This window comes from Ammospiza caudacuta, chromosome 4 (assembly GCF_027887145.1).
Source record: "Ammospiza caudacuta isolate bAmmCau1 chromosome 4, bAmmCau1.pri, whole genome shotgun sequence".
Taxonomy (NCBI): domain Eukaryota; kingdom Metazoa; phylum Chordata; class Aves; order Passeriformes; family Passerellidae; genus Ammospiza; species Ammospiza caudacuta.
In genome coordinates, this window is record NC_080596.1 from 48636653 (window position 1) to 48708741 (window position 72089).

General features: G+C 35.3%; 1 long non-coding RNA gene across 1 annotated transcript; it reads left to right on the forward strand.

Moving 5' to 3' along the window:
* Positions 1-1741: 1741 nt before the first annotated feature.
* Positions 1742-39097, forward strand: LOC131557112 (uncharacterized). The gene is made up of 5 exons (XR_009274684.1): positions 1742-1809; positions 2322-2431; positions 32622-32739; positions 33291-33349; positions 38890-39097. It is a non-coding gene; the product is annotated as an uncharacterized LOC131557112 (long non-coding RNA).
* The last annotated feature ends 32992 nt before the right edge of the window (positions 39098-72089 follow it).

Below are 72089 nucleotides of genomic sequence, written 5' to 3' on the forward strand. Positions count from 1 at the left end.
TGTGCTCCATGCATTTTTGTGGCTTTTTACACTTCATGTCTGACATTGATGGGAGAGAGGAGGAAACGTGCCAATAATCATAACACTTTACTCAGCCATGGAGAAAGGCTGATGTGATGCAGATGAAATTTCCACAATCTTTGTGGATAGGTTTTGTGCCTGCATAGTTCAGAAGACAGATTCTTTCAATGTTGGGAGATAGAGATCTGTGACATAGTATTAAAGAACATTTCTCAAAGTCTTAGACATGGAAAAAGCTGGTGCTTTGTGTTTTGCAATAACATTGAAAAACTTTTTGATTTGGTCAAGTAATTAATTATTTCAGCATACCACTGGTTAGAAAAAAATACTTACCTTTCCCTTTTATAGGGAATATTTTATATTGACAGAATGACTTTTGTAAAAGTTAAACATGTTTATATTTCATGTGAATTTAATCAAGAGGAATTTTTCTAACTATCATAACTTGAAAATTTAGAAGATGAATTAGTTAATAATATTCAATTTCTAAGGTGAGAGATTATTGCTACCACTCTGCTTGCAAGAATAAAGAATTATTCACCTTATGAGGGAAAACAGAATACAAACAATACCTTCATTTATTTTTATCTGCCTTTTGTTGCACTAGAAATTTTCCCTTGGGCTATTTTGCTATGGGTATTATTACTACTGCTGATTTTTATGCATCTCTATCTTCCCTTTTTTTCACTCATTTCTAAACCGGAGGTAGTTTGTGTCTTAAAAACACTCTGTAAATGTTCTACCTGAAACTTCTCCTTCAGATTAATGTATGATACTTCAGTCATTATTGGGGTGTAAAACATCCCTGGATTGGGTTCTAATTGCAGACAAAGCAAGGTATGAACTTATCAGGTTGCAATATAGTGGGAAAGGACATGTCTGCATTTAGGGCAGCTGTTTCAGGTGTTGTGTACATTAAATGTAATGTTTAGCACATACACATCTGACCGGCACAGATTTTAGCATCCGTCCATTTTTAAAAATGCTGCTTTGCATTTTAATTAATCCTTTCTGATTTTTATGTGCTTTCTTATTCCATGGAGAGGTAGCACAGCTGTACTGCACAAACAAAGACAAGAAAAAAACCAGTTGATAGAAATCTCTCTGATTCTGGATATATTTATTCCTTGTGCATGGGAAGAGATGAGAAAAAAAATTTTAACAGATATTTTTATTTGGAGCTCTCATATTCTGTAGGAAAGGCTTCATGAATAGTTTCCCAGAACGCTGGGAAGCCCCTGCTGCTACTTGCTTGTAGAAATATTGCCATATATGAAGACCCAGTCTCACAAGCATCCCACACTTTGCAAGATGGTGACATGGTGCTCTGTAAGGCTCTGTAGGCATTTGAGATTGCTTAGTCACCTCTAACTTCAGATATTTGTTTTACATAAAACTCTTCTGGTGCATGTGGCATGACTAGATGCCATGGAGAGTGCTATGGAGGAAGTCTTCTTGTCATCCAGGAGTCAACAGTTGGGTAAATGACAATCAGATAGACATAAGTATATAAAAACTGTTGTCATTCATTGTGGTCTTGTGTAGGGGGATAGAATATAAACAAATAGTGTAGACAGTAATCTTACCCCTAAGGAGTTGCAGCTGGGCCAATTATCAAAGATTGGGAACAGGCCTGACTTCAACAGGCCACAGCTGTAAGCAATGAGGAGAAGATGCTATAAAAGAGTGGCGTGGCTGGGTGAGAAGGGAACTGGAGTCAGTTGGCTGCTTTGTGAAGAATAAAGAGTCAGTGCTCTGAGAAGATGACCATGAGAAAGCACCATGAAGGTATGGAACTTTTGCGATAAGGAGACAAAAGTATGGAACCTGTGCGATAAGATGACAACAGTCTTGTGCTTTCACTTGTATGAGCCAGGAGCAATTATAGATCCAGTCTTTGGTGTGCTCTTAGGAGTTTTCATGTCCAAAATGTTGCAGATTTGTTGGAACTCATGCCTAAACCTTTGCTGAACACATAATACAAATCCTTGGATTTCAGATGGGGCTCTTCTTTTTTGGCTGTCATTGTTCAGAAACCTTAAGTTGAATAGTTCTGATGTTCCTTGGGTTATTGAAAGGGAGTAGAAATAAGACAGTGGGAACTGTGAGTGCAGTATTCATGTAGGCCTGTTGCTCTCCACTTCGAGGTAAACATATATCTTCTTTGTAAAAACCTGGATGTTCTTTGAGAAAAAAGATTTTTGACCTTTCATTTTATCTTTTATTCTTAAGATATTTGGCTCTGACTTCAACAGTAAGAGTGTCAAGCTGTTTTCTGAATTCCTTTTATCTCTAAAAAGCAAAGTGCCTTGTGACAGATGTCACAGATGGGAAGTTGAGGAAAAGAAGATTTTGGAGCAAACTTGAACCACTTCAATAGAGCATTAAAAAAGTCTGGAATTGAGGTCAGGTCAGTGTCTGGTATACATGATTTCCTTGAATATGAGCAATTGTGACTACTTCTTTTGACAGTTTTTCTCACACTTAATGTTTTATTGTGTTTTAGTAGCCTGGCTGATTATCACAAACTTGGGCTTCACTTTGAAGTGTTGTAAGGACATTTATGCCTTTACTACTGGTTGTCAGATGGGGTAGATTAAAACCTTTTATAGAAACAATCTTTGAGTGAGGATGTGGGTTTCTTAATGTTATTTTTAAAAAGCTCTATTTCTCTACGTAGTTTCATACTTTGTTTTTAGCTAATTCTAGTGCTTTGTCTAAAATGCAGTTTGGTTTTGGTCTTAGAATGACGATTTCTGTAGAAAAAAAAATGTTAGAAATCTCTTTTCAAATTGTAAAACTCCCTTGCTGCCATGTAGGTTGCTTAGAGAGGTAGATTTCTAGTTCTTTGCAATTTCAGTGCTATACTTTTCCTCAAATTATTTTTTTTACTTGTCTGAGTTTCTCCCTGAAATCTGCTCTAGATATAATGAATCCAATCCTTAGATGTGAAGGCTGATTTGATGTGCGTTGACTCCAATGGAAAAGCAAATTGATTTTTTTTTTTAAGAAGAAAGACTAGCAGCAGCCTGGCAAGTTGGTTTTGTATTATTGAAGTGGTTTTTTTTTTTTCAAGGAAAATTCTCATTTCTTCATTCAGACAAAATTGTGTTTTTCTGATCTGTAGAAACCCATGTATCTGTGCACAGTATACAATCTTCAACTATAATTCTTTCCTGTTGTATTTCCTTTCTGCACTGATATGAGTGTGCATATTCCCCTTCTTTCAAGATGATCACTGTGTCTTCTCTCTTCCTGCTGAAGGAGTTATGCTTTTTGTTATTTCTGAAACAATGGAAGCACTTGAATGCCCCAGTCCTGCAGTGTCTGGTCAGGCAGACCAGGTGCATGTTCTCTTGCATTGGTTGCACAGAATATCAACAAAACTGAGTCTTGCATTGCTTCCTACTGTCCTCTGGTCCTTGCTCTGACACTCTGATCTTTGACAGATTGTGATGTGCCTCTCCTTATGACACTGAAATAACTGAGAAGATTTTCTCTACTCAGAACTTCTTATGAACCTAATGTTGCAGTGCCTGAGCAGTTCCTTTTCTGTTACAAACAGGTTTTGGGTTTGTTTTGATGCATAAATACTGAGAAAATACAAAGTGCTTAAATCTTTAAAATATAGCCATGTTTTCCTCTAGCAACATTTCTTTTGGGAAGTGTTTTCCCTTTGCCTTACTAATTTTCTATTAATCCTTCAGAGAGTAGAAAATACTGGAGTCTATTGTGATTTATATTTCCTTTGCTTTACTTTTACTACTTTTGCCATTAAAATGATGCAATGGAAAAGTATGATCTTTGAAGCTCAGGGCTTCCAAACATGCAGGTGGTTTTATTTTCCTGAGTGAAATGTATCCATGTACTTTCACCCAAGTGAAATATAAGTAATATATCTGCTTTACTTTCATTGCAGTTTGACTTTTCTTATTCCTTTGAGTTCCTCAGGATGTAGTAGTTGTAGTTAAAATGCTATAATTAAGCATTTTAATAAAAAAGCAGGGGCTGACTGGAGAGAGTGGAAAGAAAGCTGCTTAGCCAGGTATCATTCTATATCTATTAATTTCTTTCTCATTTCAGGGATGTTGTGTTCGTTTTAGTTTTTTGTCCTCCTTAACATCAGTGTGGCTGTGCTTATGGTACTTCATGGCACTCCTGCAACTCAATACTCTGGTGCTGCACATTTAACATAATATTGATTAATTAAATTAAACAGAACTGGTTTTGGTACATGTGGGTGGAAGGAAAAACATGCCATAGAAAAAAGGATTCAGGTTGTTAAAGGTAAAAGTGCTCCTGTTGTAAACAGTGTTGTCTTCAGTCAATCCCTGTAACGGTCCCAACTCCCTCATTCACATGAGCAGCCAGTAGTGTAGTTTCAAAAGATGGTCTCTTTTTCCCCTACTAAAAATCTAAAATATTTTTTTCTAAAGGTGTTTTACTCATCAGACAAATTGATTCATGTTCACTTGTTCACACAAAATTACTCCGAAATGAATTTGAAACAGGGAGCCCTAGGAAGTCACCATATTTTACGATATACTCCATCAGTTGCTCAGACCTTCTAACCTGGAAATTTGTTTTACTTTACCTCTCCAGTTACAAGCAATTGATAAAAGATACTCTGTCAAAGTTGTCAGGGTGAGAGGGATTCCAGGTTTAAGCTACATGAATTTAGACTGTTTTGTGGTTCATTTAATATTTGTCTATGAAATTTTCCTATATTTGCATATCTTGCATTTATTGTCCTATGGCAACTGCAAAGGAGAGGCTTCTATTTAACCTTCTAGAGCTCTTTTTCTGGCTTATCAACATAATTTTTCCTTTCTTATTTTGTACTCCAAAAATACTTGGGAGTACAGGTTAATTTTTCACGTTAACAGGTTATAAAATCTAAAGATGAAATTATCCAAATGTATTAATACACTTTAGTGGTGAACCAAAAATGGATTAAATCCACTCTCTCTGATAACACTCAGATAACTGAATACATAAGGACTAAATAGATGAATGCCTGTTTGAAACTAGATTCATGCAGATGTTGCCTTCATTGCCTGTGGAAATATCATCTGAGAGTATTTAAAAAATCTGTAGATGTAAAGATACCCCCATTTGCTGCCACTCTTCCATTTGGTCTGGAATTCCGACTGGTTTGATCTCAGTGGTGTTAATGATTAAAACCAGTTTGTACATCTAAGTAAAGACCTCCTAAAGGAGCCTTCCAGGAAATCAGACATTGCTTTGGAATCTCCGGAACATGTGTCAGGATCCTGGGCTCCTTATTCATATTTCCTAAGGCCAATCTTGATCTATCTCTCACCCACCACTTTTCCCCCTTGATTCTTCCCAAAAATGGTGGTGTCTGTTACTTGTCACTTCTCTTCAAACAGCTTATGCACCCAATGGGTTTTCTCTAAAGAGAAACTTGTCTGTAAATTTATCTCTGTCCTTTTGTGGGCTAATGAAATCTTTCAAATCCCCTTTAGACTACTCTTCTCTGTTTGTTGAAGGCAATAAGCTCAGGATTCAGAAGATAATTTCATTAAGCCCTAGAAACCTGGAGCTATCCTGATTTTTTTTTTTTTTTTTTTTTTAGGTCTTTTATTTTTCTCTTCTTTTTCTACTTGTTGTCACAGCCAGGCTGTAGCTGTCAACTAGGTTTTAAAGGACATATCCACTCCCTGTACCTCCCTCCTCTCCAGCATATGCACAGTTTTAATAACAAAGTAGAATTAGAGATTAAAAAGATCAGATAGTTAATTTTTCTGTAGATCACAGGCATATCATCAACCTATCCCTGTCTTTTGCTTCATTAAAATGTAAGGTGCCCCTGAGGAAAGTTTCTTGTGCACTGGCACTCAGAGATGAGTCCTCTGCAGAAGCATTCGATGATGCACTGACACTTGGCCACTGGCTCAACCTTCCCTTTGTACTGGTCAGCAGAAGTTCCTAGCTGCCAAAGTTCGGAAAGAAAATAGACTCCTTTTCCATGAAAAATGCTAAGAGCATTTTTGATATATAAAGTAATGTGAATGTCAGATCAACTACTTTGATACCTCTGTTCCCATGAGTAACTCCATATTCTCTCTGGCATGGGAAAAGTTTGTTTAGTTAATTACTGTTTCCTGTATGTTTTTGTTTATCTTCAAATGCATGGGAACATAAACAAAAACTAGAATTTAAAACCAAGAAGTGTTTAATGCTGATATAGCTTATTTCAACTAAAGGATTAAGTTATCAAACCCATGGATAATTCTGGTCTGTAAAATTGGAAGAGATGTGCACTGAGTGCATCTTTTAACTCCTTTTGTGTAAAGTTTTTCTCATAGGTTATTGAATTCATAAAGTGGTCATCCTTCCCAATGTTCAGCATGTGGTTTTTTAAATAGGAAATTTAAAATTGAAGTCTATAGATAATGGAATAATTATCAGGAATATGAACACAAGTTCAGCTAAAATTTCTGCTATTTTAAGTCCAGGAGAGATGTAAGTCCTGTTGCAATGCAGCCAACAGCCAAAAATCTCAGATTAAAATTCCAGGAGGACTAAAAAGAGAAATGTACTGCAACTAGAGCTAGAAGTTTACAGTGAAGTCTTGAGGTTTATCAATTATTAATACTGACTATGAGCACTGAAAAGTTCATATGGAAAGTATAAACTTTTTCTCCAGCTGGAGATTCCTTGGAGTGAACTGCTGGTGAGTCTGTAAATATTATTGATGCTTGGAATGAGGAATGTGCTATAGTACTGCGAAGTACCACTGGGACAACAAAAAAAAAACATTTGGAAAGGCTTTTGTTATAAGTGCTGTTTCTGATCCAGTATGTGTTCCTGCTTGGGTCTAGGAGGACGCTGAACACTGGAGATCACATAAGCTTAAACAAAACATGTGTTTTTATGTCTAACACTCTGCTTACTTGATTTTTTTTTCCTCTCTCTCTTAGACCAATGAATATTAAAACTGTGAACCAAATACAGACTGTAGATATATAGCTTATGTATCATGGTAACGCTTCAAGGCTTTTTTCCTTATTCATAGAATAAATATTTTCTAAAAATACAGGGTTCAAAAGAAATTTAATGTGAAGAACAGTAATTCAATTAGGATCATGAGAGAAAATTATAAATTCAAGTACATGAAATCAACTTAAGGTGGGCTACAGAAAAGAAATAGAGCATTGTTACCTGAACAGATTTTCATAAAAAAATGTAACTGGAAGGAAGGGTTAGCCTGTGAGCTGTTTTTCAGCTGTTCATTGTCTTTCCAGACAATAACAGAAAGAGTGCAAATTCTATAAACAAGATTACCATTAAGTTCTTCTTTTCTTTTCTCTTCTATCAAAGACTGTATTCATCAACCTTGTATATGTATGAAAAAAGTCTAATGCTTATTACATTAATAAATCTACAAATTCATAACTTCTCTGCCCTCCTAGTCCTGAAATAAAACAGGTTTTTTATACTTACTATTTTTCAGGTATTTTCAAGGGGATTCCAATGGTAGAATAAAATGGATACTTGGTATGAAAACCTTTCTTGAGAACAGACTTCCATATTGTCAGTGTGTATCGGGAGACTTTGCTTTCCTGAGTCTCTTGTTTCTGAAAGTAATTTCACAAAACAAATACTACTTCTATTTATCAATTTCCAGGGAGTGTGCCATGCTTTGAGAGGCTAGGGATTCCTGGCTAATGTCAGGTTATACAAAAAACAGTGCAGAAACTGGAAAATGAAAGCAGCAGTATTAGTCAAATTCTGAAGCCAAGGGTCATTAAGGAAATAATTTACTGAAATGGCCATCTCTAGTCTATTACCCACAAATTGCTGCCAGGCACTCAACAGCCCTCTGTGAAAAAAGAAGGCGAATCACTCACTCAGAATTTTTAGAAGAAATTAATCTTTAGTTCTCTAACAAAATTAGGTAAACCAAGGAGGCTGTGTTGTTTAAGATGAAAGATACCAATCTTTCTCTTTTGACCCAAATTAGATTTTTTTCCATATGCAAATGTTTTTTAGAGAAGATCCCATTTTACAACATAATCAGTCTTCACTTTCACCCAATGCACCCTTTCTATTGCCTGCAAAGATCAATCTTGCATAGTTTTGGTGTACTTAGCTGTGGCATAACTTTTTTTTGTAGGGGAGCATATATATTCTCCTTGATGCAAGGTATATTGAATTTTTGAATATGGTTAGTCTTTCACATTTTGCCAGCTTTTTAAGCCATATTAATTCCTTCTCTTAAGATATGAACAAAACCCTTAAATATAATTTATGCCTTGCTGAATGCCATGAAGAATGCTGTTATCATGGTACAACTTAATGAAACTAAAATAGGTATAATGTGTTGGATCCAGGTAAAAAACTTACTTAAGCCTGGTGTCTGATTTTTATTATGTAGTTGCAAAACACTTTCCCATGTTTTTAAGTAGTTGCATTATTTTTTCTTTTTCTGACTAATACAATGGGAACTCTATTATGGACACCTTTTTAAATAAACTCCTCAGTCAGGGAAATCTGCATAATTAGCTTCACTAACCTGGGAAAAAGAGGTGGAGGAAACCACTCAATTTTGTACCCAGCTTTGTATGTAAACAAAAACCCCCAGTCCTGTCAATATATATGGAGGGCTTGATTTGTTCTTCAAGTATCTAGCAATGGTTGTTTCTAGATAAATAATGGATGTTCAGATAACTTTTACCAGATGATACTCACTGAGTTTATAGGAAGTTTTGTCACATATCATCAAACTTTATGTTTTCTCAGGAAAACGTGTAAACATCATGCTGTGTGTACTTGATTGATTCATTTTTTTTCTGGATTATGCTTCTGTCTGTGCCCAAAGCTTGTTAACCTTTACTTAATTTGACCTGATGGGCTTGTTTGACTTGCTCTGAATAAACATATCAGTTGGGTTGTGTATATAATATATATATATAGGTACTTGAATCAGCACACTGACTTACAGATGGTGTACTTAGAGTTATGTATAATAGAGCTGAAAAAAATTAACTGAATTTATCATTTAAACACTGAGGGGCATAGTTTCATTCTCTACCAGTTGTCCTTCAATATGTCTTCAAATAAATTAGTAAGTAAAATATGCCAAGAGCTTAAGGTTAGCTGGACATGCTGAAATAATGCTCTGTTTATTTTCCTGTTTTTTCTGCTCATTGTCTCTTATTCTTACCTCCCTTGCCCTCTGATATATTTTATTTTGAAATTGTAATATCATTGACTGTTCTGTTTGCTTCCCAGCAACATTTCTCAGCAAATATGTTTGACTCCCAAGTGACTATGCTTATCCCTCCTCAAATTTATCTCAAAATGCTTGAATGTGACTGTTGCTGTTTTTTTCAAGATTTCCTTCTTAAATTTCTGAATCTGTTTCAACACAGTTCCAGATTTCTCCACTATTGTGAAAACAATGATATTAAAATCTGTTCTTCCCATAATTCATTTCATCAGAAGCAACATAAATTTTAAAGAAGTATTTTGAGAAGCTCTCTGGGACATATCCTCTGGAATAAAGTCACCACACAGGAACATGATTAAAAAGAACAGTGTATGCCTTACTGCTTCTGTCATATCATGGTGGACATTACACGGCGTATCTATGTTGTTTTGAAAGGATTTGATGGAATGTAAAAGATATAGTAACAGAAACAAGGGGTAGATAGAGCTGTTAATAACCACTTTTCTTCACCAAGATAAACCAGCCAAATTCCAACTGGAAGCAGTTTATTTGTCTATTGCTTCTTCAGGTACTGGCATCTAATAAATGTTTGGCTTAAATCTTGAAGAAAGACCCCTATGAAAGTACGCGAAGTTTCCATATAATTTTTTTTCTTCTCTTTTCCTCATGATATTCTGCAACTTCAAGACTTACTCTTACTCTAGGCTTAATCCTTAGGTAAATTAACTTTGCAATCTAATTGGGCCTCCAAAAGTTAGGAAGAGTAGGATGAATGTACAATTTTCCCCACAATGCCAAGGATTATTGTTGTGCCCTATGAAATAAATCTCTGTACTTAGAAAAGCTATTACAGCTTAGCATGTGTTTAATGGTCTCAGACACCTCTGTGATTTTCACTCTCCATTTAAATCAGTTCAGGATCAGGCGTGCTCTGGGAGAAGTGTAATCTGCATGTTAGTACTTATGCAGAATGAATGTTAAGCAGACTGCATCCTTGCTATGCTCATCTTTCCAATATTTTCCTTTGCATGTCTTTTAAAATTACCATTGTGAAAGTTTTTGATTGGGGGTTGTGAAAATATTAACTTGATCTTGTAATTTTCTCCAGTCCTCTTCTGGTCTTTCATATTTGGGAGGTTTTAAGTGGAGCCTCTTGATTATTTCTGTCCAGTGAAAATTTGGATTAATAATTTTGTTGATCTGCAGCTTTTATTATGCTGGTATCACCTCCTTGGTTGTGCTTGGGATGTAGTGCATTTTTCCTCAGGTAATTGTTTGGTTTGGCCTGATTTTCTCAGACCATTTCATGTTTTCCCTTTCATATAATAGTGTTTGTTTTGCTCACCTCCAGATCCCAGATGAGTTATACATATCCATATATTTATCAAGAACATTAAAATGGTCTTAATTTTGAAAAAAATGGTTGTTTTATTGATGTCAGTAAATCTTTACTTCATTTTAAGATATAGTAGAATAAAATATCTCTTTGTTTTTTTTATGGGTTTTTTTGGTGGCACTGAGGTAGAATATTCTGTTTATACTTTTTTTCTCTATAAATGTGACAGTTCCAATAACTACAAAATAGTGTTTTGAGGGAACACTGTTCTCAGTTGTTTCTGTTGAAGATTCTAACTTTATTTGAACATTTATATATGGAATAGGCTGTATGACTGTTTATTTCAAAAGCTTCAAACTTTTCAAATGCCTACTTCTGCTTGTCAGCTGCTGCTCCAATGGTGTTTAAGTTTTCCAAATAATGACTTTTCCACTCCCATCAGGAATGGGAAGCTGCAATTACATTGCTTTTGGAGTATTCAAATAGATGATACAATGCATAGTGTCTTACTTGTGAAGACTAAAGGCACATACAAAACAAAAACTGAAGGAAAAGGTTCCTCTGGCTATACATGGAACTTTTGCTTATTTATTTTGGATATAATGGACTTCTAGAATACAGTCCTGGACAGAAAAATTTCTAATAAAATGATACTGCTTGCATCAGTAGTCAGCTCTCAGGTAAGACATTAAACTTTAAAGCCTTGAAAGTTATTTGGTAATGAATTTACTAGCTGTAAATTTAAATGAGTGAGGGTTTTTTAGGAATATAGCCATTACTTAATTTTTTTAAAATGCAGCTTAACTATTAACTTAAAAAAATCCCAATCCCTGAAGACTCAGCATGTGCTTGTATGAAGAAAGAAATGATTTCTCCTTGACAATGTTTGAAACAGTCCAGTAAAATTCAGTAAGGTCACCTACAGATCCAAATAAATTTTCACAATAATGAGTCATAATGTCAGTACTTTACAGACAACTTGTAGAACCCACTGCATCTTCATCTATTTGAAATAGGAAAAATATCTTTTCTTCCAGTTGGTATGATACAGTAGTTAGAAAATATTTCCCAGTATTTGAACTTAGGGTAGGACCATCATCAGAGTCAAATATAATAATATCACTATTAAGGTGTTCCCGTGGGCTGCATCTTGGCATTAATTAACATAAGATACTCATGCATTCAGCAGCCAGTGGTAAAATTCTGCCTCCTGCTGAAATTTGTTTCCTACTAGACTCTGAATAGTCTTTGAATACTCTAATTTTTAAAATAACTGTTGAAAGGTGGATAAATTCTACAATATATAATTTTAATTGGCTTTCTGGCAGCAAAAATAAAATCTGACACAAGGGTACAAATATTGCCAGTGCTCAAAGGTTAAAAACAATGAGTAGCTCTCTTGTGGGGCTTATTTACATTCCAGCAAGGATAGGTCTGCATAGAATTTTTGAGAAACTTGTGCTAAAAATAGAAAAGTACATTTAGTAGTTCATTGATTGCTTAAAATAGGGAAACATATTACAGCTTCTGCTGATAGATGTGGATAGCATGCAAAATGTCAGTTATACAGACCATTTCACAGTTCAACTGAACTCGCCTTCCTAGAGTTAATTTATCGAGAGGGGCACATTTATTTTACTCTTCTGCATTTTGTTTCTTGGTTAGTTAAAAAAAAAATCTGCAGTTGCTGAAGCTCTTTAGGATATTATGCAGATAATAGAAGCAAATTGACAAAAAATATCTACATCAAGTCTTAGCCACCAAGTAATTCTTCTCAATTATTTCTTTGTCAAGACAAATATATTTTTGCATGCAAAACTTGTTGTTGTAGTTAATTATCTCTGTAGATACAGCACATCAATAAGGTTTTAATTAAGAAGTTCTCTGGTTATCTCTTTAGCAATCTGTTTTGGAATAGGATTGTAACTGCTAGGTAATGAAGATGCTGTGATATTTCAACACTAATTTAAAGACAATTTTCCCATCCAAGTCTTTGGCCTTCTCTTTCAGAAGTTAACATCAGAAAGCTTACCAGAAGTTTTCCACATGAAGTTATTTTCACTTGTCAGTTTTTGTAATGATAAACATAAACTCTTGGAGATTAGATCACTAACTTTCACTGATGCTGTAAACTGATAATTCTCATGGAGGAAAAAAGATCCATAGGTTTATTAATTAATAAAAACTATCAGAATACTCTCAGATTATTTGTGTAAAAGCAAATAAATTCAAGGTATATATTTACAACATTTAATATATTATTATGTAGAAGTACTAATTAAATTGACTTTTTAAATTTGCACCAAATCACAAAATATATGGGCAGGATATCAAGTTAAAATTGCAGTAACTTCTATAGGTTTTTATTTTAGTCAGTATTTCCTTTTACAAAGAATATATGAGGAGTTTACAGCGAAAATAAATGTGTTTCTTTCAATAATTGATACTTATGTACTCTTCACCATACTAAATAAAATAAAAATGAAGGCCATCTTTTTCTCAAGGCACTTGGAAAAGTGATCTGAGAGCCCCAAACCAGCAGTGCGGCTCTGAAGCAGAGTGAACAGTGTTAAAACCACCAAGTACATTGAATATCTATTATTTGTATATCCATTTTGAATCTCTATTTATGGGTACCACAGAGACACTCTGCAGTGCTCTTATAAATTATTTTAACAATGGATCCACTGACAGAGTTGCAGCTTAAATGTTTGAATTTGAAGTTGTGACTTCATTAAGGATAAATTAAGTTATATTCCAACTATTTGCCCCTTTGATGCATTTTTTCAAACTCTGAATAAAAATTTTTATCTTCCTGAACTAATGCTTGGATGAATCAAGAAACCCAAACCAAAATGACAAAAATGCAGCTCATGATATATGTCAGCTGAGATGATGCCTTTTTTTGGTGCTGAAAGATGGTGAATCCAGGCAGAAGTTTTTAAAATCAGTTTCCCTGTTGTTCCTTTCACTGTCTGACTCTCAAACTAATTTGCTTTTTTGCTGCCAAAAGCAGTGTTTCTATGTTTGTTTTAGACACTGTTCCCAGGATGAGTACTACCCCCTGAAATACTATTTTAGCATATAAACTTTACATGGCAAGACAGATTGTTACAAGGAGGGCATCAGCTACTGCAGTTTTTTCTGTAGCTTGTGGTATGGGATCAATGTAGCAATTATTCAGAGTCAGCACAACACAGGTTTGTGGCTCTATGTACATACCTGTGTTGACTTAGGAGTGCGTGAATCCCAGAATAATAGAGCAAAACTGATTACAGCTAATGAAATACCTGAAGAAATGGTCCTGCATCTGCCAGGTCAGCTTGTGTCAATTCTTACAGCTATATGCAAATAGTTTTTTTTGAGTTTTTCTATTTTACTCCAAAACTTCATGCAAGATGAGTGACTTTTCTAGTCAATTACTTATGGCTTTATTTTTTTTTTTATAATGGCTGAGGACTTTCTGTTGCATAAAAATGTTTTGGATTTTATGTCTATAAGGTGACATTAAATTGCCCATGAAGTAAATATGCATTTGGGATTTATTTTTATTGTTTTCATTATTTTTATTTCTTTTGGCCTTTAACTGTGTTTTACCAGTTACCTCTACTGTGTGGTTAATTTCCTAAGAAAAGGAACAGTTCCAGAGTATTTTCTCATTAAGTGTAATATTACTCTACAAAAATATCATTTTCTGAGTGAAAAATCTGTACAGTAACTGCAGTGAAATCCTGTTATTTGTTGCCTAAGCAGAAAATCTATTTCTTTGCCATGAATAGATACTTACAGTAGTCACCAACAGAAGAAAAACTACTTGGCTTTTAATGGCCACATGATGGAAATGTTTCTTAATTTCTTGTTGTGCATTTTAGTTACTGTCTAATGTTGCTGTACCTCAGAATAAATGTTTCTGTTACTAATGGAAACACTAACAAAAGTGGACTCAATTCCCCTGACTCAAGTTATCTATACCAGTCTCTTAAAATTATGCATTAAAGTCCTTATCACGTGTCTTACACTTTGGAAGAAGTTTATACATCTTGCTCTAATTAACATTGATCTTGTTCCTGATGTACTGAGCTCTCTGTGGAGTTCAGTCTCTTGAGCTCTGTCCAGAGAATTAGAGGTGGGCATATTCCAATTCAATATTTTATCAGACCCTTAACAATCTATTTTCCCCTAATTCCCTTGCTACAAATGGGAGCATAGTGTTGACCTAAAGGAGATAGTATAGAAAATATGTACTGTGAAAGAAAATACCACGTTTTGCTTTTTTTCCTGAGATACTATGACCTAAGGATAGAATCAAGACAGAGGTCCATCTCTTTCGTTACAGATTTCCATTCTCTATAAATGTTATCCACATAAACAGTGGAAGTAACAAATATACTAGTACTGTGCTATGAAGTAACACACCTGTATGTAAAAAAAAAAAGTTTTTTTTGAAGGGTGTGTGATTTCTGTTTGTATGGTGTAGAAAGAAATATGCAGAGAGATAAACACAGGGAAAACAATGGGTTGTCCTGGTTCAGCTTGATGAGTTCTGATTTGGAATGATGAAAGGCAATGTATTAAGACAAGTAGGGTGCAAATGGGTTTCTGTTATTTACATTAAATGTCAAAGGCAGTATTACTGTATGGGACTTATTTTCCAGTAAACACTTTCTGATTAATTGTAAAAAACCAAAATTTATTTTCACTCATGTAAGTATACTGCAGGATCACCACAATGATCTGTGAATACTTATAACTGAAGATAGGTCACTTCACTAGTGAGGGTTATGTCCATGGTCCCACTACAAATTCTCATTTTTGTGTGGAAACGGAAGTCAGCACAATGGGCAACAGGTTGAGACAGGTCTCAAAAATGCTGAGCCTTGTTAGTGAACTTTGTTGTACATTGTTTGTTAACTGGACTGTCTAGCTTTGTGGAAGTGGCCAGAATTTTTAGGCAGTGAGTGGTTATAGGGGTCAGTTAGGTGCTAGGATGTAGATCCAGTGGAGTATGCTCCACTGGATGATGTCTAAAATGCTAAATAATAAAGGGAAACATTAGCACAAGATGCATTACATACCTTTTTGAGCCTCCAGCTTGAAGATGAATGGAGTTAACACATTTTTCAGTGAAGGTCATTCTGCACGATTTGTGCACCAAGTTATAGAGCAGGTGATGTGTGCATCCTTTCAATTATAAATTTTTTTGGATTTTGCATTCATTCCTATCTTAGCCTTCATACCTTCCTTACTCTGACAATTTTCAAAGCCAGCCTTCCAGAATCAACAGGGGTTAGTTTGTTTAAGAAGGGGAGAACTTCTTTTTTAGTTATTTCCACCAGAGCTGTTCTGTTTTGCATGGGATTACAAGAATACTGTTTCATTGAAGAGAATCCTTGGGCCATAAATAAAGATCTGTAGATCTCTTGTGTTGTAACCACAGCCATCTGACAATATCACTTAAAGTAGTTTAGCTCTATTTCAAATCTGGTTAGGTTTTTGAGCTAGAAATTTCTTCTGGCGTCCAGCACATGACTTTTCTGATGCTTGCAAAGTATTAAAGATCTAACCAAACAATGTGTTGGCAAACTGGTCAAAGCACAGGAAGTGAAAAGTGGCTCTCTACCTGTGCAGTGTTTAAGTCTTGGCATTATATAGGAGTGCAATAATAGACTCTGAGTAGCCCAGGTCTTAGGGCTATAGGGTATGCCTCATTTTGGGATTGAGAGGCATTTGATGTGAAACTGATATGAAGCTGCTCAGTGCTACATCTCTTAAGATGCTGCTGGACACGGTGTAAGAAATGTGTAGGTGAGACATGCTGCTCTCAAGTGGTCCTGTATAACCTGCTCCAGCTGACCCTGCTTAAGCTGGGAGGGTGGACTGAATAGTCTCATGATGTTCCTTCCAACAAAAATGGTTTTGTGGCCTTCTTCTGTCTTTCAAATTGCTTCTGAAAGCAGTTTGTCAACATCTGTTTTAACGTGGGATGAATCTTCCTGTAGAGAGACATCCCTAGAAATTTCTGAAAATACAATATTAGATATCTAACTCTGAGGCAAATACCACATGACAGGAGTACTGATTAAACCTAAATGTTTGGGGGACTGTGGTCTTTCAAATCTCAATGCTCAGATTTTGTTCTGTGAATGAAGGGGCCTTGTACTTTAAGCATAATTGTTCAAAATGGAGCTGCTATTATTTCTGCAGAGTGAAAACTGTTTTGGTTGCTCTACTGTACTCTTAACTCATGGTTTTGATTTTGAAATATTTTACTGGCTGCTACTTTGTAATATATACTGCAGTCCTTAGGTAACTAAAGGATGGAAGAGAAAATGATGTCTTAAACTGTGAAATATTACTACTATACAAACACAGCCAGCTGGTTTGAATAAGTGTATGACGTTCGTTAGGAGGCAAACTTTCATTATATGTGTAATGATAGCAAAAGATCTGTTACAGATTTGTGGGTTAATGAAGTATGTGAATAATTCTATTACTAGGCTGCAACCCACCAGACCACTCAGTCCTCACTAAAGGTAACATTACAGTGGTAATGACACAGAAGAGTAGACAAAAGAGAGGTTGACTCATGCCTTCAGTCTATTTCTGAATCATCCTTTGAATAATGCCCTACTTTTTTGTTAAAAATGACCAAATGCCTCTCTGGTGGAAATATTAAAGTCTATGCCTCCTTTAGTTTCAGTATCCCTTCCACATTTGATGATCTTCAGTCACAATGAGGACATAGAGACCTGCGTTAACTAGAGATAAAAGAGGTACCTGTTGTCTTTGTGGCATGATAACTGAATCAGTTATCATTCCATAAAGTCTTGGATAGGCTGTTAGGTCTCTTGACTATTCTAAATATAAGTTCCAGGGCTGCAATAAAAGCTGGTAAATCCAAGATTTCCCTTCTAAAGTTGTTCCAATATATGAGTATCTTTCTCTAAAACATTTTGTCTTTGAATCTATTTGAGCCTCAGATAATTACTAGTACCTAATGTAAGCTTTAAAGGAGCAGAGGAATGTAAGGACAGCCTAACTTGTATAAGCCTGTCCTCTTTTGTCCATCTTTCCAAACTTTCTCATCCTACCAGATAAACAAATGGTGCTAAATTTTGTTATGAACACCTGAATGATTTCTCAACCCTGTTATAGAGAACAGTTTCTGAAAGATTAGGAAAGTGTTGACTAGATGGATATGCATTAACTGATTAAAATATAGAGGCTTATTGTGAGAAACTCCACCAGAACAGCTGTGAACTGTAGTCTATCTTCATGTGACAAAGCTCCAAGCAATCATAAAGTTTTGCAGTACTGAAAAATGAGAGTTGTGAATTTAGTAATTTTAGTATCTAGCTCTTTATAGGTGTTGATAACAGGTTTGGCTATAGCCCAGTTAAAGATAATAGAGGAGTCATTTTCTTTAGTGTTTTTTAAAATTATTTTTTCATTTCAGTGTTAGCATTTATTCTCTTTTCTATTCAACATGAAAAACTTGGAAAGTGTTGAAAAGAGATGAAACATAATAGAAGAGCTATCCTACATGTGAAGACATTCAGATATCAGAACAAATTTTGTAAGTGACAGAAAGTTATAGCAAATGTTAAGAAATCAGGACAATAAAATATATTGCACTCAAAGACTGAATGGAAACCATGAAGCATTAGCTGCTGATATCTAGGAAAGGAAACGAACAGGAGTAGAAGGCTAGCAATAGCAATGGACTGTCATAAAGGGTCTAAATATTTAGAATTTGATTGTCAGGTCCTTAAAGAGAATATATACCTTATATTCCAGAGGTGACTTTGAACTAAAGTCATACAGAAACATTTTCTAGCAGAGCAATATGAAGTATACTTTTCTACTGTATTTGCAACTGTGATTTTTAATCTTCTGATTTGGGGGTCTGGTTTTTAAATTAGATGACTGCACATTTTGGAGACAATTTGTTAGAACTGAAAGGAAGCAGCAAAGCCTTACTGAAATGTCTTTAGCAAACAGCACACAGCAGGTGAGCATAATGCATCCATCCATCCATTCACCATTTCAGTACTATGTCTAATGGTATTGTCTAGCTCTTCAAGCCTTTTGACAAGCAAACAATATATCAGCTTCTCAGCCTAGGCACTTTCAAAGAAAATTTTCTAACCCTATAAGCAATATACATAGTGGAAAATCATCTGCTTGATAACATTTCTCCCATATTTTTGAGTCACCAAGAGTTACAGAAAAGAAATAGAAACATGTTTTAGCTGTAATTTTGCAAGCAGTTATTTAAGGAAGGCCCCTTCACATGCATGTTTCTGAGGAAAATAGCACCTGAAAAGTAAATTGCCCCCAAATTTGGGCTCAAGAAGTGACCAATTTTTGGTTTTATTTTGCAAAGCACTGAGACGAAATATCTACTACAAAAAAATTAAAGAACTACCAAAAAGGTTATTGGAGCTTAAATTGTGTGTAGTTATTGATTTTTGAGAGTAGATGAGCCCTAACAAGCACTAGTTAATGTCAATTATATTGCTAAGGAGAGCAATACAGTAACTCAGTCATATGACCTGGAGATTTCACATGAGAAATGCAAACTTTACAATAAAGATCTATCTTTGTAAAACTTCTAGTCATTGTTTTAGTTACAGCATTTTAGATTAATTTTTAAATCTTTTTAGCTTGTTTGTAACTTCTAACTCAAAGATACTTATTTGGTATATAGCATACAGAGATTTTAAGTGTGTGTAACCTCTTTTTGCAGCTTCTGTTCTTTTCCCAGGGAGAGGTAATAGGACCACTTTTCAATCCTAGAGGCAGGGAAATGTACATGGCCTTGTGTGTCACTGTAAATGAAGAGATTTTGCACACTAAAAGTTTGCCCAGCTAGAGATGAGGTTCATCCACAATTCTGTCCCTTAATTTCCTTTCCTTGTGAAAGAAATCACATCAGTCTGTTACAGAAAACAGGACTTCAAGTAGAGACCTTGCTCCAAGGCGGGATGAACCGTATTTGTGATAGGCATTTGTTCAACTTCCTTCTGAAAATAACCAGTGATGAAAATTCCATGTTCTCTTTCAATATATAATTTTCCTTACTACTGAAGATTTTTTCATGTTATTGATGAAATCTCTAAGGAAAAGCATTCTGTGTTCTGAATCACTGATCATTCTCAACACTCAACTGTCCTACCACCATTTTATTTGCAACCCTGAGTTGCTGTGAGCAGACTGGAAAGTGTGCTAATCATTGCTTGTAATGATTTCAGCTGGGTAGTAGGAGGGTTATTTCACACTTTAAAATGAGGTTTCTCGTGTGTGTGTGTGTGTTTCAGCAGCTTGATGTTCATGAATCCTGATCACATTATGATTCACTGTACCTCCCTTGCTTCCACAGAGTGTGGTATGGAATTTTGGCTCCAGCCTTAGTACACTGCACCTTTTTCTATGTGCCTTCTCCCAGTGTAATGTGTGGTTCAAATCTCAATTGATTCTGTCTGATGTGTTTGCTGCTGCTTTCAGCTTGCAGATTGAATGCTTGTACTCTCCCACCCTAGTCATTAAAAATGTACTGAACAGTACCAAGAGAGGGACAGACTCATGCAAAATCTTGCTTTGTGTGCTCCCCCATCTGAGAACGAGCTACAGATGACCTGTTCTGAGCAAAATTATCATTCTGTTTCACTTATTTTGTGGTAGGAACATGTTATGATAAACAAGTGTCAAAAACCTGGATAAAGGCAAAAGATCTTCCTCATACTGCATCTGCTGCTACACAAAAACCTAAAAATCTCTTGAAGAAAGAAATTATATGAGTTAGACATATTTTGATTTTCACAGTGCCCATCAGTCTTCTCCTTTTCTATGTTTAAAGCTTATTTTAAAAATTTTTGACAGTATTTTCCCAACAATTGGTATTTAACTGGTCTATAATTTTCTTGCTCTTACCCACGTTTACTGCACTTTAATGTACCCAGGTAAACTTTCTGCTCTTCTCTGCTCCTCTAGTACCTTACTAATTCTCAAAAGCAAAACTGAGTTGGACTCTTCTAAGACTTAGGCTGAATTTCATCATTCTCAGTTGTGTACTCAACTAAGAATCACTAGCCAATTCTATACCTTCTGTGTTTGCTTCTGTGGTTGTCGACCACTACTGATGCTAGCTGTCAGCAAGTTTGATTTCTATCAGATATTTGCTAGAAGCTAAAGCTCATATTTATAAATAAAATTTTCATATTATTTTTTGTTTTGTCTGTAAATTACAGTTGCTTTTCACTGAGGAATTTGTGAAATATTTTTCCTGCTATCCTCTGTGTCTTATGCCTTTTGTGGATGATTTCTTGTAATAGCTTGTGACATTTTTCTTACAGCAGAGAGCAAGCTTTGTCCAAGGGTTTGTATTTCTTCTTTAGTCTTCATTCAGACTACAAAATGTGGTTGTGTGGTGCAGGGATTCCTGATAAGGTCTCAGTCTAGCAGGTGGAGAAGCTGGTAGTCTCACTAGAGGGCACAGTTACTTGTTATTCACCCCTTCAGTGCAGTGGAGTCCCAGTGGGTGTTACCTGGATGCAATGAGAAAGACAAATATCTCTGGCAGAAAATAGTGCTCTCTGTGTATATGCATAGAAAAAAAAAGAAAAAACTGAGAGAAAATGAAAAAGAGAAAATGAAAAAAAAAATGAGCTCACTGAGATGAAGTCATGGTTTAATTGATCCCACTGAATCCATTTGTTTAGTTATTTAGAACTATTCACCTACTGATGCTCCCCAGGTAATTATCCAGCAGTAACATTAACTCTTCAATGCTTGCCAATACCAGTAGTACTTACTATTTTCCAAGCCTGTACTGCTTCAGATAATTCTGAGTAGGCTCATTAATACTTGTGAAACTGTATAAGAAATCAAGATTGAGAAAATTATGCAGAAATGGCATCTTTTATGACCTCCTTCCAAAAATTTTTAACTGCATTGATTTTCTTTAGTGACTTTGAATTAGCTGACAGTATGGAGCTTTCTTCATCCTAATTTGTGATCTGAAAATTTTAGTATGAAATTATGAATGTCATTTCCCCCAGTGTTCTCTAGGGGAAACTGGCCACTCATGTCTTGGATATATGTGCTCTCTGCTGGGCAAAAAAGTTAGCTGACAGGCTGTGGGCAGAGAGAGGTTATGGATGGAGTTACATCCAACTGGCAATTGGTTGCTCACAGCGTTCCACAGGGCTCAGTGCTGGGATCAGTCCTGGTTCATATCTTATCAATGTTCTGGATGAGGGGATTGAGTGCTCTATCAGTAAGTTAAATTTGCACATGAACATAAATGAGGTGAGAGGAGTGTTGACCTGTTGGAAGGTGGGAAGGCTCTGCAGAGGGATCTGGACAGGTGGGATTGATGGGTGGAGGCCAGGGGTATGAAGTACAATAAGGTGAAGTCTGGGTGCTGCACTTGGGTCACAACAACCTCTGGCAGTACTGCAGGCTGGGGGAAGAGTGCCAGGAAAGCTGCCCAGCAGAAAAGGACCTGGGGGTGCTGGTGACAGGGGCTGAACATGAGCCAGATGTGCCCAGGTGGCCAAGCCAAGCCTTTATCAGAAACAGTGTGGCCAGCAGGACCAGGGGCGGGATTGTTCCCCTGTACTCAGCACTGCTGAGGACACATCTCTAATTTGGTGTCTGGTTTTGGGCTCCTCACTACAAGAAAGACATTGATGGGCTGGGAAAGGTACTGGAGCACAAGTCCTGTGAGGAGCAGCTGAGGGAGAAAAGGAGGTTCAGAGGGAGCAGACAACTCTCTCCAACTACCTGAAAGTTTTTAATGAGGTGGGGGTCAGTCTCTTCTCTCAAGTAACAAGCAATACTTGTTTGAGAGGAACAATCACCTTAAATCGCGTCAGAGGTTAAGAGTTTACATTAGGGAAAATTTCTTTCTAGAAAGGGCTGTTAGACATCGCAGTTCCCTGTTCAGGGAACTGTTTTTGTCACCATTCTTGCAGGAATTCACACACTGTGTAAATCACACTTGGGGACATGGTTTGGTGGTGAAGATGGCAGTGTTACATTAATGGTTGGACTCAATTATCTTCAAGGTCTTTTCCAACCTAACTGATTCTATGCTTCTACTTCTTCAATATGGACAAATGCTTTTGCTTTATAATTTTTATACACTAAATATTATATATTTAATAAGCACACTAGCCACTTTATCACTAAATAAGTACAGAAATATATTCAACATCCAGTCATTCATAAAAATCTAGCCAGGAAAAGAAGTGCCTAGTAAAGAAAAGTTTGATATAAGTTTAGCACTATGAAATCCTAAGATATAATTTTTATTATATCATTATTGTAAATCTATGAACTCTGAAGTGGATAGTTTTAGTGTTGTGTCTCCAGAATGCAAAATTTGTTAAAGTTAACCTATTTATTGTAGACACCAAGTGAGAAGAAAAAAGATAAAATCTGTTATGTGTGCAACTGCTGCTGGTTGAGGTTTTTTATTTTGGTATTGTGAAAGTTGTGTTGTTTGCAACACCTCCTAATTCTGAAGTATTTTTTACATTTCATCTGTCATCAAAGTGAATATATTCCTGACTTTTTCCAATGCTTCAACATTTTCCCAAGAGAAGCAGTTTTGCTTTGAGGACCATCAAAAGATTCAGTGTTTGTTTGGCAAGACTTTCTAAATGCATACATGCCTAGAACTGAATATTCCTTCATATGAAACACTAAGGAGAGATTTAAGAGAAAAAGAGTTCATGGAAGTAAATCTTGTTTGCAGCAGAAGTGGCTGAAACAGTGACAACTTTGTGTAGATATTTTTTAAACTCCCCTTTCCTAAATCAGTAACAATTCTGCCATATCGATCTGGCTCTTAATGTGTTGATGGAGAAAACATTGTCAGGCACCTTTGCTTTTGCCACAAGCCCTGTGGAAACTAGTGCACATCTAATTTCCTGCCTGTGTTTGGGGGAAAACAGGAAATGTTCTGTTCTCTGATGCTGCCAAGCACTAACATTCAATCTTCCTTCTGGTGTTGAACTCAGCAGGCACGTGGTGCTTAGGGAGTGCAGTGGGGATGGACATGTGGCTGCTCCTCTCTGTGCAGGACTAGGATGCTGTAAGTGGGATAGCAATTAAATGAATGGTTTTTATCTTGTAGTGGCAGCATTGCCCATGCTGCTCTGCCAAACTCACTAACACTCCTTTCTTTTCAGGAGTGTATTACCAAAGGGATGAGTATCTCTCCTTAAGATTTGTAACCAGAAAAAAGGAAATGGTTACTGTGCAGTGTTTATCATGTGGGTAAAGTAGAGAGCATTTGGTCCTTAAAAAGAGTTACACTGTAAAGCAATGAGATTCTACACTGACTCTTATTGAATCATTGCAAGAGTGTTTTTTAAAATAAAGATGTTTCTGTCTTATTACTTAACTGGCCTCTCATTAAAACTTCTCACAAGCATCACAAAGGTAGCTCTAATGTGTGGCTTCAGTACTTGCAGAAGAACCAACTTGCCACAATTTGATTTCAGTCACTGCAATGCAAAGTTTATAGCTGCTGCCTCCTGGTCTCTTTAGTCTGGAGCTCAGGGGTAGTATAAAAACTGGATGTGTCAGCCTGCCAGGTGGGGCATGTTAATGTGTAAAACACTGCTATAAAAGAAATGGTGAGAACATGAGTAGTAAAGCTGTGATTGTGAAGAATTTAATGCTTGTTTTAATCTTTGTCAGGTTCAAGTTTATAATTGTATTCCACTGCCAGGCTGTAGTGTTGATTTTTTTTTTTTTGTTCTGTTTTGTTTTTGGGGTTCTTGATTTCTTGCTTTGCTTTGGTATTATTTTGCCTCAAAATTGGGGTTAGACTGTTGTTGGGATTTGGTACTTTTAAAAAAATAATCTTAGGCATAAGAAGATCCTTCCCCTCACCTCCTTCCCCACCCCAATCCCTTCTCCCCCTGGATTGTGTACTTGTCTGAAAAAAAAAAATAATTAAAAGACGTAGCTAAAAATACTGTTAAAAAAGACGCATATAGACTATATAGTAATTAAATTTTAGTTAAATCTTGAGGGCAGGGACAAGTGTGAATTTTGTGTGTTTTCCTCTGTTCTTTAACATAGACACTCCACCACTGCACCAGTCAAAATCCCGTAGAAAGGACTTAACAAATGAGGAACCAAAAATTACTATCACTTCATTTCTCTTCAGTTCAATAAGGCTAAAATAAATAAACAAAATGGTACCTTGTTTATTTTGTCTCTGAATATGTATAAAACAAACAAATAAACAAGTTAACAATTATTTTATTTATTCCAAACATTCAATTGCACAGAGATATTCATAAATCACCCCTGCTTTGTTTTTGAACTTTGACTGATTTAGCCTTGTTAAAAAGATCAGAAGGGGAAAAATAACCTCAACCCAACTCCTCTCATGGCTTGATTTGCTCACTCCCCACTGCCCATTGCCTGTAATGCTGCTGCTCAGGCTGTATTTTAAGCTTGAGCCTGTGGAGATGCCATTCAAACTTAGTGTTTACCAATGGTTACCACAGAGTGGTAACTCAGAACCCTTCTGAGCTTTCCTATGCTTGTCTCAAATATCTCTCAGCATGAGTAAATTATAACTTTTAATGGTGAAACTAGAGTTCAGCTTGAAAGGTAAATCTGGCAATTTATGTGAAAGTTGCTTAGTGGTTTTTGTGGTTTTTTTTTTTATTGGCTTAGGGTATTTCACATGATCAAATAGGAAAATCTTTCTCAGTGGAAATAATTTGCAGAGTTTTGCAGAAGCATGAGGTGTATTTTAGCTGAGATCTATTATCTAGCTGAAAAAAAAGAACTGAACAGCTTTTTTATTTGAATCTGGTCATCTGTTTGAACACAATCTTTTATCTGCAGTAGTTCTCATAGGGATATTTAATTTATTTATGAAATTAAGTATTTTCATTATCTTCTGATTTTCATATGGAAAATATTTGTTTTACGGAAAACTGATTTTGCTACTTATGGATAGATTGGTGAGCACTGTATGCTATGCTTATGAAGGGAAACACTGAGAATATAAATCTGGAAAAAGCTAAAGCCTATCTATTTCTTCACTCAGACTTCAGACAGCGTCTGTTTTAGATTGCATTAGGGTTCATGCTGTCATTCTCATTTCAGTTTGTTGGCTGAATACTTTTAAATTTTTTGTTGGCCTGAAAAGAAAGTCAAATGCTTCTTAGTTTTGATAAACTTTATCTCAGGATTTCAGAGTTTCAATAAAAAGTAGACTTTCTAAAAACAACATATGTATCTTTGATACTGGCATGCAATTAAGACACTCCTAAATAGATAAATGGTTTTGGAGTGTATAAGATATTATGCTCTTATGCTCATGTTTCTGTTGTGGCATTATAGGAACAATGGTATAGAAGCTTTGTTGTAAGCAGATATATAGTTATTTAGTTTAAAGTATGTTTCCAAACCAATACAGTCTCCTACTGGGATACATTAAATTTTATAAATTTTAAGAGGAGGTTTGAAGCAATATTTTACCCTTAAAACTGCCTGTTTTAGTAGATATCCTGACTCAGGTCTTAGAATAATGTTTTTCTCCGAAACTGTGCACAGGTTATTGTGATCTGATTCTTAGGCTTAGGGCTTTGTCTAATTTCAGATCACTTTGGGCTGGGCTCCTTGCAAGGGGATCATCACCAAACAGACCAGACTGTGTCATTTTTCAAACAGCAGAGATTGCAGGGCACGTTCCTGAGGAACCTCTCCATTTGTGATCCTGTGTTTCCTCTGATTTACTCCCATTAGCTGGAAACATAGAAGGTACAGAAAAACTCCCTCTTTTTTCTTTATGTCAAAGTATTTTCTTAACCTGGGAGTAATTCTCTGGACATTAGTCAGCTTAGTATAGATTCTGGCATAGCAAGGAGTCTATAATGTTTATAGATCATTTTGGTTGTATGTTATGGGTTATTTGTTATATATGTCTTAGCAAGCTTAGCAGTTGCTTGACACAAATATTTGAGTAGTGCTTTCTAGAGATGGAGGCTTCAAGATGAATTTGGTTTATTGACATAATTTTGCTTTGCTGCTGTCATGGGCAGGCTTATTCAAGTACAAAAGTATGCTTTTATTTCATCAGGAACTGGTATTTGTTTCTGTACCAGAATAGATTAAAATATGAAGTGTAGCTCAGTAAATTGATGAAAACAAATAGTGCCTTTTATTTCCTGGTGATAAATAGTGATCTAAATTAAGATCACAATTAAAATACATAATTATTACAACAATTAAAATTGAGAGCAACAGATGGCTTATTACTTAAAATCCTGTTTCACAAATCAGACTGTGAGTGTTAAAAGGCACTAATTGCCACACTTTAATGTTATTTGGCTGTAAAATCTGTTTAAAGTCACAATCATGATAACAGTATGTGGAGAGATATGAATTAAGAAGAAAAGGGAAAGATATGCATCTATTTTAAATACACATGCAATTGCTTCCTGTAGCCTAAACAATGCACAGCACATAGAACTATGTGGTCTGAAGAGGGACTGCTACTTCATGTCTCCACTATTCCATAACTTCCACCAACTGCGTAATGCACTTCTAAAGGGCTGTCTAACAATCCAGCCCTGTGGGTGAGTGGACAGGTAACAGAGAAGGAGAAGTGGTTCTGCAGTGATGTGCTTGATCCACCAGCCACTGATCACCTCTCTTCTGAGAGACAGACATCTGTATCTTGGCCAAGTATGGCTGGGATATGTGAGACCCCAGTTTGCTTTCCTGCTCCACAATAAGGTCGTGTGTCCTTGCAATGAGATGGTATTACTGGCTTTTAACTGTGGGTGTGTGTAATTTAAGGCTCTAATGGGAACTTCAATTGTAGACTGATGACAAATCTTTATTTTCTATCAAATTTATACTGGATTTTTTCCCTAAACTGTAACAAATAACTGTATACATACTTTGCCAGGGGGACTTTATTTTTTAATTTTGTCCATTTTTATGATTAAATGTCAATAAAACTTACGTTTTCCTCTCCAACTTCTTTGTGCTCTAATAGTATTTTTACAGGAGCATAAAAATTATAAAACAGGAGTACTCACTTTCACAGCAGGAGTTAGGGGCCAGAGACAAAGCATAAAATGAAGTGAAAATTGTATAAATTTTCTAAATATAAGAAGGATAAATCCTTTTTGTCAGTTTTAAATTGAATTATTTAGTTGTGAGATTACACAAACTGGACAAAAGCAACAATTTTTTTTGCGTTCATAGCAATGGAAAAGAATATTGCAGAGTGCTTAGTAGAAAAAGAGACATTTAAAGTTCCTTTGGGGAAAAAAAAAACTTCTCTCTTTGCAGATAAACTCAGAATTAATTTCACAGTGCCCCTTGTGTATAACATCTCAGAGGACTGTGTATGAGAAACAAAAGATAGGATGTGGTCATGAGACTTTTCTTTTCTCCCTCTCTGATTTTGGTGTCCAGCTGCTCTGCACTATGAAAAGTGAAAGAAATAGTGTTGAAATATGAGCTAGCTCTGGCCTAGGATTGCTCAGCCAGATCTGTCTACAAGGAATTGAATTTTCAGTAACCGAACTGTGGTTCAAACTGTGGTGCAGACCTTGCTTGTTTTGCTGCTTCTTTTATCACACCAAACAAGGTATTTCTGTGCTCAGTCTTAGCTTTATTTCTTAAAGCAGGGAATGTAAAGCCAGGCAACAGAGGGTACTGTTTAACCTTTTCTTCACCCTTGCTTGCTCAAGGTGTCTGAGAGTGCTGAGTGGAGCAGCTGGGGCTGGCCAAGAGAGAGCCAGGAGAGGTCTTGACTCAACACGTGCAGGATGCTGGGGAGCAGCTGCTGCCTGCAGCAAAGAGCCTCTTCCCCACACCAGGTCCAGGAGAGCCAAGCTGCCCATCGCTGCTGCCTCTGGGAGGAGGGAAAGGAGATCAGTGATCATTTCCCAGGGAGCTTTTAATCCTCTCTGCTGGCTGCTGTCATTCCCAGTCATTTTCATCCCTCCAGCAGTGATGGCAAGCCTGGTCTTCTAACTTGTCTTTTCTTGTAGCTTTACCCCATTATTCCTGGGGTAATATGTTTATGTTGCAAAAAAAGTCTAGCTAGCTTTGGCTCAAATTTTCTTGAATTGTAGTCCCAGGTTTTGGTTAGATTTCCAATGAATAGGAAGACATTTTTTCCTGCTTGTCCCACTTTCTATACTGTCTGGGAGAATACTGAGTACCTGCACTTTGTTGTGAATCTGCGCAAAGTGTTTTATATTGCCTTATGGAAACACTGGGACTTGGATCTTGTCTAAGTATTGAAATTTTTTTCTTTTAAAAAGACCCATACCAATAAGGCAAACACTGGCTGTTTACTGAAAAAAACTGTGTCCAAAATGGAGTAAAACCATTCTAAGATTGGTGAGGCAGAATTTTTATTACCTGTGTGTGTTTTCTAAAAAACCTTATATTGCAAAACAATGTCAGCTGGAGTTTTATTGGTAGGGGAGATTCATACAGATGAAACCACAGACTGTTTTTTTGCAGGTTAAAAGCATATGGTGAGTTTAATTTAAATCCTATGGAAGTCCAGTCACATATGGAGCTTGGTTTGATTTACAGGTTGTATTCTGTAGCCACTTTACAAAAATTGTACTCATTTTTCATGTTTAATGGCCATATGTCTCTACTGCATTTTGAGACTATGTGGCCTCCATCTGGTGGCTAATTGAACACCTGAAATGTCTTGTTACTTAATAATTAATGATTCTTTGTAACTAATCAATACAATGTCTGACTGATAGAACATGAGTTCAAAGAGAAAGGAGGATAGATTTTTGGTAAATGACTTACTATTTTTGTGACTCTTCCATGGGAGTGACATGACCACAGGAATGAACTCTTGCCATTTAACTGATTTTTAAGTCAAGAATGACAGAGTCCGATAAAAGTAAAATAATGTACAAATTAAAAAATTGAAATGCATACTGAAAGGATATCCTATGAAGTTAGAGAAGTGTTCTGATTACAGAAAAAAAAAACTGAGTATATCCTTACACAGGCCAGGGTATATAAACTGAAGAATGGTGTTAGGTTTGTATTGAAATGAGAATGTCTATGGAACTTCAGTCAGTAAATGAAAATGAATATACCTATTTCTGACTATGATTTTTTTTTTGTTCTCAAATTTCCACACAGTTTGAATATAAAACAGGAGTTAAATTTATTACCCTTTATTATAATGTGTTTAGGAGTGAATGTTCTATATTCCTACTACAGATTACACCAAAAACCTGAGTAATTGTTCATTTAAATGTCTATCTTACAGGACAGCAGTGGGGAAACTAGGTTTCTTCTGCTGTGTTTTCTTTGTACTGTTGAGTTCTGTACATATATCTTCAGATCAGTCAAAATCAGAAGCAAAAAATGCTACATGTAAATAAGCCTCAGTTGAATGGTAACACAGTGAAAGCTGCAAATTTCCTCTAAATTTTTAGTAAAAGGGTTTGTATTTTTGAAATAATGGAATTTTTTTCTCATGGCTATTCAATATTTTCTGAGAGGTGAGTTATGTCCTCCAAGCATATCCAGCAAAGGGAACAAATAAAGAAACTCAGTATTAGATAAGTTAAATGTTTATTAGCCAAATCAGTAATGTAAAATAGTAGCCAAATATAACATAGACATTTACTAAAGTGTAAAATATTAAATAAGTATAAAATAGATGTTCCTTTTACAGCCTGCAGGAGGTGTTTGCAGCATTCAGGTGCCAGACACCACCATGTTACATTTGTCTGTGTGACCTTGATTATGAGGAATATGCAAACCATGACATAAAAGTTCTTGTCAGCACTTGTTAGCACAGCTGTCTCAGCAGAAGGAAGAAAAGTAAAACTGGAGTCAGCATAGAGGAGGCCACAATCATAAACTTCAGGTAACTCTTTGCTGGAAATGCTCTGAATGATTTATTTTACAGAGCAGCTGGTATCTTTATCAGGAGTTTTCTGTAGCCAGGGTGTTTTTTCCGCTAACAAGTGGGAGCAAGGCTTTATTTTACAGGCTTAGTTTGTTGTGCAGTGCTGTGCTGTTACTGCCTGTGCTATGGTTTAACATTCCCCCTTTGGCCAGGGAATGGAGAATGACTGACCAGTTTCCAGTAGCCTTAGCCTGTTTTTGGATGGTGTTCTCAGTGAGATAGCAAGCTCTCTGAGGATGGCTCCTGGAGGTTTTTGGCTTTTTTGGGTTGGGGGCAAGAGGCAGTGTCTAAGAAAATAGTCACCTTGAGAATTAGTGGTTTTGCTTGTCTCTACAACTAATGCTTTTTCATTTAAAACAAAAAAATATTTTTAGAGCAGATTGAAAGCATATGAGAGTGACCATAATAACCTGGTTACATCACTCACCTGGCTGACAAACCATCAAAATGAACTTGAATACAGTTAATTTTGGATCTCTTCTTGTAGTTCTGTAGCATAGTTAATGCTTTCTGAATGCCAAGAGAAATTGTTCCTGCTGAGACTGAAATTGGTGGCAAATGCACAATATATGATGTACTTTATTTCTTTTCTTCCTTTTTTGCTGATGTGCAATAATAAAGTCGGTTTTATCTGATGCAGTTTTGTGACTGTGTGCAATGAAGGCACTGGTGGAGAAACATAAATGATAATGTTGTCTTAGGAAGAGTTTTATTTACCCTGTTTTGTCCAGTTTGAATGCCCTCATATGAACCAGGTCTGACAAGGTTCTCAGCATTTTCTGAGAATGTGAAACACATAAATGCTCTCAAAATCTTCAATGAACTGACCAAAATGACTGATCAGTTTTAAAATGTAATGGCCTTTGCCTTGCACTTTGATTGAAGTTAGGCCAAATACCAGTAGGAAGTGAATGAAGTTTTCCTGAACAAAGTATTTCAACTGCTTTTTCAATTTCTCCTTCAGTCTATCAGAGGACAATACTGTAAAAGTATTGAAGCTTGAGGCTTTATAATTTGGAAACAGGCATGAGTGCTTTCTGCAAGCATCTATGACCTTCATTCCTGGTAGGAATGAATTCCCCTCAAGAAGACTTTAGAAGTGTAGGAAAAGAATGAAACAAAAACATAACTCAAATTTCATGTAGAGCATAGCACAAAGGTGTTTAACAACAGTTATCAAAAAAGCTTTCTACTTTAAATAGTCAGTGCAATGAGGGTTTCCTAGACTTCCCTTGAGAGAGAGGGGAAAAACGAACCCAGAATATGAAAAAAAGCCCCTAAACATCAGGAAGGTAAATATCTTGCAAGAGGTGAAAATCTGACACTGTGACTTCTCAGCTGAATGTAATTCAAAGAAAATTAATTCTCTTTAGCTCTTCCATCTTTTATTAAGTTTACAATAGCAGAAAGAGGAGAAAAAAAGGTTAAAAATTGCTAAGAATTAAAAATGCAGACTCCAAATTAATGTGAATGATAGTAGCAGTAGATGTTTTGTTTCTGATCAACAGTCAGTTCTGATTTCTGTCTTCCCTAACTGTAGCTTTTAGAAGTAGTTTGCACTTTAATTTTTCTTCCCCTCTTTAAATGGGATACGGTACCATTTTTCACATAAAGAGCTAAAAAGGGCTGCTAGAGGATAGATTTTTGTATTGGTTACTTTACAGTCCTTTTTTTGTCTTAGCTGAATAGTGTTCAGCACTTTCTGTACTTGTCTTGTGAGGTTGCATTTTGGAGGGTATTTTCTTTCTGCAAAATTACTTCATTTCCTATCACTCCCACTTTTTCCTGTTTCAATTTTCCCAGGGAAAATGAATTTTTAACAATTCTTTCCAGACTTGTTTCACTTTGGAAACCTTAAGCTTGCAATGAATGATCTAAACTTTCACAGGTGAGTTTAAGGAGACTGGTGGGAATCTACCACTGAGTTGTATTCTGTATCTGAAAGCAGTGCATTGTGCTGGCTCACATAAGATGTTAGATGGAGTTGAAGTGATACCTGGATGCCTATAGGGTAGGTTTGATTACTAAAATCTGGTTTAAAATGAAACCGGATGTGTTGTAAATTCTCTGCTGTTTTGAAAAGCTACAACCATTTTTCTTGGCAGGACGGGGTTTGTGAGCCACCTGCATGGGTGTTCCTCTGCCCCCCTCACTCTCTCCTCTGGATGTTTCTCCTTTCGGGCTGTTCAGGTGTTTCCTGGGGATAATCTTCAGCTGGGTCAGGTACAGATTTTTTTCTTCAGGAACTGTGGCAGCCTTAGGGGAACTGTGTTCCTCAAGAACAATATCCACAGTTTAGGAGTAGATAAGAGGAAGGGGCTTTTACAAACCTTATATTTCTCTAATGGATTTTTCTAATGGACAAAATAAAAGGAACCATTTCTTCTATCTGCTCCACAATAAACTCAAGACCTCTTTGACCCTGATATATAGTGCTATGGTTTAGTTGACTTGGTTGTGTTCAGTCAAAGGATGGACTTGATGAGATTAGGAGTCTTTTCCAAAGTTAATGATTCTATGAAGAAATAAAGTTTATTTTGAAGTGAAAATTCTTATATTTTTAACAAACCAATCTTGGAAACTATCAGCAGTTCCAAGAAATATTTGTAGATCAGAGTACCATAGGATTAAACTTTGATTATCAAATGTGTGAAAGTTTGCATTGTCACATAATTGTGTGGCATTATTGAACTATATTTAAGTACTTTGAATTACATCTACTAAAGAATCTACTGGCATTCTAGTATATTAAGAGAAAAATTTCTTTCAAACAGGGAAAGGCTATTGTATGAAAAATTACTTTTCTGCTGGTACCAAGAGATAAATTACACAGGTACATTTGATTTTTTTTTATATTTGATGTTTTTCTTAAAGGATATAAATATCCATTCATGTATAATTTAATGTTCTTATGGTTAATGCATGAATTAGCTCTTGAAAGATAGGAAGAACAAGTTTACTTAATTAAAAATTTTATTCAAGGAGGGGTGTATGTGAGAGGGGTGATAATATGCTGCCTTAGAAATTTTAGAGCTGTAGATGTCACGAGCATGTTGCAGTGTAGGTGGGAAAACACATGCATTGTGTATATTTGCTTTGCTGTCTCAGGATTCTGTCAGAGAAGTTAATAATTCCTCATATCTGACAAATAAAAGGGTCTCTTTTCAGACCCCACTCTTATTTAAATTTCAGGTACAATCCAGAGTCTTAACTTTTCATGTTAGAAGAGCAGTACAATTCTTGGAGTTTTGGCAGCTGTCAGGTTTAATATCGGTTCAAAAACTTATTTCTCTTGGGGTTGGCTTATGAATATGACCAGTTAAATAAATAATTCTTGCTCTCAGTACACACTAGCACAAGTGATGCTTCTGCCTTGATGGCCAATAGGTGTGCTGGTTTCACCCCACTCCCCCTCTTCAAAGTGCCCTTCTGGCAGGCACTATGGTTTGTTGCCATTCTCATTGCTGAAAGAATGGCTGAGTCTTCTGTCCTGCAAGGCTCTGAGGCAAAATACCTGAAACAACCCCAAACTGATTGCCAATCGTGAATTCTTTATCTTCTGAATTATTTGATGAAGTTCACATATGAAAATCTGTTTCCTCTTCACTTTGTTGTATCTCATTCTGAACTAAGAACCTGTCAAAAAGTGGGAGTGGAAGGAAAACAAGTCATGCGTTATTATGTGCAGGGAAAATGCATCTAAATTTAATCTCTCTCTTCTGCCTGGTCTTTTTAGCACTAATAATGTCTCTTAACCAATAAAAACATCCACACAATACAATTAAAATAATTTAAATTAAATAATTAAAATTTAATAAATAAAATTAAAATAATATAATTTTAAAGATAGTAGTATAAATTAGAACAACAGAATGCTCCTGACTTTTTTCAGTGCTTGCTGCCATTGATGCCAGAAATTACTGTTGCCAAAAGATATCTTTTATCACAGAAAGATAAACACATAAAAGATTTAATCTGTTTGAAAATTATCTGTCATGCAAAATTTATGAAATAAATTAATTTTAAATGCCATAGTTGGTTGTTTGGAGCATAGATGTCCTTGTCTCTACAGCTGTGATATTCAACTGAATGAGCCTTATTGTTTTCAGCTTTTAAACTCACAGTGGAAGCTTGGATAACATATATGATATGATTTTTAACAACTACAAAACCATAAAGGGAGAGGTTGTCGATTGCAGTCTATTTCCATTACATCTTTCAAATCTGTACTCAGTTTCTGTTTGAGGTGGATGTTTATCTCTGTAAATATATGTAGTGTGGTCAAAATGGAATAAAAAAGATAGCCAAATGGTTTCAATACATTTTATTTAGATGCTCGAGATTATGCCTCATAAATGGGTCCCATTCTATGAGAGGAATAATGCTGTCAAGGGTAGTATACGTCATTACAAATATTGTACAGAGTGATTAGACGTACAAATGAATTTTATCTTAGTTGACAGTGACATAAGTTAAAATTTCAGTGCAGAAATATACGTAATAATTTGCTGGTTCTTTGAATTGTTTTCATGTTTAATCTATTTGAGGATAATTAATTAGTTACTCATATCAATTAGAGAGAAAAATACTAAAAATATGTGATATTTTTAATGTGGAATAACATAATGGTTTCTGTGTTTTGGTTGTTTTGGTTTTTTGTGTTTTTTTTTTTTAAAGGCGAAGTCTTTAACCGCTTGGGCTAGGAACCAAATATTAATGCATCATATCCTGTAAAGAATAACATGAAATGTATTAAAAAGTTCTGAAATGGTTTGTTTCAGTTATACAAGTCACATGTGTACCCCGAGACCTTGACCTAAGTGGACTGAAAAGATTTTCAAACCTGCCTGTTGAATGGTATAAATGGATATTAAAAACCTGTTTCCTCTTTGGTGCTCTGAGGGCAGCTTTTGAATATATGACAGATGGAACTTGTTTTATTCCTGTCCCACTGTCAGTGACTGTAATAACTGGCTATGCTGGATGAGTAGGCAGGGAAATCAGAGTGGGAGTGAGGAAACCAATGCTATATTGTCCTTGAAATTTCCTAGTGCTGCATGAAATTCAAAGCAATATAAATATTAAAGTAGCATTAGTCTCACTTATAGGGAATAGATAGTGTTGCATTTCAATCTAATTTTTCTTGTCATGTCATTTTCTGTCATATGTTGCTAATTAAAGATTACAGGAGAGAGCTCCCTTGAGGTAATGCACAGTTATAATATCTGTTTGAAAAAGATTTGCTTTGGATGTCCATTGGCCTTTCCACATTTAAAATGTTTTATGAATTTTCTGTGCATGCTGGGGCCTTGACTAGGTGATTTTCATGTTCTTGAATGAACATGAAAACATGAACAATCAACATTTTCTCATGTTCAGGTACATAAGATTGTTATTTTGAACTGTGATGGCCCTATTATCCTTTAATTGTTTAAAAGGAGAAGCAGTTGTCTCTTTCAAGCAACTGCTCCTTATACAACAAAAGAAACAACCACATCAGCTAAGTTGTTCACAGAGGCAAGGTCACAGTAAGTTGTAATACAAAATACATGACTTTTTGAAGAATAGAAAGTTTAATTTAAACAGTGTTATACAATGAACAAACCCCATTTTTTACAAAATATCAAGCTGTTATGTTGAATGCAGAAAGTTAGGCCAAGTGCTAGATAAGTTTCAAACAAAGAAATGATAAATGACTGTTGTATGAAAGCAGGAGAGCTAAGATAAGAAAACCAAAAGGGACGGACTTGGTGGACAAAGTAATTTTTTCCATTTTGTAAGATTATATTTATGAATAAGTGTCCCCCAGGACCAGAACTGAACACTGGTGCAAAATGTGAAATTAAGATCTCTTTATGGACTATTTGTGGAATTTTGATGTCATCCTCCAAATTTTACAGCCCTTTTATATGCTAATCAATAGTAAAGATTAGAAATTAAATGAATAATAACGAATTTAAATAACACTTAAATGGGACAATGATATTTCTGATCTATTGAGGCCATTTCCACAATCCTTATAAAGCTTTTAGTTTGGCAAATATCTCTGTAAAATGAAAACTGGCTTTCTTTAGAGCCTCACAAACTGAATTTTCGTAAGTCATTAATGCAGTGGATTAGACATAGATTATTAATTAATTAATTTGAGTGATGCACTTATTAAATAATTTCTTTCTTATCAAGTTGGATTCTGCTCTCTGCTGCCTCTGAAGTTTCATTATTACTGGGAATAATTAGGAATTCTTTAGCAGGTAACAATAGTGTAACTATTTTGCTTTACGGTGCTTTGAACTTTGACATTTACTTAAACTAGCTTTGAATATCTTTTGCCTGATTAGATAGTAATTTTAATCCCCTTTGCTAGCAGAGACCCTTTGCACAAATAGCTGAATAACAAGTGTTGAGTGTAGACAAAAGGGACGTAATGAAAGGAAATGTCTGATGGAAATGCACATTACTCAGCATCTCAGGGAGGGAGGGCTGTGTCTGAGTGCATGAACAATATTGCTAAGGTGAAATACACTGGTGTAAGCTTTTTTTAGTCATGAGAGTCACACAGGAAATTTAAAGGAAATTATCTTTATAAATCTGTCTTTGATCTTCTTAATCTATTATTCTGTGTTGTCTTGCTCCCAAGGAGAATGCATGTGTGAAATATGAAATTAGGTGCTTTAACGGGCTTTGAATTAAAGTCCTCTTGAAAATCCATTCTGTATGCATCTACATGTTTGTGTAATTGCTTGGCAGACCAAATCCTGTGAATGTAGGAGTAAACCTGCTAATGGATTTGCAGTTAAATTTTCAGAGTAGCATTTGTGTATGTTGTCTGCTTTTAGGTAATATGAAAAAAATGAAAAAAATTAAATATTTCCATCTTGAATTCTATTATCATAGTTTTTGGTTGAAAATAATGGTTCTTAGATCTACTGAGAACAGTAGTGTATGACAGTAAATTCTAATTTTCTTACAGTATTAAAAAATTTTTGTGACTTTCTGTAATATTAAACTGAATAATTTCTTATTGAACCTTAAAATTTTATTTACTTTGTTTTACTAGCAGCTTTTGAAAGTATACTTGCTCCATATGTATCAGTAGCCTAATTTAAATCAAACAGCTGTGGCAAGTAATTGTAATTAAACTGCAACCTCTGGTACTATTGAATGGACAGGAGTATTTGAGTCTGATGTGTTCATTGATGTGTTCACAGCCTGAAGAAGTTTAACAAAAATGTCACAATCCGTGAGTAACATCTAGTGTTTCTCCTCTAACTGCATCATTCTGGATTACTTTAAATTAACCCTAAAATCTGTGCTTTGTCACATATGACATCCTGACATGATTAATTTTCTTAGGGGATAGTGCGCGAGCTGGTCAAGAACCCAGGAAGATTTAAAGATAACATTGTAAATGCCATAGTCAGCACTGGCTCTGAATTCTATAATTACTCATCATTTGAATCAGGAATTTCATAACTTCTGTGGTGGAAAATTTTCTCTGTATTTTGTGTGGATATTTTTATTGGTTAAGAGACATTATTAGTACTAAAAAGACCAGGCAGAAGAGAGAGATTAATTTTAGATGCATTTTGTCTGCATGTAATAATTCTGCTAATAATTCACTACTTCAAAGCATTGAAGACAACATAAGACACAGATTTTAGGAATGGAATAAGTCTTGCAAAATGTATCCAGCACAATTTACTTTTAATTTACTGAATTCAAGGACTTAGTCTGAGACTCAAAGTCACACAAGGCAGAGTGCATCTTGTGTCATTCTCATTTTGATAAGAAACTGTCTGACATTTTGAAAAATGTCCTACTCTAATCACAATCAGAATATATAAAAGCTCTGTGATACAGAATTGTTTCCTTATTCACACTGGACTCCTGTTCATAAGCTATTACCTGAGCTGTGGATTTTGGCTGATAAAGTCAGGCTGAGGTTTTTTTCCCCTGAATTTGTCTTCAGCTATTGTTGAGAACCATATTGGCAGGATAGTCAGGTGCCCAGAATGTGAATTCTCTTGGGAAAATAGAAACAAAATTATTAGGATTTTTGTTCCTATAGGAACAGTTTTCCAAGGATGATTCAGACACCTGATTTTCTTAGGAGATGGTATTTAATACTGATGTAATCTTACAACATTTTATTATAAAATACAGATACAGCATATCTTTGCATATCATTCCTTGTAAACAGAGAGCATACTAAGTGAACAAGCAGAAAAAAAAAAGAAAATTCAATGTATTAACTTTAGCATCATTAAACTATTTTGACTGATGAGGCTCTCTTAGAAGTGGTATTAAAACTGCAAAGCTGTATCAGCTGATTGAAGGAATCAATCTTCCATTAGTATTTTGCTGATTTTACAGGAAATAATGCTGAATAGGTAGTGTAAGCAAGACCATCCATGACTGAGAAGGACAATTACACAATTTATATGACCTAAATAAAAGAAATGTGATGGCTCCTTGAAGTGGAAAATTGCTTTACGGTCAGTGTGTGAACTTCACTTTTAAATCTATGCAACAATTCTGGTTTTGGAAGACCTAGTCTAACTCCATTATCTGTTAAAAAAAGTGTCATAATTCTAATACATAATAAAATGAAATTATTTACAAAGACATCAAAGGAAAGCTTGATTTTGATATTATTTCTTTCTTTCAAATGTGCTCAAATAGCTCTTCTCCCCTTGTCTGAAAGAGGTTCTAGTGGTCTTCTACCCTCCCATGTCCTCTTCAAAGCAGAAGTCCTTGAAAGCAGAGGGTAAGGTCTGTGTACCTTCTTTAGATAGCAATACAAAGGCGTGACTTCAAAATGGAAATCGTGAGATTCCTGTAAGAGAATTTTACTCTTGATAAATTCAACTTTGTAGTGTATAAAATTCCTCCCCCTTTCTCCTTCACAAGAGTAGATCAAACTGCATTACTGCTTGAAAGCGATATCCCTTCAGCTCCTTTTATCTGGCATATAGTTTTGAAACTTTGTGTTGTTTGCTTTTACCTGATATTTGTCAGTTTAAAATTTGCACCTAGTGGTTTGCCAAATTATTTTATACCTATTATCAGATTTCTTCATTTGGAAAATATAAATATTTAATTGTACCATTACTAGATAATTCTTCAAGAGACATCTGAGTATTTTTCTATCTTCCAAGCTACGTAGTAGGTCTGTAGAAAACTCTTGTAAGTTGTCAGGACTCTTCTAGGGCAACAGCTTGCTAAGAGTTTATCAAAACTCAGTTAAGCAGTTTCATTTCCTTGCTCATCTAAAGATGATAATGTGAAGAACTTTTGTCCATTTTACTTTTCTTTGTGGTATTTTTTTATTCCATACAATAGAATACATTGCCAGTTTTCCCCTGTAATTTCCATTATGAATAGGAGGTATTACAGATAGGATTATTGATTTTGGCTTATCCTGGAAATTAGAGATTAATTAGTCATTCACTGTGATAGTGTATCATTTTTTTTTCTCATATTTGTGCAACAGCTTCAACAATATTGTGTGGAAATTATATAAAAAAAACTCTTGAATAAAAATATTTCCATATTTTCAGCATAAAGGTATAGAGAAAAATATAGAAAAACTATTCCTAAAGGATTCAAGATTCTGAAGTATATAGCTTATACTCTAAGGAAAGTATCTCTGTATATATGTATTTCTTCCAATAGAAAGGTAATATTGAGTTTTAAAGGGCTGTTAACTCTGCTGTGGAAAGATGTCACTAGAACAAATGGGTTTTAATGTGTGAGCCACTCAAAATTGTTTGACACTGTTTATGCAAGAAAGAGCTAGCAGCAGGACAAGTAAATAAAGTAAAATATTAGTTTTTGCATTTGCTGTATTCAAATCAAACCCAGATTTTTGTTTTTCTGGAACATGTCAGATGAGAACAAGTTATACTTGAGTTAAACACAAATTTATGATATCAGTAGCTGAGGCAACCACGCAAGATTCTTGTTTCAAGGTTTATTGTCTCATTGCTGTTTTACACCTGCCTGGTTTTTTGACAATGACCTGCCAGTAGGCTACTTTAGGCTAGATGAGAAAACAGAAATATTTGTATGTTCATAAAGGGAATTCCAGAAGGAGTGACTGTATGTATACTAAGATACAAATGCTTCGAGAATATGTATTGCTTGAGAGTGAAAGGAAAGGAAATAAAATCTTGCAATTTCAATGAGGATTAATTTGGCAAGCTTTGGTCCATATCCCTGCGCTTCATGGCATCCCACAAATATAGATGATTTTCCATTCAGTGAAGATTAATTTTTTATTTTATGTTTGGTAAGTCTTCTTGTACAATTCTTCTACTGTCTTTTCTGTATTGTTTCAATTTTTGAGTTTGCTACTTCAGTTAGGTTAGTTTTGGTAAGTTCTGGCCCTTTTCATTTTATTTCATTTCATTCTGATCTATTTGATTGTAGTAACTTTATTTCCAAATTTTGGGATGTTTTTAATCTGTTTAATCCATAGCTAAGATGAGAGGAATTGAAATGTTTTAAAAAGCAATGGACAAGATATTTTTCTTCAAGAAATCAGTTGTCAATTACTGGAAAAAAATTGAGATTGCAAGTTTTATATGGTTTGCATGGACAAGCTTTGGTAGTGGAGGGGGTGGAATACAGGGGTGGCTTCTGTGAGAAGCTGGTGGCAGCTTCCTCCACGTCCAGCAGAGCCAATCCCTGGCAGCTCCAAAGATGGATGTGCTGGTCAAGGCTTGGCCTGTTGGAAACAGTGGCAATGCCTCTGTGATAACATATTTAAGAAGAATAAAAACACTGTATTGCACAGATGTGATTGCAGCCAGAGAAGAGCAAGATGAGAATAAGTGAGAGGAGCAGCTCTGCAGACCCCAAGGTCAGTGGAGAAGGAGGGGCAGGAGCTGCTGCTGGTGCCAGAGCTGAGATTCCCCTGCAGCCCCTGGAGCAGACCATGGTGGGGCAGCTGCCCCTGCAGCCCATGGAGAGCCACGGGGATGCAGAGATCCACCTGCAGCATGGAGGAGAGCAAGTGAACGCCTTAGAGCAGGTTTTGACCCTGTGGAAGACCCAGGATGAGATGGGCCCATGGCGGGCAGCCTGTCCTTGAGGGGCTGCACCCTGTGGAGGAGTGACCCATGTGGCAGCAGTTGCAGGTTACAGAGATGTTCCCTGTTTGCTGCCTGGGCAAGCCAATATTCTTGGTTTAACAAGATTCTCTTGGTAATTTCTAAGATGACAGCACATAATTTTTGCTTCATATTTGAGGTATACTGTTGCCCACTATTTTTGAAACAACATATTTATTCCTACACTATCTTGCTTCCAAGGCATTTTTTTTCTATGTTTATGTCTAAAATAATTATCTTGAATTCAGACTATTTCTATGAGATCTAAGGTCGTTCTTAGTTTAATATAATGACATTTGAAAGTGTAGAAATTCCTTTGCCAAGTGTCTTACAATATTATTAAATATTCTTATCACAGGTAGCCAATTCTAAAAACCTCACTGTAAGTTGCTGCCAAATCATTTAATGAACCATGGAATAGACACCTGTTTTAGTGTTCTGTTTACACTAAGAGGAAAAGAAAAATGAAAGGACTGAGGCTCTTTTAATCGGCTTTAAATTCTTTCAGATTTGAAACATTATTACAGTTGAATGACAATTTTCCTCTACATGTCTGTATTGCTCATCCATCCACTCAGTAGCTGAGACTGCAATTTGCATCCCAGTAAATTTGTTCTCTAATACTGGAAGACGCTAAATTAAAAGGTATTTAAAATCCTTGTGCAACCCATCTACTTTGAGACCTTATCAAGTTTTTAATAGTGAGGAGAAAAGAGAAAATGTACTCTTGCTGTAATAACTCTCAGCTTTCTTTGTTTTTTGCTCACTGATGATCATATTATATTTCTTGTACTTCTCTTTTGAAGTTTCCTCGTGCATATGGAGTACAAGAATTAATTTAATTTGTCTTCGGAGCCTTGTTCAAATGTATAAATTTGTATCGTCAATTGCTTATGGTTCAGCTGCTTTCTTAATTGATCTCTCCCACTTTGAATATTTAAGTAATATTGTGTTGTTTCCATTCACTCCCAAAACAATACTGCAATCACTGACAGTTTTATGTTCCTAATGATATTTTAGTACATTTCTCCTTGACTTCATCCTATTCTCTTTTAAATTATGTGTATTCAACCTGTCATTTACTAACTTTCATGTAACAGAAAATATGATGTAATCCAGTAGGATTTCAATGTTTACAACATCTGATTGATCTTAAATACTTTATTGCTTTTTAATAGCTAGATGCATCCTGAAACTGAATGTGTATCCTTTGTTAAATCCCCTATTTGCTGTAAAATCAATAGAAGAAATTTCATCATTTTTCCCCATTCTTACAATTAATGTCAATATCTTCCTGATATTTCTTCTCAGAAATTCTTCTGTTCTTTTTATTCTCATTCCTGAGGCATTAGATGTATTTATTCAGCTATAAAACTTAGTGGTGTTTCTGAGTTCCAGTTGCTGGAAAATGAAAGATAGTTAATGGACATATAATAATACCAACCTCAAGTACTATTACAATGAAAGTTGAATTGTGGAACAGTTATCTGCAAGCCAGTGAGGTATTAAAGTCATATTTAATGGTAAGTAATCAGATCACATGGGGAATAGTCAGGGTATCACACACAGCTTCTGAAAGCTGCGCAATTTTAACCTTGAACTTGACAGCAGAAAAACAAATAGCTGTTCTCTTGATCTCTTTTGTTCAAAGCACAAAAACTGAAAGAAAACTTCACTACAATTTCTTCATCATGTAGGTGATTAGCAATGGTAAGTCCTAATTTTTCTAATAATGGGAGTGCACTTATGTAGTGTCTGCAGTAACCTCCACGCTGCTTCTAAGGATTTTATTCTACTCTCTTCTTAAACCTAATTTTTATAAACTTTCTTATTTTCCATTATTTACCTCTGAAATTTCATGTGCCCAGTCTTTGTTCCCAGAATCTGCTGTAGATATGCTTTTGTGACTGTTGTTTAAAAACTGGAACTTTTGAAAGAGATTTGAAAGTTTTATGAGATTTGTTTAATCTTAGCCTCATAAATCATCACATAGATCCATCTTAAGATTCATTAACTAGCTCTTTCTTGATACTATATACTATCAATAGCATTTACACATTTTATCTCTATATGATGGTATTCTGACATGAAATTTGTGCAGATTTTCAGAACAGTGAAAATTACCTGGCAGAAATTATTTTCTTCCTTTGGTGCTCCGCTGGTTTCTTTAAGCATATTGCATTTGGTGGATGTGGGTGTAGGGGTGTGGGTGCAAGGCTCCTTGATGACATAACCTCCAAATCTTAATTTTCAAATTTAGGTTTACAATTTTATACCATGCAGATTTTGTGCTAATTTACAGGTTGGTTAATTTGATTTGATAATTCATTTTAGACAGAGAATTGCTGTTCCTGTAACTCAAATTGCTCTATCTTTTCTGAATATTGCATGCTCTGCTCTCGCACAAAGAGCAGATTCTCACACATTGATTGTCTGACTCCCATAAGTTTTCAACACATATGATATATTAATCTGGTACTTTATTCTGGATCACACATTCCAATTCCTCCATCTTTTTTCTTGGGCTTCCAGCATTTACAACGTGGAAGGCATGCTATTGATTGGTTACACTTCTTGTCACTCTTTTAAAATGGTATTTTGCTTCTTATTTCTATATTTGATTGTTTGATTATTTCTGTCCTGACCTATCCTTTTTTTTTTCCTGAGAATACAGAACTTTTTTGTGTTCATATTTACAAATGCTATCTTAAACCCTGTGTATTTGCTCCTGTCAGCTTTCCCTCACTACTCAGTTCACTGTCGACCCTGCTCATTTTAATCATCAGCACTTTGGTTCCTTAGAGGTGAATTCATGTCCTTTGCTTATGTCCAGAGTGCCCTCAATTCCTGAAAAATTGAATAATCCTCCTTTTACAGCAAGTTCTGAAAGTGTGTGTCCATTGCTGTTCCTGGACAAGTGTGGGTACTAATAACACTTCAGAGATTCTGGCAGAGACCTTGGTTGTGTTTTCTAGAACTGTATGTTTTGGGTCTGAAATTTTTCCTCTTGCCTATTTCATTAATATACGTGGAGAAAACAATCACATTATTCTCCCTGGCCTTTCCAAGCTGGTTCCTTTTAATGGCTGTACCTTCCTGTCTGTCGCCTTCAGAAATCCAGAAGCCTATTTGGCTGAGGAAGGAGGCTTCCACCTATCCAAAATGTTTTCTGATTCTAGAAGGACATTCTTAGTCTTGAATGATACCCATCTGTGTCTTTTATTAGTCTTCTCCTTGCTAGACTTTGATGTTTCTGAGCATTTCTATGAGCCTCTTCACCCCTGAAATCCTACTGCAGTGAAACCCCTAGTTACCTGGTCTTTTTATGTAGTCCTGGGTCTCTGCTCATTCACTGAATCTCTCATTGCTTTGGAGAAGCCCAGAACATTTGTATTTTGGTAAAAGAACTTATAATGACAATTAATTGCAGTCTTTGCACAAGATTGTATGATACAGTAACTTTTATAGGGGCAGATTTTAGTTATACCTGTTATATATATATATATAGTTATATATACACAATGACCTGCATGCTCCACCTCATATGTGAAAGCCTTGCTCACTAACTGAAACATGCATGAAAATCTTCCAAAAAAAAATCACTGCAGAATGTGAGTTGGGGAGAAAAAAGAATACATTTAAATTTATAGCAGAAAGAAAAGTAACATAATGGAATGGAATAGGTTTCAAGGGACTTTGAATCCCAATATATTTTACTTTTTGTCTTTTTGTTAGTAGATATTTGCTGTCTTTACATTTTCTTTCTATGTTTAAGAAGTATTTAAAATTCGCAACCTATGATTATGTTCCCCTCTCTTCAAATAGGTGGGCTTTAGTAGTAACAGCTCTTTTTAGAGTTTTAAATTCACACATTTATTTGCATATGCATATTCCTAAATCAAAAATGCAGATTGCTTATATGTCTAAGCAAATTAGAGTTTATTACATGCAATAAGAACTTAATCTGTGCCTGCTAGTTCTGTTCAGGTATCATGTCCATTTAGACACAAATATGCAGTGGATATCTGTCTCATTGTGTCATTTAAAAATGCCTTCTCTCTGTCACATGTGGTGTCATTTCACACCTACATAACAAGAAAAAGCAAAAATTTTCCGGTTCAAGTTGGGAAACCATGATAATTTATGCAAAAAACTTTTGTTTTTAAATGCATGTTTTGCTTTACATTCATATAAAGAGGATGTGAAGTAAAAAAATTCTGTGACATTACTTTCTCTTTTAAAAACTTTAAAAACACATACATATATGCTTAAGGTGTAGCAGTAAATATTGAATGCAAAATAGGTTTTTGCTTTTAATTTGTGAATGTGATTATATTTTTTACTTTATATGATTGCATATATATATATATAATTGCATCAAAGTATGTGTTGCAATTAATACACATGTAATTATAATAACTGGTCACATCAGTGAATATTTCAACATGTGCTTTATTGCCATAGTGTCATTTTCTCATAAAAATTCCGGTTGCAAATATCAGGCAGGTCCTGGTATTTGCACCTGCAGCACGTTGCCACAGTTTACAATTGAAGGAGAACAGGACCAAACCTGGGATCTACATTTGTACACAAAAATGTTTATAATCTTATTATTTCATTCACCCACGTAGCTTTAGGTGCCTTTGTTTTGTTTTGAGGTGTTATATTTTGTTTTTCTACTGTCCTTCCAACTCAACATTGTCAATCCCAATTGGATGAATTGTTCTGGAAATCACTGTCAATGGGCAGCCTTATGACATTTATCATATTTTAAAACTATTTGGAAAAGCCTTTTGCTTTTGGCTAAAGGCTAATGAGGAAGCATGTCTTGCCTTCCAACTTCTTCTGTTACAATCAAACTAAAAAGATTTATTTGCAACATTAAATAATTCATAAAGCTAATAAAAAATCACTTCTACATATCACTTATGCCAATAAATTTTATTCCCTTAGATAAAGGACATTATTTTGAGATCTTTGACATTTAAAAAGACCTTAGAAATCCCTAAATCCAGTACAATTTATACTGAGTGATTAACACCTATGCTAAATAAAAGGACATAATGATGATATACTCCTTGGTAGAATAATCATTAAAATAATGGCTTCTGTCTTTTCTCCCAGTGTTACTCAATCATAATAATGTAAATTTTAAATCACGTGGTTTATAGAAATTCTCTCTGCAAAAAGAAATGGGGAGGAAAAATAATCCCTTTTATGTGTGCATATTCACAGTGACTTGGATGTTCCTCAAAAATAAGTCTGTATAAGATAGGCATGACTATGCTTAAATGCCACTTTCAGTGCTTTTAGCAAAGAAAAACATATCTGTCCCATAACATATTTAAAGTTTTTACCTTTTAAATTTATTTAAAACATATTTAAACATATTTAAAGTTTTAAATTTTAATTTTTTTTTAATTTCAACAATATCAAGAATAGATAAGTGAATGAGATTAATAAGGACTCTTCTAGAAAACAGATACTATGTGTTCATGGTTGAGGAATTTCATGCAAATATTGATGAATGCTCATCCTGCATGTGGGATAGAGAGGGACCCTGCTTGATGGCTGAAGTCCTTTGCAGCCTCTGACTGATGGAACTGAGCATCATGACAGACTGTGCCATCCTTCCTGATTAGGAGGTGCAAACAGAGTGCAGACAGTTGCCATGCATCCTCATTCTTTTTCAGTCTCTCACTCGAGCTGGAAGGCAGGCACTTTCATTTTCTAAACAGTTTACTTCCAGTGTCATTCCTGGCATCTCTTTCAAATTTGCCCTGTACTTCATCTGTTGTCTGGTGATGTCCTTTTCAATATCTGTGGCTGTATAAAACATGGCCAGGGTTACTGATTATCCAAAACTGAATTCAGAATGACCTAACTGATGGCATTTCAAATTTCAGCAAACTTCAACAGCCATTAGATTTTAACAACTGCTGTTAGAAACTCATCAATCTGACATAGAAGACAAACTACATGCTGATTTGTGAATCGTTTGATAAACCCATGGATTTCACAGCTGGACTGGCTTAGATATTTGTACACGTAAATTTTTTAATAGCAAATTACTGAGAAATTTTAAGTTCAACTCTTCTGCTAGTATTCTCTCTGCTAGATTTTATGATGGCTTCTGCCACAGATGTAAAAGTTACATCTGCAAAAGAACTTGTAGGATATAGTTGGTCATGTCTACTTTCTGCTGTCTTTCCTGTCAGCATTGCCATATGCATACCAGTGGTTAAAGTGCATGGAACTATTTGCAAGGGAATATGAAAAAATCCTTGATGAGTCTGATGATCAGCACTTAGCATTAGCAACACCATCATTTTTGTTGCTTCATTCACCTGCAAAACCCAAAGGTTAAAAAGCAGCATGAAAAGAATAAAACTTTCAACTGAGATTTTTTTATGTGATTTTTTTAAAAGGAAATCTTTCCACAAACCTTACTATTTAAAGGACAAATCTATGAAAGAGGCTTCTGACCATGAGCATATATAATGAACACAGTAATCTTAATTATCCCAATAGTCATTTGTAACAGCTAAGAGATGGTGAGTCTTCCTGCAGGGATAGTAATGAAACTGCCAGCTGGGGTGGTGGGCAAAGTAAGGAGAATAAATTAGGTTTTGAAACTCCCTGACCCACCCCATTTCCAACTGCTTTTTAGATGTGGTTTATGGTCTTTTCAAATGTTCTAAAGGAATCAGCTTTTGTGGAAGTTAGATCAGGGTTCACTCCAACTCCAAATGAAATCTCAAAAAAATTTAAAATAATTAACCTGTTAAACCTGGCTGCTGGGTAACATGCTGTTTCTACAAGGGTTTGCAGGGCACTTCATGCAATTCACTCCACAAGATGCTCTGAAACACAGGAGGGAAAGATATCAGCTGACAAAACCGGCAGCAATAGATTGAGGACATTGAACCTGTTATGCTCATTTTAAATTTTGTTTAATGGGAACAGTTTTTTCTATCTAAGACTATTTCTTATGTTTTAATAGAAGTGACTTGAGTTCCAGTGTGAAGGAAAAGTCCAAGTGAACTGTGTTTCTTTTTAAATGAAATTGTCTTTATCTTGTAGCTGCAGTCTGGTAGAGAGTGAATTTCATTTGAAAAGAGAGGACAAGACAAGAGTGACTGAGTTTAGCTTTATTCTAAGTTTATTCTAACTTGTTCATTACCAACATTCAGTGTCTCTCACAAGTTTAGGAGAAAACTTGATATAGAGACTTTTTCATTAGGAAAGGGTCTTGTAGAGGAACACCATAGTTCACAGATACTGGTTTCTCACAAAACTAGCAAAGGGCTTGCTTTTTCAATATATTTAATTTTAAAAATATATAGATTTATAGGGGTTTTATTTGCCATACTGCCTCTAGCAGTACTTCTATCAAAGTAGGAGGAAGTAATGATGTTGATTGGCACCTTCATGAATGGATATAAATAGAGGCAGAAAAAGATTTTACCAAGAATTTTTTTAAACTATCCAACTTGTGAAAGTTTATAAATGTCCCTCTTTCTCTGGTGCCTCTTTAGATCTGTTCAGTTATTTATCTTATCATTAATTCAGTGGGAGTCTGGGTACACTTAGTGACTCCTTGAGTGCATTTCCCTCCCTTGTCCTTTAGTCCATTGACCTATTGCTTTGGGCAGAGTTGATTTAAAAATTGTGAGTTTGATGCTGTCCCTATGAATTGCCTAGTCTGAAAAAGAATTTTTATTGTTTTGTATTTATTTATGTGTGATGACAAGGGAGGAGTGAGGGGAAGCTGTGACTTTAAACAGCTTATACAAGTTACTTGAAATGAAAATAAATTTAATGAAACTCTCATACATTGTAATTAACTTGGAACCCAATTTCTCAGAGGGAAATAACAGGGGCATGTCCATGGAAGCTTGTGGACTCTCCATCCTTGGAAATGCTCAAGGCCAGGCTGGATGGGACTCTGAATAAAGTGATGAAGTGGGTGGCTTCCCTGCCTGTGGTGAGGGGGTGGAAATAAATTATGTTTGAAATCCTTCCAGCCCTAACCATTCTATGATTCTATGCTAAACCAGAAATCTGACGGTTTTTTTTTCAATTTTTTTGATCCTGATTTTTTTCAGGGCTAGGCACTTTAGAATTAGGAAGAAATTCTTTACCGGTAGTAACTTCAGACCCTGGCACAGGCTGCCCAGCAAAGCTGTGGATGCCCCATCCCTGGGAGTGTCCAGGGCCAGGTTGGAGATGGCTTTAATAACCTTTGACAAGTAGGAGGTGTCCCTGCCCATGGCAGGGAGTTTGCAACTAGATGATCTTCTCCCTTCCAAACCAGGCATTCTATGAATATAGGTTTCCTAAGGATTTAAAATCCTTAGGAAATAGGAAAATAGTGATTGTTGTGTGTTAGTGACTGGAAAACAGATGGATAAATGAAAAATAAATAACTCTGAAACAGCATCTGCAGATGCTGGCTATCAGTCTAAGCTTGTAACAGCTCCTCTTTCCAGTGTGAACTGCTATTTTGCCAAGTAAATGACAAGTAATAAACACTGATAAATGGAGTATGGAAGTCCTAAAATATATTTTGTATTTCTCTTGGCTTCAACTGATAATAAATTGATGTTTTTAAAATTACAACTTCACCCTTTAGTATCAGAATTCCCGTTTTCAGCATGAAACTACATTTCATATGTGAATATGATAGCTGTTTTTTTTCATGATTATATACACTGAAAACCAGCTGGTTTGGTTTATGATTAATTATTAGGATATATTAAATATTACTGTCTGTTTTTAAACTTTCAATGCCTTGTACTGGAAGGAGAACATTTACCCACAGGTGTCATATAGTTTAAGTAATAATAATGGTGCATCATATAAATAAGCAAATATTTATAGAATTAAGCTGTAAAAGACGATGTGGCACAGCAAAATATTATCATACATAAATTATATGCACCTTGAATAAATGTGGGGGTTTTTTAGTTGTTAAATTATAACACCTTTCCATGTAACTGCCTGGGACATATTTTTTTTACTGGTGCCTATTCACTGATGGTAAGCATAATGCAAAAGCTGTTGTGAGGTAAGCAGGATCTGGTTTTGAGCATTGTGGAATGCTGTAACACTCACAGATGCTGTGCGTGATAAGAGACCAGGGGCTATGTCTACAGCAGTTAATGCAGAGGTGGTGATGCTCCACAAGTGTGATCCTAGCAGTATTCATGGGAAGGGTGGGAGTATGACAAATTGATGGAGGAATACAGATCAGGTTCAGAGTGTTAGCACATATGGATAAAATGACCAGAGAGAAATACTGAGACTACAGAGTTAAAACACAGTTTGCAAACCTGAGGCATTGTGAATGCAATTTTTCTGTCTTCGCTCTTTAATCCTTATTTCTTACATTTGATTGCAAATAGAGAAAACTAAGCATATTAATGATAATGTAATTTGGGCCAGCACAGAAATCATTATAATTGTGAGATAAGTGGAACATTGAAACCAGCAGTTCAGGAGACACCTTCCTCACTGGCCATTTTAAAGATAATCATGGTGACTGAAAGTGAATGAACACGAGGTTCTTACCTGTTCTGACAATCCTAAAATTTGGCCAAAACCAAAACCCAGTGTGATTTGAGTTGTGCAACTTTCTCTATTTGCTTAATGTAACTTAGTAGGATGGATCCTTTTTTTCTCATCTGCATCTTTGTTTTCCTCTTCGACATGTGCTCTCTGAGGAAATTATGCAAAGGCTGCTTTTCTCTCTACTCCCTGGCTGTAGCCTGTTTGACAAAAACAGAAAGTCCAATGCTGTTAGAAAAACTTAACAGTCTTTCACATACCCAGACTTAACCTTCAGTTTTCTTTTCACCTTTGGGAAACAGGAGGGTAAAAAGCCACTGCAAACCCCTTATGCATTTCACTTGTAGCAGTAGGAATGCTGCCTACAAGTTATTTTAAAGAAAGGCATGTTGTTTGACTCAAATGAAAAAGAACAAAGCAGAAAAAGTGTTTAGCCTCTGATAATTTAAAAATTACAGGTAAAATGAGTGCAATATAGGAATGTTCAGATGTTGGGAGTTATCAAGCTCAGTATCTAAGCTTGAGCTGTGTGCAATATCAAATTAATCATGCAGTGACATATTTTTCTTCCAGTGTGCTTGGAATTTTCCAATGAGGAATTTTAGTGATACATTTTTCTCCCTGCATTTACAGCAGACTACAAGAATTTTAAATAATGACACCCCTTCCCAAATTCTGGAAGTTTAAAAATATTAAATATGTATTAAAATGCTAGTGGGAAGAGTTATACATACATGTATTAATTCCATTTTAATAAGAGAATAAATGCAGTAAGCTACAAATAGAAGGGTGGGAAAGAAAGGTGAAAAATTTAGTCAGGCCAACATTTTTTGTTATTCAAGTGTTGCAATGTAATACTACAATCTAGGTATTGATTAAATTTTATTTCTGCTAATCAGTTCTTTCTTCTGTTTTGGGAAATAATTTCTTGATATCAGCAGTAGTGCTATTGTGTGAATTATAGCTTTATTAGTTAGATTTATTCAAAATCTTTCAGCCTTAGGATGAAGGCTAAACACTGGCTATATAAAACTTTACAACTAGTAAGAAAAGAATTCAGTATAGAATCCATTAAAAAGAAATTACTTTAGTCAGAACATGAAGCTATGCTTCATTCGTGATTTCTATGAGGCTACTGGGCAGGATACTTAACTCAGAGCTCCTCAGGTCAATTCCTGCCTTTAATACTAACCTGCAGCTATGAACATGTATTATTAGAGAAATGATGTAATGGAAAATCACCCTGATGTGAAAGCATATTAGAAATCACAAGTGAAATGGCTCGCTTGGGGCCTTTGAATAACAAAGCAATGGATGGCTGAAAGTTGGGAACACTTCAGCTCCTTTAAGGCTCATAGATTATGTGGATTATGTGGTTCAGTTCATAGTATCTAAGTAGGTTTCACTTTCTATTGCTTCTGAGATTTGTCACGAGATAACTGGTTGCAAACATGGCTGAAACTTTATAGAATGCCTTACCCCCAGAATAAGATGGACAGTGGAACTAGGAAGATCTTATTAATTTGCTGGTCGTTTTAGTTGCTATGCTAAGCTCAGTTTTAAAACTGTATGAACTGATTTGAATAACTAATCAAAGTTAATACACTATCCTTTAACATTTGAATGATTTTCCTGAGGAAATGTGTTTAAGAAATAAATCTTGGTATAGTCTAAGTATTGTTTAATAGTTTAAATGGATTTTGACAAATTCTGTAAAACTTGTTAATTACCAGATCCAAAATAACATGAAAACATATAAATTTTTAAGTGTAATTGTACAAACTATCCTTGTATTCTTCATCATTTGAAAAAGAGATCTGCTCTTTTTGACAGGTGATGGCAAAAAAAGAGGAGAGCAAATTACTTACTACAGCAACCTCTGCAAAAATCAGCTCAATCATAGAGAAGTAAAAGTGGCGAGGTAGAATTAAAAAAACTCAAATCAATTTCCAGCCACATAACAATTCAAAACTTGTATTAAAGTGAAATTGCCTGAAAATTGTAACTAAAGACATAAATAAATGATATAAATTTTTTTGGCCAGTGCTTTTATGATATTCAATAAATGAATTGCAGAACATTACGTATATTCTTGCACAAAACCTAAATCAAAAACAGTCACCTGACATTCCATCTTCTCCTCCAGTGGCTTTGAGACACTTGACAAATGCAGTGTAAAATAAATTACATACAGAGAACTTTGTAGTAAAATTGAACTAAGAATCTGAGAAAAGGACATTTTTTTTTTTTTGCTTGGGAAATGAGTTTTCTGAGACTTATTTAAGAAATTTTGCCAAGTAGGGTGAAGGCACTCATCACAGAATTGGTAAATATTTAAAACCGCAGTTTCACAGAATAGCCTTCTAAAGCAAAGCAATGGAAATCTATTAATGATTTACAGTGATAGTGTTAAAATTATTGGCTGAAATAAATCATACTGTCTTACAGATTTTGCCAAGCTGGGATAAATGTGGCTGATTTTCTGTTCCAGCTTCACCTATGTTCAAGATCCAAGAGCAAAGGCACAAACCTTTGCAACGATTCAGTGATACACTTCAACTCTACATGGAAATTCTTAAGGAAAGAGAAACTGAAATGTCAGACTTCACTATCTTACACCAATGGGAAAAGGGAGACGTGGAAAGGGAATATGGGATATTGTGCAAGGTACCACACAAAATCATCCTTCTGTTTCATTATTTGGCACTCTCATATATGATGCTCCCTTCGTTTCACAGTAAGCCTCTTACAGGCAGAGGATCTGATACTCATCTTTTAAATTCAGTGGGTGTTTTGCCTTCTGTGTCAGTGAGAGTTGGGATCAAGTTGAAACCAATTGCAGAAGTCATGCCGTGAGCCTCTAAAAGCAGTCAGTGGCTGCTCTCAAAAACAAATCACTTGCTGGGGAGAAAAGATGAGTTAATGTGCACAGCAGCATCCAGCTGAAGACAGACCAGCTGGAAAGCAAAAAACCATCATTGGCAGAAATGCAGCGTATTGGTATTCCTTTAATATTTTAGGGTATGAAATGGTCTTAACATAATTATGGAAACAAAGTCCCTTTATGAGCTATGGAAAGAGGCTGACAGAAAAGACCACAGATTTTAAAATTCTGGTTGTGAGTGAATCAAGGACTGGCAGCTGGGACTATAGCTATGTGAATAGTTCATTTCAGGCAAATTCTAGGTGATTTTCAGTTTCCTATATCCCTCATATCTGACTAAAATAGAAAAAAGAAACCCAAACCCCTCTTCTGCTTCACTTTTGAAATGAAATAGCTACTGAAATTGCTGTAGTTTTTGTCAAATAGCTAAAACTACTGTTGCTTTAGAAAAACATAACCTTGGGCACAGGAAAATTAAAGAGGGGCAGATTAAATCACTTTGCAGTTCTATATGCCTGTTGATGGGAATAAGCCCCTTTCTTACTGAGAAGGAAAAGAGAGTCAAAAATGTTATTTTCTGCTTAAATTTCATATTCCTGGAACAAGCCTCTAAGCCAAATCATTTTTGAAAGCCAGGCAGGAAACCAAAGACACTTGCTTTAGTATTCTTGAAAATATTGTAAGTTACATAGTAGGGTAGTTTTGCCTATGTTTTGAGTTGGATTGCACAGACCATTCTTTAAGAAAGATACAGTAAATTAATCTGTTCAAGAGTTATTTTATATAATCTTTACAATTGTGTGCTTTATGCTATTTAGAAGAATAATTATACACACTACATGTTAGGTGGATTGCTTAGGAATTTTGAGATGCTGAAAATTTGTTTCTGATGTTTGGAAAGTTTATCTTTATTCTACTGTTTTTGGTTTTTTTTATTCCCCCTACTTCTAAAAAAATGATTTTGTAAGGCCCAATTAGTATAATAAATTTTTCTATTTTCATTATAATATGGTTATTTTGTCAAAGAACTATTGAAGGGCTTATAAAGCAGGCATTGTAGTATTTTGCACTATTCTCTTGATTATCATGTCACTATTACATCAGATTGCATTGTACCAGGTTTATTTTGGAAATGGCTTGTGTGTTCCATAATTATTATTATTGCACATGTTTCTAGAGCTTTTGTTCAACATGTTAGAACTGAATATATTAATCACTTGACCATTGTGCAGTTAATTTCTGCTCTTGGCTCAGTAATCTAAATCCAGAGTAGCTCCATTTGCTACTTTCTGACCAGAAAATAGCCCACTAATATTTTTTCTATAATGTTCAGAGTACTGTAAGATTTCTTTGATCTGCCATAATAGCTCTTCTATATTAATATCTTGGTAAGTGTTTCCAGACAAATGATGCCCTCATTTAAATGCAGGAGATCATAGAAAGGGTCTTAAGGGTCCCATGCAGCTTCTAGAACATTAAAAATGTCCTTGAAATACTGTGCAAGCTCATGCAAATCCTGGCTCTGTGCCTCATTCCAATACATGAGGTTTGAGAATGTGGCAATGAAAATGTGTTGGTTTATAAAGTCAGGACTTTGTTCTCTCAGTGATAGCCTTAAAGAAATAAACAATTTTGTTTGAATCTCTAATGTATATTTACAGTAGTTAACTTGGTTGATTTTTTGTTTTATGTTTATGTCCTGAGCAGACCAGAAGCATTATATTGTTTTAAAAACTGTAATAGTCAGGTAATAATATTCAATTAGATCTGTAAAACAAACTGCCTCTGCAAGGGCACAAAATCCTTATTACAGGAATAAAGATCTCATTCAGCTTTACCAGAAAGGAAAAGGTAGGAAAGGAGAAGGGTGTCTTTTTAATTGTTTTGGTGTTTCATTTTAAATTTCTTCAGTTCTGAAAATTATTGAAGACCATTTCAGCATCTAATCTAATTTAGGCAAGTCTCAAAGAACAGAAGATGGGGGTGTGGCATTGGCCACAACCTTGTAAAGGTAGTATTCTACCGGTTTGAAATTTGGCAGTTTATGTCTGTTATTGTGTTTGTGGCATCTATTTCCTTATTGCTCTAAGCAGGGGACTTGATGGAAGCTGAAGCTCTACTGAATGCATTGAGAGACTGTGTGGCCTGTTACCTGCCCATCTGTGGGGCTGGGAAAGTGCTGTCTTGCTTTCGGTTTATGGGAAATGGTAATGGCAGAGTGTGGGAGCATTCTCGCTGAGAATCTGAGATGAAGGGAAGGAATATAAGGAAAAAACTACCTAAACCATGGCAAACCATCTGTCATGGGAAGCCCCATCCCACCACCATGGATGCTTTTACAGTCTGCTCTGCTGTCATGAACTGCTGGCTTGATATAATATGAGCAAGGTTCCTTCTGGACAGGCATATGCATTTAGGAAATGAAATCAATGAAATGAAATTATTTTATGAACCTTTTTTTTCTATTCTAAACATTTGTTTCAATTCTAGCCCAAAAATTGAACAACCCTTGTTGTTATGTTCTTATATGCTAAGTTTCAAATTAGTTATCATTTTCAGTCTCTCCTGAAAAATCAGCCTTTCTTCAGTTTTATTGCTTTGCTGTAACAAATAATTCACGAGTGCTTTCTGAAATGCCATTAAAATGTGGAGGAACTGCAAGGTTACTTTGCACCTTGAGAAAGACAAAGCCAGTTATAATGCATTAAAGGATACCTCTTCTGCCATCTGCACACCCTGACACTTCTGTAAAGTCTGAAGCTATTTTTTCTGCAGTGAAATATGTAAACAGTTGACTTTAATTCTGCTCAATGCCTGAGCTTCTATTCCATGTGATGTTATTTCTCCATCAGATTAACTATGCCCTTTTGAGATTGTATAAATCACAGTTTATCAGGAAGGACAATGGAAAGACATTTTGTACAGAGGGAATTTGGTATGCAGAAATAATCTTTTACAGAATAAAAGCTGCATAATTCAAATTATATGTTTAGTCACAGGAAGTTCTTGATTCAGATGAACAAAAAGTAATATAATTACAATGCCAAATAACTGACAGACGTGATAGACTATCTTTGAGCTGCAGAGGGGAATGGAAAGTATGGGAAAAGGGGAGGTGGAAAATAGTTGGTACACACAAACCCTTAGATAGACAGGATCTATCACAAGGGCTATCTCCCCAAAGGCTAGCTAAAAAGAAAATAATGCAAGGCAAGAATAATGCTTAAAAAAGCTATAAAGTGGCTTGTACCATTTCAGTGAGGACAAGACAGCTTTGTAACATGTAAGGCTGAGCTGTATGTGGTACTGGAAGATCTCATACACTCACCTCTGTGCAAAATATGGTCTTCTGTGGCAAAGAATTTCTGGGCTTTAAAAAAAATCTCTACACTACTCATAGCTCCATGTTTTAAATGTGAATTTAATTCTACTCTTAACATTATTTTCAAATAAACCCAGGGATGTGTACTGACTTCCTTAAGGGCATGATACTTATAATCTAAAGAAACCAATAAAAAGAAAAGAGAAAAGTTAGAAGGCAAAAAATTCAGTGAATAGTTATTTCAACTATAACACCAGGAAGCTTTAGAAAAAGTGTAAACAAGCAGCTGGAATGTGAAAAAGAAGCAGAACAAAATGTTCACAGGTTTGTGCTGATTTTCCTGACTTCAATTTTTAATTTTTTTAAAATTCCTTCAGACAAAGAGATTCTAGAAGAATAAAACTATTGCTAATGTTTTGTTCAGGAATTTATAATTTAGTTCTGGATTGCTGACTAATATTTGGACTGCTGGATTCTTTGGGGCAGGGAACAGAAATTTCTGTTTCTATCTCTGGAAAAAAAATGGTTTTTTTTAAAAAAATGAAGTGGTTTCCCTGAAGAATTGAAAAAAGCCTTTTCCATTGATTTAATTTCTGAATATTCTCTAACAAGTAAATATTCCATAGGTACTTGGATATTACCTTTTTTCCTCTTTTTTGACTTTCATTTTCTTCTAGAACACATTTGTTACTCTGCAGGGTTTTTTGGCTCTCTCTCATCTCCATCCACCAGCACCGAGGAATATCTCTCTGTCTACCCTTATCCTGTGAATGATGCTACAGTTTGCAATGCCTGCTTCTATAAAGAGTTGAACTATTATAACCATCCTGAAAGTAGAGTTGCTTTACACTGGATTGCAGTATCAATGTTAATCTATATGAGGCCTGGGTATATTATTACTGAAATAAACATTAGCTTTGCAGGCTCAATGTTTGCCACCTGTTTAAAATCTACTGAGCATGAGGCACAGCCAATGATGTACTTGTTATTTTTGTTATAACATGAGAGAGTTTTTTTCCCAAGTGTCCTTATTCCATTTATTTGTAAGCTTTGTGCAGGAAGTTTCTGATCTGTAAGTCAAATTGCTTCTCCTCCAAGGCCATTTATAATGGTTTAAGGGGCCTCCAGGGCATCATGCACAGAGTGCTCTAATTCCTCACTTTTGCAGGAATCAGAAAGTTTGCAATACTTGCTACAGATAAGAGATCTCAGAATTTTGTTGAACATTTGAGATCAGATATCTCATTTTCATCATATAAAGACAGAAGTTATGAATGGAGAAAGAAGCTGGAAGAAATAATTTTGTTGCCTCTGTTAACAGGGAGCATAGGTTTTCTGCTTATGCTGTGGATTTCAGTCTTGGCTGACTATTGGGCTCTTCCTTTTTTCTCGTCCCAGGTTATTGGCAAACGTGCCTCTGCACGTCTAAAATTGGTGTCATATGTTGTTCCTTATTTAAATTTTACATTTGAAAGTGTTAGGGGGAACCAAATTTCTGAAATAGAGACAAGGCAGTTTGGAGTGTTGGCAGGCTCTGTGCTGCTCTAAATAACCCCATGGTGCAGCAAGCAGAGAGCAGCTCGCTCTACCTGGAATAGCAAGGAAAGATAATATTTTCCCAAGGTAGGACTTGCATGGGTGTCTGATGGACCAGGAGTTTGTGATCACCTTGCCATGGCAATTGAGTGAAAGCCAGAATAAGGTAGTTTAAGTAAATTTCATCAATCTCTTTTATCTAAGAACAGATGAAGTATTTTTCATAAGTTGTCTACTGATTTTTCACTGTAATATTTCAAGTTAATCAGAAGCTAATGGAACAGAGTGTCAGCTCCTGCATTTGACTGATAAATAGCATGCTACCTCACTCCTGGAAGTTTTGTAAAAGTTACTCTCATGATGAAAATAAATTCTTGAGGTTTATTTTAATCAGGATTTTAGAAACAGTTGGTAGAGACTTTCAAAGTAATATCTTCAGTTGCAACTTAGAAGTTTAGTTCTTCTAAATGATGAGCATTCTAGAGGTCATCTTGTGTAACCTAAGGTTTTATAAATTATTTTTGACTAAATAAAAAAAGCTATTTCTTTGAGACTGAATCCAAAACCTACTGGGGGAAAACAATTGGGTTTTGATGAATTGTAATCTCCTGATTCAGTGTTTTACAGGAATTATACATGGAAAAGCATAGTAGGGAAATCCATGAAATTATTGTGACAGCTGAAATCAAAATCTCAATAGCTTCAAAAAGCATATTTTTGAAAAATATATTTTCTTGTCAGAGCTGAGTGAACATATGGAATGAGGCATAAAGTTTCATAATTTTCAGTGTGTAGTCAGTGAACTATTTTAATTTGGGATATTTGACACCACCATTCTTGTTTGCAAAGAGAATACGACTAATTAGAAACAGTTTAATTAAACAGCCTTATTGGCATTAAGGTTTCAGCAGAGATTGAACAGTTTTTATTGTGTCATTATTTTTGCCAAACCACAGACATATTTTTATTCTTCCTTTATGATCCTAAGGTTATAAGCAAAAATATAGAAAGCTACATGAAAAAGAAAGAGGGGAAAATAAACCATTTCCAGCCCTTCTGGAAATCAGAGGTTTGCATTATAGTGCAGCCTGAGACAAAACCTGCAGATTTACGAAGATCAGGTTTTTCCTCTGAACTCAAAGGTGTTTTCCCTGGAGATGGGTTCTGCTTCAGGCTCCTAGGAGAGAGTGTCTCACCCATGAGATAACAGATTTGCCTCTGAGCCTCCGTGAACCTGGGACCGGTCATTCACCTCTGTCTGCCCCAAGAGCCTTGCAAGGCAGAAGAAAGACTGATAAGGAGCTCAGGTCCTCTTTCTCCTGGGGGAGATGTTGGAACTGCTCCCTGGGAGAGCAGAAGCCACAGCTGGAGGTGCTCAGGAGCAGCAGGGATTTGCAGGGCTCCCTCCTGCCCGGCCAAACTCCCAGGGGCTGGGCTGGCTGTGCTGCCCCTGCTCTGGTTGGTGAGCCTGGCTGCTTTGGCTGCTCCGACCCCATGGTCTCACTGTGCTGTGGCAGGGAGCCGGCGTCTCATGTGACAAGGACCCTTATTTCATTCTGCTTGGCTGTTTCTATATTACCCCACAGGAAGCCTAAAGTTTTGAATGCTAAGATGAAGGGTTTTTCGAAATCTTTTACACTTTCTCTAGCATCAGTACTGAGAAAAAAAAAATGCCTAAACAAAGCTATTCCTGACAGTAGGGAGTAATTTTATATCCTTATTTGCAAAATGACTAAGAGCATTGTTACTTTTTGCCTACCAAAAAGTGTCCTGAAGCACGTTTGTCTGGTTTGCTTTGCATTATCTGCTGCTGACAGTGTGAGCTGAATGGTGAGTTTGTGAATGTTCAAACCTTCTAATGCAATTACTTTGGTACGGGGAAAAGGAAAATATTATGCAAGATACTGATCCTGCTTTATATTTGAACACGAAGTAAAGTCCTTTTGTTTAAGCATAAAGTACAAATGTTTACCTTGGAGCCTTGTATAATTTTAATTAAAACACATAGTCATGCCTTTGAACCTCTACCTCTGAGTCATATGAAATGGAATCTCAAAATTAAAATTTCTCTGAATGGTAGTTTGTTTTGCTCTATTGCTAATCTTAATAAACACACTGCAGGTTAGTCCCATTTCTAGTTTTCTGTCCGATCTTCTAAAAACTTATTCTGTGATCAATTGTGGTCGTGTTTCAGTACCTAGCTAATTCTGATTAGCATTATAATCTAGTACAATAAATGCAGTTTAATCAGAAATTGCAAATGAGCCTCAACCATATCTAATATAATCAGCTATTTTGCTGGCATTGCTTCAGCATCAGGATTGTCAAGCACAGAATGAGTTAGCTTTATGTATGAATAGCTTTAGGATATGTTTGATACTGATTTAGAGGAGAATTTGCATAAACAGTAGTTAAAACAATTAAAAGCAAAACCCCTGTTGTATGCTTCTAAGGTTGAACAATTTATGGTCAATTTAAAGATGAGGTAGTCTGTCCTCAACTAATCCTTTCCAATCCCTCAAGGTGTCATAAGCACAACCTCCTGCATTGATTTTGTAGACAGTTGCTATAGGTTCTAAGCATCACAATAATTTACAGCAAGTCTAACTACTAAATGTCCATGGTTCAGTACTTCATGAATTTTTATAATTTTTTTAAAATTTTATGACTGAAAAATTTACTTTGGCATGGAGCATCTAGTTCCATTGAAAAACTACTTCACACTGATGGCATATTAAAAGATTCATAGGTTTTATTAAACTCAGGAGTCTGGATTAGGAACAGTAGGCAGAAAGTTTACATTTTTTGCCTTGGCAGACTTGATAACAAAGAATGCTAAGCATTAAAGGAACCTAAGAAACCAGAATGATATATTAGTTTGAAAAACTTTCAATAATAAGTCTGGATTACAAAATGTTTTCACATAAGATGAACAATAACTTGGCTTAGAGGCTAGTTTATTATAATAATTTTTCTTCCCTTTCTACTTGTTGAACTAAAGAAAAGATATTAATTCCTTTACATTTATTGTTTCAGTTATATTTATTGATGCTGAGATTAGCTCAGTTGGTTAAATCTGGGTGCTAATAATGCCAAAGTTGTGGGTTTGATGCCTGTATGGGCTATTCACATAGGAGTTGAATGATCCGTGTGAGTTCCTTTTAACTCAGAAGATTCTGTGATTAATGCATCCATCTGGAGTCTTGAATTTGTGTTATCAGAGCAAAATATATGAATGTAAAATGCTGGCTGTAGTTAAAATCTTGTGATATATATGGTAAAGTTTTTGAAGTCTTTAGTAAATCCAAGTGCAATTTAATATTTAGCCAAATATACAAGCAAGGATCCTTTCAGACAAGTAAACAGACAACTGAGAATAGGCCACGCATGTTTATATAAAACACTAATGGAAGTCCATGCAAGTTGGACAAATGTTCCCATTAAAATTCCCATTGCCTTTCAATTCCCACTGGATGATCATTATAATTCAAAAATCTCACAAGAGAGAACTTTAAAGTAGTTTTAATAATGACATTTTAATTATATGAATGAAAATATTTTAAATTGAAAAGGATATCCTTAAAGATAAGAAAGTTAATAAATAGATATGTTAATAGAAATTCTAAAATACAAAAATATTCGGTAATAAGCAGACTTTTCCCAAAGAGAACACGGTTTAATTATTTTTATGACACAATGTATCCTGAATGCATTCTACTTGCATTTAAGTCAAAAATGTGCCAGGTGTATAGGTGGATTTAAAAATCAAAAAAAAAAAAGTAATACAGAATTGCACATTTGGATGAGAGCCACATTTGGATGACGTAACCAAATTATTAAGTCACTGGATGATGAAGTAGAGCCAAGAAAAAAATAACTTCTCTAGAGCTACAAACTTATAATATTAAGTATTGTCCTCCTTAGTTGATAAAACAATAAAAGAAATGGAAATAATGCAATGATTATTAGAATGGTAGTAAATATTAGTTTTTTTTGTTTTTGATGCAGAAACAGGTCAGAGGGTTGGAATTTCTTCTGTCAGTTCTTCTCACTGCCTTCCTTTTTAGTTTTGGGAGATAGAAATACCGTGTGATTTGGCGCTGAGAAAAATGTTCGTGGAGAAATGGGATAGCTCCATTTTATTCCTGTATTTTCTTAAAAGTAACCTGCATTTCTAGTTCCCAAGCTACAATATCTATGCAATATAAATTGCATCCTAGTAGGTTCTTTAGGCAGGGAGATGAATATGGTTGTGCTCTATTATTCTTCAGTCTTTACCATTACATTTGATTGCTTAGGCAAAGAGTACTTGAAAAACACCCACAGGAATTTGTTTTTCCTGTATTGTAACACAAATTAAAAAATAACCATTAAAAATATTCCTCTTCTCCAATCACATAAAAAATGAAGGCTCCATAGAAGTAGAATAGAGGCTCTTTTGACCATTTCCAGTCTTTATATGAACAATTTGAATGCTGCATTTACTTGCACTGGGAGTTTTGTTTGACTTGCAAGACTTACTGTATGATTCTTTTAGCAGATCTTGCCTTTCATCCTACTCTTGGCGAGTTTGATCATTTATGTATGTTGTGTCCTTTTGCTTCAACACAAAATCTTCTGACTCAAATAAATTCAGTGCTCTGTAGGTCTTGAAAATATACCTGACGTAACAGCATAGTACTCATTATACCTTTTACTTTAAACAGGAAAATAGACCGCATGTGCAATTCAGGCTTTTTGGATGTTTTAGCCTTTTTTGTTTTATTTATTTTGTTTTATGGCAAGATATCTTTTCCTGGAGTCTAATCCTTCAATTCTTATACCTCAATTTCTCTAACCTTTTTCGCATTGTACCACCACAGTTCCAGAATTTGTAGCTGGAATTTTTTTGTTGTTTACTCTCAGCTTTTTTCATTGTCTTTATTCTTCCAAATCTTTTAGTGAAATGCCTACATGGACATGCACTCTATAAATACCTCTTTATTGCTAAAGCAGGCTATGGACTTTAATGGGAACAAAATGGACTTTAGGGAATAAATTTGTTGTCCCACTTGCTAATTATACACAAAGAAGATAATTCCTTCTTTTTTTATACTGAGTGAACAATAGCTGGTTAGCCTCCTGCTTTCCTTGTGCACATTTTCAATGATGTTTGACACAACCTAAAGCAATATCAGCTGGTATGCCATTAACATAAAATAGTACAAATCATAATGTTGAAATGTAGTGCAGTGAAGAAAGAAAGTAATTGGGTACTGATTGACTCAACAATTGAAGCTATTAAAATTTGCCTTTTTTCCCCCCTACCTTTTAATTTTCTTCTGCTTGATAATGAAACTTCTTAGTTCCTTCTTTGTTATAAAAAGCAGTCCTATCTCTTTGTAGTTTAAAACATTTCCTGCTAATAACAGTGAATAGATATTTTCTTTTTTGTTCCTGTAGTATTTATAACTGAATGTTTTTATCTCAGTTTGAATCTTCCTGTCAGACTTATTCTGAAACAGAATGCAGGTGGAATTAGAAAAATGTAGCTTTTAAATGTAAACAAATGCTTTGCCTTAAAGGAAACCAAAAAATAGTGACTCAAAGCCTTACAGTAAAGAAAAAATGGTGATAGCTGAACAGTCAATCCATGTTTGTAAAGAATTTTTTACCTTTGGACTTGAACTTTCATCACTGAATTTATCTTTCTGAATTATTGAAAATTATTTACTGAATTACAGTTGAACCTAGTCTTTGACTAAAATTATTTAATATCTTTATTAATGTCATACCTAAAGTGCTGTTTTGATGATACTACTGATTTAACTTAAGTATGTCTTCAATATGACCGTTATTTTAATACAAGAACAGAATATATAGAATTTTGCATTTTTTAAACACCATTTACTTTGGATTATTGCAATTAATTGTGGATAAAATTACACTGTGCCTAATTCTGTCACCTAAATTCCTTTATAAATTTAGTGCTCAAACCGTGTTTTTCTAAATGTGTATTTTTCAAGAGTTATTATAATTTTGCTGACATTTCTTTTCTTCACTTCAAAACATTTTCTTCCAGTGATGGCTAGCCAGTGAAGCATATGCAGTTCTATATAGGAAAGTGCACAATAACAGCATTTTATTTCCTTTTATTGTAGTCTATTCATCTACACATTCACAGTAATGTTCTGCTTGCCTTTTTTCCTGCAACTCTGCTTTGTGTTTCTGGTTAAAATTATTTTCCATAACCTTCAAACTGTTTTCCTGATCAGTGTGCTAAATTATTGGGCCATTTGCCACCTATTGTATAGCTTATTTTCTTGCTCTAAGCCTGATTATTTTACATCTTACTGTACAACAAAACACCTTCACCATCTGCTATGTTGTTCATGTAAACAATCAAAATCTAACTCAGTTTGTGCCACTCAACCTTATTTGTTCCTTCTTCTAATCCTTTTATCATCTGCAATCTTGAACAGAGTGACCTTATTTCCATGTTTCTCTTGAACTGATTCAGGCACCAGGGAGCAACACAGTCCTACAGTCAGACTGCCATTTTTATGTTTCATTTCAATAATTAGGATGTTTCCTTATTACTTTTTATTTCTATTTTCCTTTTTACTTTTTCCTTATCTTTTCAGAAGTAGCTTACCATAATTATTTATTCCTTAAACCTTAATGTGCACTATTTGTCTCTGGGTTCAAATGCTACCAAATAAGCTTTGCATATCTGAATGTATATTTTAGTTTATTTGTTGGGATAATATCCTAATAGCGGGGCTTATTAGGAGAGCCTTAAACTAGATTTGATGGGTGGAAAGGGATTTTCTCCTAAGTGTCAGAGAGAAACAAGGAAGAAACAACCTTCTAGGAAACAAGAACTAGCTATGATGTCAAGCACAATGAATCTAGTACAAAAAAGAAGTTAATGTCTACCTGTGCAGTGCCACTGAGAAAAGCAAATTACTCTTAAGTAATATAATGACGAACTCAGTATGCTCACACAGAAATTAGACAACAGAGATGAAAATTCATAAGAGGGATAAGAGGGATTATACTTTACTGGATGATAAACCATCTACTTAAAGTTCCAGATGTGTGACAAGAAAGAAAATGAGATGTGCACAAAATACAAGAGAACTACCAGTTATAGAAGAAAGATTTGATCTTGATAACAATCATGAAGTCTTCTGTCACTGGCAAATGACAATGAAATATTGTTTTATTTTCACTTCATATGAGGCATATGGAGAATTAATCTCTTAAGGCAGTGACTGTGTGTCCCAAAAGGAGAGCTACAGAATACTCCTGAAACTAGCTAAGCACATCCTCATTTTAAGCATGGAGAAGTCTAATTAAGGGAGAGTATTCTTTTGAGAACTTTACAGGTTTCTGGAGTAAGTCAGTAATTCAACATCTTCTAGGGAAAAAAGCCTAAGTATTTCAAAGAAGACTCTCTCTTATTTTTCTTTTTATTTTTTTTATTTAATGTATGTAGTGCTCCACAGAATGAAATACAAGAAATAAATACCTAAAAGAAAGTTGCACTCATTTTAGGAATAAAGACTTAATTTCCTGGGGCTGGAGAGAACAATTTTTATACACATTGCCTTTGATTCTGTAGATTACAGAGTATTTTGATCTGGGTGCTCCTTTACATATATGAATCCCTAAAGCTGAATCCTCTTCATTTCTGTGTTGTGTGCATCGAGAACATTTACTCATAATGATAATCACATAAAATAGAATCTTATTTGTTTCAGTTTTAACAAAATGTAATTCAAACTCAATGGAAATGGTCAAATTATTATTTGTAGTATTAGTATACTCTCTTGATAACATTACTAATTAATTGCAAGGGTAATTTGCTGATAGGCATATTTAAATGACATTTACTAGTGATTCTTTGGCAAAGTTTTTGACTTATGTGAAGCCATTTTTTTGCTCACGTTGTCTGTGGGTCAAATATCACTGAGGGATCTATTTGTGATCATTGACAGCTCTATGTGAGCTACCAGCAACTTCTTCAAATTCTCAACAGGACATTTAAAGCCATTTAAAAAGTAGCATAACTCTTTTAGAGGAGATTCCTGGGGGTTTCTTTCCATAGCACAGTATTTTGAAAAGCCTGCTTTTTAAAAAATACCTGAGGCAGAAACATATTCTTTGGAAAATCATGAAGATTTATTATTCTACTCCTCCTTACATCCTGTGCTTTTCCCTTGATATTTGTGATTATTAACACTTTTTCATTGCAGGAAATCTTAGTGAAATCTTTCTCTTTTTTTCACCATAGGAATGGAATTTAATACAAGGTTAAGTTATATGTGTTAAAAAATGTTCCTTCCTTTATCTTTTGGTACCTAGCCAGAAAAATAAAAGGTGGTTTCTGAATATATATATGAAGTGGTTGGGATTTTATCAGCTTGCCTCTCATCTGCCTTAGAGAACAAACTCCTGCAGACTGCAGAAATAGTGAAAAATCCCAAAACAATCCTCCAAAGCCTCAGCATTTCTGGAAACCCCATTCAAGGGCTTTCAACATCCCTCCGCCTTCAGGAATTTACAGAGTCAGTGTTCCAGGAACTAATAACAAATATTTACTGTAAGCTAATGGAATCAGTTTTCTGCCTGCATTCTGCGCTTGAACATTTAACTCAAGCAGGAGTTCCCTGGATGTGATCTCTGCTGCTTTGCATTTAGGTCCCTTCACTTAGGCCTCAGTTTTTGGGCTCCTAATGGGAACTGCTCATTAAATGTGTTTCAAACGTTCTCCAGGACTACCTTTTCTAGAACAAAGTGTTTCTTAAAAACTGATGTAGTGAGAATGAGATATTTTTCAGATTGCACACCTGCTTTTTAAGATACCTTGGGAAAGGGTGTGCTTTTGTTTCAGGTAATTGGAGACATAAAAATGGAAGCAAACTGCTGTAATGAGTGGGCCTATGTCTTAGATGAAAAGGGCTAAATTTATGCTCTTAAATTTAAGAATGAAAATCAAAAATAAATTTAAGTTTTTGGTCACATTTTGGGGCTCAAATGCAGTAGTGTGACTCACCAAAGACAGTGTTACTGGAGTTATGTTGAAGGTTTCATGTCAGCCTTAAAAGAAAAATAGCGGTTCTTCTAAAATGATAATTCTCTATAGTATAAAGAAATATAGATATAGTAAATATTAGCTAGTGTTTTGAGTTTAGTTTTTTGTTGGGATTTTTTTTGGGATTTTGTTTTTACATTGGAAATACCAAAAGATGTCTAAATCATATATGGTAATTAAAAATATGGGAATTGCTACATACAAAAACCAAAATGCCAAGTAATGTACAACACTGTTCAACAAATGAGGTGACAGCATTCTGAGAAAATGGAAAACAACATTCATGCACACAGGTATCTCAGAAAAAGACAATGAATCATTTGTCTTTTTAAACCAGCCAAAGACAGTAAAAGATGATGCTTGATAATAGTTCAAAGCATTTCCCATAACTATAAAGAAGGAAATGGAAAAGCCATTTAATGAAAACTGGAATCCTATGTAATCTAGTTAGGTTCACGGCCACTTCTAATTTCCTGGACATGAATACTTTTATGAATAGTGACCTTTCTACAGAAATTTCAAGAAAATTTCTAAAGTATTAAAAGGACGAAATGGCAACCTTTGGTGTCTACTGGTCCAGATAAGTGTCTTCAAAAAATTACAGTGTGCAAATGATATGTGCTGGAACTGCATTTTGATTCCACAGTAGTATAAAGCTAAAATACAACACTAGAGATGAGGAAAAATGTAAGTGCCACACACCTAATGCAGAAAAAATCTGGAGCTTCTGTACTATATGACCTGTCAGTGTCACACAACTTAAATCTGAAGGTTCAGCTTCAAAAATGACTTGAGGAAATATATAATACTTTGTCCTTTCTCTTTTTTTTTTTTACTGTGTTTGAGTGGGCAAATCCCTGTCATCTTGGATGTTCTTTGTTTGTTCTGTTCCTTCACTTGCTCCTAAAGAAGAAGCATTAGTTAACAAATGGCTCAGGACTCTCCAATTTTCACTTTGTTTACTCCACAGTGCTTATTAGTTCCCTGCTTACTGTGAATCTCTTCACTAGGTCTGTCAACAGATGCAGGTCTTGGAATCAGGCCAAAAAAATCAATATTTTTTTGTTTTTGTAGGGATTTCTCCAAAATTCTTCATCTTTCTTACTACTTTGGGAACCGTTTATGGCAGATCATTGGCTTCAGTTTCTGAGCCCCTTTTTTGGAGCCATTTTGATCCTAAACCTACACTCAGGGGAGTGACATTTGATCAGGTTTTCTTCCAGATTTGATAGAGAGGTCACTGGGGTCTTCTGCTTGCTGTAGTGCTTAAGACCATTTGAGATAATGCAATGTCAGAAAAGGAGAAAGTCTTGAGCAAATTGGCCAAAATATCCCAGAACAGAGAAATAGCTAAGTCAGGCATCACTAGGGATTTTCAGATGTCAGGACTAGAACTGAGAAGATATCCTAAAACATCCCCAGGGGGAATATGCTTTGATAATCTTCTCTCTTTTTTCACTTTTAGTTTGATGAAATATGTTGGTTGCTTTTTAAAATTATTCAATAATATAATATTAGAACTGTTAAAATTTCTTCTATTTTGAGAAAGCTTAGTATAATAAATATTATTGCTATTCACTCTCTGAAATGCAGAAGCTCATATACTTAATTAGATATTTGAGGAAAGGCTAAATTTTATTTTTTTTAAATTACAATTTATTTAGTACAATTCTAATTTTTTCCCTTCTGAATAATTCAATCAATATATTTTCAGTATTTGACATGAATTCCCCATTTGTTTCCCTTGATAACACAGCAGTCACTGGTTTATGTTTTCAAAACACTGACTTATACATCAAGATTTAAAACTACAGACTGCCCCAATGCACTACTACATTAATACATTATTTTCAAGTAAATTTGTCTCATTTCCATGCAGACTACGGAGGGTGAAGCTTCCTTCATCATCACCTTCATCAGCTTCCTCCTGGCTGTCTGGAGTCCCTCTGGGCATGAAAATGTGAAAGGGGACAGGAGACCTACATAGATGAACAAGGAACTACTGTCAGCAGCTATGCATGCAACAGGCACAGGATGCCTGGGATGAATTTTGTGATGTCAGAGTATTCAGAAATGCAATAAGGAAGGCCAAGACTCATCTGGAATTAAATCTCTGTGAAGATGTTGAGGATAATAAGAAAGGCTTCTTCAAATATATCAATAACAAAAGAAATACTAAGGAAAATGTTGGCCACCTACTCGGTGGAACGGTGACTGTTGCAACAGAGGCTGCAGAGAAGGCCAAGATACCTTTTTTGCTGCAGTCTTCACTTAGTGACCCAGGAGACTAGGGACAAGGCCTGGAGATAAGAAGACTTTCCCTTGGTTGAGAAGGATTGGGTTAGAGACCATTTAGTCAAACTTGATATCCAGAAATCCATGGGCCTAATGGGATGCACTCACAAGTGCTGTCAGATATGTCAGATATCATTACTAGGCTGCTCTAAATCACCTTTGAAAAGCCATGGCAGTCAGAAGAGGTGCCTGAGGACTGGAAGAAAGCAAATGCCACCCTATTCTTCAAAAAGGACAAAAAGGATGACAGAAGAAATTATAGGCCAGTCAGACTCACCTATTCCCTGGACAGATGATGAGACAGCTCATCTTAGGGGGATGTCTCTAAACATATGGAAGAGAAAAAGGTGATCAAAAGTAGTCAGAATGGATTCATCAAAAGGAAACCATGCTTAACCAACCTTACTGCCTTTTTTGATGGAAGAATTGGCTGGATAGAAGGGGGGAGTGCAGTGGAAGGTACTGAGACTCTAACAAGTTTTTTGACACTGTTTTCCCAGAAATTGTGGAGGTATTTGAAAGCTGTCTGGACATATTTCTAAATAACATTCTCTAGGTGACTCTGCTTGAACAGTTACATTTGACTAGAGGACCTCCAGCAGTCACTTCCAACCATTCTGTGATTCTTTGATATTCAAGGTCCATTGAGCACATGCCAGAACAGCATTTTTTCCTCAAAACTGTGTAAATATTTTCAGAAGGGAGACTCTCCCCTTTAGAAAGTAATGACAGTAATGGATCTGAGGCTGATGCTCCATAGAGGTAAGCCTGGAGGTGCCTTAGATGTCTCCATAGTCACTATAAATTACTATAAATCACGTTCTGAGAGAAGGAACGACCGAGTACTTCCATTATTCTTGCTATCCTTGTTCTTTAGATACTCAGAAGGAATAGGGAAGACCATGTTTTTCTAGTAGACGTGTTACACTGCTTTGATGAAAAATGACTTGTTAGCTTCTTTTACTCTCACTATATTTGAAAGGTTTATGTCAGAGATCTCCAGTGAAGAACAGAGAAGACACTCCAAAAGATATGAGAGCAACATGCAAAATTATAATTTTTTTAACTACTCTAATTCAGTGAAATTAAATTCCTACTTATGCTATAAACCCAGTGCTATACTGTATTTTTGATAATAGAGAAAAAATATATAGAAAAAAATCAGACAGATACATAACCTTTTCAGAGATTCATACATCCATAAAGTGGATATTGCTTCCTTTTCACCTGACCTGCATTCTGTAGATTGTTTTTCATATGTGGCTCAAAAAATACCAAATAAACTCATTTTAATTCAAAGATAACCTCCCATCTCTCACCAAAACAATCATGCAGTTATTTTATACTATAGGTCATTGCAAGGAAGAAATATACATATACTACTTTCAAATGTGATGCAAGGACTGAGAAATAGAAATGATCTCTTTACAGATTTTTAAAAGAAGTTTTACATTTACCTTGATATTTACAAAGAGATATATTCATGGTGTTTGTGCTTGGAAAATTTTACTGATTTTTCCTTTTCAGTTTATTGTATTCATACTTTGTGTTAATAAGTTTTCTTTTTAGTACAGAGAAGAAAATAAACTGCTTTGCAATATTTTTGCAAAAGGCAACTTTAACGTATGACTGAGTCGAATTCAGATTGGTATGAACACTTTTGTGGTATCAAATATTCCCTTGCAGCATTGTAAAAGCTTACCAATTTCTATACACTGGCCCAAGAAACAAAATGGCACATTTACATCTGAAGATAAAAATTGAGTTATGTCA